Genomic DNA, 60948 nt, shown 5'->3' with positions numbered 1-60948 from the left:
TTAAAAGCTTAAATTTGTTTTTATTTTTAATTTATTAAAAGTTTTGGATTTGAATAAAATTATGTATTTTTAAATTTTTAAAATTTCAAATTTTGAAAAATTTAATCCATTTATTTGTAAAAAAATTTATTTTAATTTGTTAAGGTTGTGGAGAGATTGGAAGAAAAGAAATTGATAAAGGAAAGGAAGAATGTGGATGCATATTGATTTGCAAGGGTATTTTAATCTTTTTATTAATGGATATTTTTTTTGTAAAAAAACTCCATAACCTATATTTGCATCCACCAAATTGATCTTTAAATCCACCTAAATAATACATAGTTTTAGGATAAAAACACCCTTTGATGAAATTCTCAAACCACCATCTTCTTCTTTCTTCACTTCTCTTCTTCTAATCTCTCTATAATCCTAATAGAATTTATCAATAAAGTTATGTTTCTTTGGACAAACAAATAATCATCTCTAATAATGGTACAAGTGCAAAGGTATGCATTTTATGATATCTTTTGTATTTCTTTTTGTACTTTTAGAGTTGGAAGAAAGAGGTACCATGAGTTCCAGTGTCATCTGCACTGTCTTTCATCAGGGAAGGTCACACAATCAGGAATGTGAGGCTCCTTCACCCAGATTATATGACAAACTGAAGTTACGAAAGAAGAAATTTAAAATTAAAATTTTAAAAAAAAAATCTGTAGTGACTGCAAAATGTCATCTGACAACTGAGAAAAGTTGTTGCCAATGATTCGAGCCTATTTAGTCCTGCACTTGTAAATTAGAGTGTTTGATAACATAAAAGAAAATATTGATAAATCCATGGTATTCATACATGACAGCCAGGACAAGACAGATATTGGATTGCATTCTCCAAACAAAGTTTATTGAAGAAATTACAAATGGAACTATAGAGAAAAAGAATAAAACTTAACAGTTTTGCATGAAATAACAATCCATAAAAATGAAAAATATAATTCATAATTGCCAATTATCCAAAAATAAATGGATTTAGATTGAACCTCTTTTTATATATCCCAAATCCAACAATCCAACTTTCCACTTAAACGTATGTGTTGATAATTGTTATGTTAGTAGAACCTTTGATACCGATTTGTTGTGTTAGTGCAAGTTTTGATACCAACAATGATAGATCAAGAACAAAAAGATAAAACAATCACAAACATGGCATACGAGGTTTTAACGTGGTTTGGCCAACCATGCCTACATCCACAGATAAAAGATAATTATTCCACTATACAATTTAGAACATCTTTCCTTATTCTATATGAAAATCTAATATTACAGTGATATATCAACTTAAGAAATATTTTATACAATATTCTTTATAAAAAGGAATTAATACTAATTAGGAATTTGGGACACATTCTAACAATAATCCGCAAATGATAAGGTGTGTGGATCGGAGAAGCTCTTAAGACTCAACCCATTCCAATTAATTTTAGATATATTTTTTATTTCAGTGTTTTTATTCTTGAGATGTCACAAGTGTAGATTGTTTTTATGTCGAATCCTTCAAAAAGGGGTAGACTTTGGGTCAAGATCTTCACCCTTACTATAAAACCATCAGCATTTTCAAAGTCAAAGCCAAACTCAACCAATTTCCATATCATCAATTTGAATAACAAGTAATTGAAGAGCACAAACAGAAGAACAAAACAAGAAAAAACATTAAAGAAAATAATGTTATATATCTACAAAATGTCATACGTACATATTCCAAGGGGTAATATGGGTATTGACGAGTCAATATCTCTAACACAGTGCATCCAAGGCTCCATATATCAGTTGCAAGCCCATAGCCCTCATTTTTCAAATTAACAACCTATAGTTACACAATGAAATCATAAACTCAAACTATCTACAAGAAACGCTTGAGCATGTTGTGCCTTATAACATAAAGTAAATTTTCCAAAATCATTTGGATGCCTAGATTTAGACTTGGGGTTTGAGTGTTGAATCTCAATTGCTATATGATTTTTGAATAGAATGCCGTACTGTTATTGAAAATTCATAGATCCATGGTTTTAACATCTTTATAGGGTTCAAAAAAGTTCAAGAGTCCACATTTTGGGACTTAACACCAAATATAGTCCAAGATTCCAATAACCACTTAAAACAGTTAAATATGCTTCCTGAAGAAACTAGCAAATATCCATTAATCCATGAATGAAAGAAACAACAAAGTTGAAAGAGTGTTGCAAGTAGTTAAACTTGAACTTTGTTCCCAGAAATATTACCATGTTCATGCTTATCAGTCAACTCCAACATGCCGTAGTCTGGCTATACCTTTGTTATAGGTGATACAAGTATCAATAACAGGCCCATCCAAATCAATAATCAAGTGAAATAGATGATATGGTGGTTCTGTAATGCAAAATTGTTAGGTTGTTCTAAAGGGTGTGGCTCAGAGGATGCTAGGCTGCTTATTGCATTGCTACCATTTTGTTTTTGTTTTTTTCTTTTCAAATTTGTGGTGCGCTCTTACATGGAATTATCAAACTTTACCACTTGAACAGCGCAAGGGTTGAATTGCCACCATAATTTTTTTTTTTTTTCATAAATAAAACCAAATGCATTAAAAAATAAAAATGCCACAAAGACACTCCAAAGTAGACGTATACAAAAAGTGTCATAGCACAAAAACAAGAAAAGAACCCCAACAACCCTCTCCCTTAACTCAAACCCAACTACTCAATAAAATCAAGTAAAGACATAAAATGAATCTCAATATACAACTTTACCCAAGCAAACAAATTTCTTAAAAAAACCATCTTAAAAAACTGAACTGAATGCACCTTACTCTTAAACGACCTAGGATTTCTTTCCTTTCAAACCATCCAAAATAGATATAAAGGAGTTGCTCTCCAAACCTTTTTCCTCATTCTGTCCACAAAAGAATAGTGTCACCCTAAAAGAATCCTAACCATAGAACAACAAATGAGGATGTGATTTATGGATTCTTCTTATTTGCAAAGAAAACACCTATTGACAAAAAACTACCTTCTTTTTTGAATCTGATTTAAAGCCAAAACTTTTCCCAAAATTGTCTCCTATACAAAAAAGTTAACTTTCGAAGGGACCCATGAATTCCAAACTACCCACCTTGGAAATAACACAACAACCCCCAATTCCAAATCGACATATTGTTGGAAAGTTAGTTTGGTTAGACTAGTTCAAATTGGACTCAAATTTTAGAATGGATAGGTTCCTTGATTTGAGGAATTTTAGAATGAATAGGTTCCTTGATTTAAGGAATTATTTGAATTCTAGTTTTTTTGTACGTAGTCAAAGTTTTATTCAAATTAGGATTAGAATCAGATTTGTTTTTTAGTTTCCTTATTTTTAGCCTAGGAATTATCTATCTACTAGTTATTTAAACGGATGTAGCCTATGTTCTTAAAGACAAAGCAATAAAATAAAAGTTTATCCAAAAAAACCTTTCATGGTTTTATGGTATCAAAGCTAGAGAAAAAAAAAGGAGAGTAAAAGGATAGTGTAGACTGTTATGACTGGCGCAATTCACAGGGAGGACTCTGATGCCTCACCTGGGACTTCACAGCTACAAGTTCAAGCAACAATCCAGATAATACAGAGAACCCCACCCTGCAAATTATGATCCATAAATTAAATGGACATAATTTTCTTCAGTCACAATCGATGAAGTTGTTCATAAGAAGAAAAGGAAAGTTGGGCTATCTCATAGGCACCAACAAAGCACCCAAGCCAGAAAATTCTGAGTACCAAACCTGGGATTCTGAGAACTCCATGGTAATGGCTTGGTTAATCAACTCCATGGAGGCAGCTATTGGGCAGACCTACCTCTTTCTTCGTACCGCCAAGGACTATGGGATGCAGTCCAAGAGACTTATTCGAATCTAGGTAATGCTGCTCAAATGTTTGAAATTAAGACTAAGTTGAAATATATTAAACAAGGTAGTTATAGTGTTACACAATACTATAATATCCTTCAAAATGCATGGCAAGAACTTGATTTATTCTCTAATATGGAGTGGAAGTGTGCTGAAGACAATGCCTATTATTAGAAGATTCTCAAAAAAGAAAGGGCATTTGATTTTTTAGCAAGACTCAATAAGGAGCTTGATGAGGTTTGAGGTCGAATCTTGGGAAAAGAGCCACGACCATCTATAAAGGAGATCTCCTTTGAGGTGCAACGGGAAGAGAGTAGGAGGAAAGTGATATTGGGAGAACAACAATCCAGCTAATTTGAGACTTTTGCCCTAGTTATTCATGGTGGGAAGACTTTTCAACCAAATGACCAACGATTAGGAAAAAAGGGTGATCGTCCTTGGTGTGACCATTGTTGGAAACGAGGCCACACAAGAGATACATGCTGGAAAATCCACGAGAAGCCACCTATTGGGAGAAACCTGAGACCCGTCCACAATTCCAAAGGCTACCACAGTGAATCCAAGAACCTTAACAACCAAACAACCACTTCACCATTCACCAAGGAGCAGTTAGAGGTCTTGCAACATCCCCTTCATCCACAAATTGCATCCACTTTTGTCTTAGGTTCACTAAATGCTGATCCCTCACCATCTTGCTCTCTAGCATGATCAGGTAGAACTCAATACCCATTTATTGCCTTAGCTAATTCTTATAAATTGTGGATCATTGATTATGGAGGTACAAATCACATGATTGGGTCATCCACTTCATTTACAACATATGTACCTTATGCTAGCAACATGAAAGTTCGAATTACGGATGGGTCATATACCCCAATCGTTGGAAAAGGAACCATCTCCTTGACAAAGACTTTTTCTCTTGAATGAAGTCTTACATGTCCCAAATTTGTCGTGTAATTTATTGTCCATTATTAAACTCACTAGAGATCTCAATTATGTAGCTGAATTTTCTTCTACTGGTGTTGTTTTTCAGGACTTAGCTTCGAGGAGGACGATTAGCAGTGCATGTGAGTGTGAAGGTTTATACCGCTTTGATGACCGTGAAGTTGTGCAAGGATAAGTCGTTGTTGTTGGTAGCAATGTTTTATCTTTTCCTTTTGATCATGAAATAATGTTATGGTACTATAGATTGGGCCACCCTTGCTTTCCGTATCTTAGGTTCTTGTTTCCAAAACTTTTCAAAAATAAAAGGTTGTCAAATTTCAATGTGAAGTGTGTCAAATGGCAAAGCATACTAGATCGGTATTTACTGCTAAACCTTATAGGTCCTCTAAACCTTTTACTCTCATACATAGTGATATTTGGCAACCATCTTGGGTAACAAATCTAATTGGTACAAAATAGTTCATTAACTTTATCGATGATCATTCAAGAATTTGTTGGGCTTACCTCCTTAAAGAACAATTTGAAGTCTTTCAGACCTTCAAAAAGTTCTATTTAATGATCAAAAACCAGTTTCAAATGTATATTAAAATTCTCATAACCGACAATGGTAGTGAATGCATAAATGTTGTTCTTGGAGAATTTTTATCATCTAATGGGATTATTCATAAAAAATCATGTGTAGATACTCCATAACAAAACAGAGTTGTCAAAAGAAAGAATAGACACCTCTTAGAAGTTGCTCGGTCATTATTTTCAATGAATGTTAGAAAACTACATTGAGGGGACGCCATTCTTACAACAACATATTTGATTGATAGGATGCCCTCAAAAGTTCTTAATTTTAAAACTCCCATTGCTGTTTTTCTTGCTTCATTCCCAAATTCCCGAATTTGCTAAGATTTACCAATTAAAATTTTCGAGTGCACTGCTTTTGTACATGTTCATTCACATAATCGTGGTAAACTTGATCCTAGGGCTATAAAATTCTTATTTTTACAATATGCAACAACTAAAAGAGGATATAGATGTTTTGATCCTATTAATCGGAAACCATAGGTCTCTAAAGATGTAACCTTCTTTGAACAGCAACCTTATTACACTTCGCTTCAGGGGGAGAATTCTAGTGAAGCTTTGTCATGGGAAATTCCACAATCTCTTTTTCCGCTTCCTATATTTCCAACAACCAGTCCGACAACTAGTCCACTCCCATCAACCAGTTCACTCCCAACAACCAGTCCGATAACCAGTCTACTCCCAACAACCAGTCTGATGTCTACTCAAATCTCTCCATCCATTCATTTCATTCAGTCGAACCCAACAATAGTTCCAATACATGACAGATTGTCAAATGTAGGGAGAGATAAAACATTGCCACCAACAGCCCAATCTACACCATAGTTCAAAGTCTACTCAAGGAGGTGTATAGTACCTGATACACTCATGCCTTGCCATGAAGCCACACCAGAGATAATGCTTGAATCAGGTTTGGATAATTCTTCATCCCCCTCACATTCCTCACTTCCTGTAGACGCCTAGTGACTTAGATCTCTCGATAACACTTAGGAAAGGTGTTAGATCTTGTACCATACATCCCATATCTAATTTTGTCTCTTATTATAGATTATCCTCATCTTTTTTTTTTTTTTTTTTTTACCTCTCACCTTTCTTCCATAGAAATTCCAAAAAATGTACATGAAGCATTTAGTGATCCAAGATGGAAAACAACGGTTATGAAGGAAGTCAAAGCTTTGGAAAAAAATGGAACGTGGGAACTTGTTACCCTACCGAAATGTAAAAGAACTATGGGATGTAAATGGGATTTTTTAGTAAAATACAAATCTGATGGCTTGGTGGAACGGTACAAGGCAAGATTGGTTGCTAAAGGATTTACTTAGACTTATGGGATAGATTACTAGGAGACTTTTAAACCGATGGCAAAACTAAACACAATCCGAATTCTTCTTTCTTTTGCTGCAAACTATGATTAGCCTCTTCAGCAAATGAACATAAAAAATGTTTTTCTCAATGGGGAATTAGAAGAGGAGGTTTACATGGATGTACCACCAGGACTTGAACAATGAAGCTCCAATAAAGTTTTCCAATTGAAGAAAGCTTTCTATGGTCTCAAACAATCACCCTGGGCATGGTTCGAAAGACTCTCAAGAGTAGTAAAATGATATGGCTATCTTCAAGGACATTCAGATCATACCATGTTTTACAAATCTACTGATGAGGGTAAAATAAATGTTCTCATAGTTTATGTTGATGATATGATTTTAATAGGCAATGATCATGTAGAAATTGAAGTTTTGAAGAAGATCCTAGCTAAGGAGTTTGAGGTGAAGGACCTTAGTGCACTAAGGTATTTTCTAGGGATGGAGATGTCAAAATACTAAAAAAAACTCCATAGAAACCGAGAACTCTGAGACCTCTAATCATTTTATTCTCCTCCGCATCCATCTATATACAGATATATATCCTATACACGGAGTCTAAATTCCTAATTTGTCTATGGTAACATTAACAAATACATGGTAAACCAATTTGTCAATCTTTTACTATATGTACAACTAATTTGATTCCTAATTTGTATATGGTAACATTAACATCTCCCCTCAAATTGATGCTGGTAAGTCAACGAGCAACAATTTTCCAACAAGAAATTGATGTCACTGTCGAGTCAAAGCTTTGGTGAAGATATCAGCCACTTGGAGATCAAAAGAGATGTGAGGAAGAGATATCACTCGACTTTCCAAGGTGTCTCGAATAGAATGAAAATCAACCTCAATGTGCTTGGTACGTTCATGAAACATGGGATTGGTGGCAATCTGAATAGCACTAGTCTTATTAGCATGAAGAGGTGTAGAAGTAGTATGAGGAAACCCAAGCTCCTCAAGAAGACCACGTAGTCATACAATTTCAGAACAAGCAGTAGACATGGCACGATACTCGGCCTCAGTAGAGGATTTAGAAACACGATCTTGTTTCTTACATCTCCAAGAAATTAAGGCATCACCTAAAAACATACACCAACCCGTAGTAGATCAATGTGTATTTGGACACCCAGCCTAATCAGCATCACTATAGGCAGCAAGTTGAAGAGAGGAGCCGGTAGAAAAGAACAACCCATGAGTAGGTGAACCTCGAAGATAGTGGATGATGCGTCGAACTGCAGCAAGATGGAGATGTCGAGGAGAAGTCATAAACTGACTGACCTGATGAACAACATAGGAGATATCAAGTCGAGTAGTGGTCAAGTAGATAAGACTCCCAACCAAGCGCCGATAGAGAGTAGGATCATCTAGAAGGTCCCCTTCATCTTTCCTGTATTTGACATTTACCTCCATAAGAGTATCAATAGAAGAAGTGTCCTCCAAACCAGCCAAAGTGATAAGATCTTGAATATACTTATGATGGTTCACAAAAATACCACTAGCCCGATGATGAACTTCCAATCCTAAGAAGTATGTGAGCTGTCCAAGATCTTTCATATGGAAAGTTGTATGTAACAGCTACTGAAGCTTAGTAATCAAACCACAATCAGTGCCAGTAATGATAATATCATCCACATAAACCAAGAGCAGGACTATACCCGATGCAGACGTGTAGAAGAAGAAAGAAGAATCATACTGACTTTGGGTAAAACTAAAGGAAAGAATTGTACGGCGAAACTTCTCAAACCAAGCCCGGGACGCCTGCTTGAGTCCATACAAAGAACGTTTTAGCTTACAAACATCATGAGGAGAAGAATTAGTCATACCAGAGGGAAACTTCGTGTAAATCTCTTCCTGGAGATCACTATGAAGAAAAACATTCTTCACATCCATCTGATGTAGTTGCCATGACTATGAAGTGACAATAGCTAAGATGGTTCAACCGTGGTCATTTTGACAACAAGAGCAAATGTTTCCTCATAATCAACCCCATATTCCTGCTTGTTACCCAAAGCTATGAGGCGAGCTTTGTACCGGTCCAAAGAGCCATCAAAACGAAGTTTTACAGAGAAAACCTATTTACTCCTAATAGGTTTGACTGTAGGAGGACAAAGAACAATATCCCAAGTATGATTCTCATTAAGTGCTTGAAGTTCTGCTTGCATTGCATTTTGCCAACACTCATGTTCCATGGCCTGTTTGTAGCAAGAGGGAATAGAAATAGTGGATAAAGTAACAACAAGAGAGACAGGAGAGAAGAATCCATACCAATCAAGGGGTCGAGAAAGACGAGTAGACCGACGAAGAGTGGTGGAAGCAAAAGCAGGATCAGTCGCCGGGTTAAGATCGGAAGAGGGCACAGAGAAAGTGGAACTGGACTCATGTTGACTACGTCTTTCATACACAAAACCAGGTTTGAACCTTTCCACAATTGTTGGGGATTCAGAAAAACTAAGCAGAAAAGATGCAGATACAGATGGCAACTCAACATGAGATGGAAAGAAATATTGATTTTAAAAGAAAATTACATTTCGGGAAACTCGTATACGACGACCATGGGGATCATAACAAACATAACCCTTGTGAGGGATAGCATAACCAAGAAAAACACACTTAACAGACTGAGCAGTAAGTTTATGTCATTCATGAGTAGATAAATGCACAAAACAAACACAACCAATTGTACGAAGATCATAATATAAAGGAGAATGACCAAACAACTTAGAGAAAGGAGAAACATGATTTAGCATAGGAGGGGGTAAGAAATTGATCAAATGAACTGCAGTAGAAAGTGCTTCACACCAAAAACGAAGAGGAACCGATGTGTCAAGTAAAAGAGTTCTTACCATATCAAGAAGGTGGCGATTTTTCCTCTCAGCAACACCGTTTTTGTTGTAGTGTTGAAGGACAAGAACGATGAGAGATGATCCTTTTGCTTTGAAGAAAGTCCTAAAACTCATCTGACATGTATTCTCCGTCAGAATCAGAGTGTAAGACCTTGATGCTGGCAGAGAATTGAGTCTCTATAAGTGCAAGAAAACACTTACAGACTGAAAAAACTTCAGCCTTAGCTCGGAGGAAGTAAACCTAAGTAAAGCGACTAAAGTCATCAATGAAAGTAACAAAGTACTTGTAATGTGCATGAGAAACAATAGGTGCAATCCCCCAAACATCACTATGTATAATATCAAAACATTGTGAGGCACAAGATGCGGAATGAGGAAAAGGTAGAACTTTACTTTTGCTAAGTTTGCATGATGTACAATCGAAAGAAAGATCAAGAGAAGAACATGCTTTATTTCCCAATAATCTAGAATTAAACAAAGTACGAACTACATCAGAGTTTGGGTGGCCAAGACGTCTATGCCACATCTTATGTTCAGAACCAACAACATTACATGCAAAGGAAAGTAAAGGAAAATTAGGAATAATAGTGGAAGGAGAAACACGAAGAGGAAAAAGTTGTCCCAACTTAGGTCCCTTCGCGATTATCTTCTCGGACACTTGATCCTGCACAACACAACCAGAACAGGAGAAATTGACATTACAATTATTATCAACCAATTGACCAACAGAAAGAAGATTTGTGGAGAGGTCAGGAGACACAAAAACATCAGTTAAGGAATATGAAAGATCACCAACAACACTAATAGGCAGAGAACTGCCATCAGCAGTGTTAAATTTCAAATTTCCATCATAATTTCTGACATTGGAAAGAGAAAGAATAGTATTCGTCATATGGTTAGAAGCTCCAGAGTCAAAATACTATGGCTTAGAAGAAATCATATGATTACCAGAGAGCCCAAAAGCAGAAAAAGCAGAAATGATCATTTGTTGTACCATTTCAAGAGTGAGTGTGTTCGGGTTTGATAAGGCTGTAGGAGTAGGAATAGGAACAATCGAAGAGGCAGCAAGCAATGCAGTAGAACTAGAGACACCAATAGAGGCATGATAAGCAGTACCCTGCTTCCTTTCAGGCCGAATGGGACAAGTAGAGATGATATGACCTTGTTTCATGCATTAGTTACAGAACTTCTTGGGACAATCGCGAGCAATGTGACCAAAATCTTTACAACGAAAGCACTGGACAACATGCATATCTCAACCCTTATTCCGCCCCTATGCTGCATAAGCTACAGAAACAAGTGCACTAACATTAGCCTGATGTTCCATGGTAGTTTGACTTACGATACGCTGCTCCTCAAGTAAAAGTTCTCTCAAGCAGGCATCCAGAGATGGTACAGGATTACAATTCATCATATTAGACCGTGCAATTTCAAAGTCGGGTCGTAGCTTCATCAAGAATTGATCTCGCTTGCTGATTGCATGCACTGCATGGACAGCAGAGAGAGCTGCAGTTGGAATATTAGCATAAACAATGTCGGAACAATCAGTCCAAAGAGTTTGAAAACCAGAAAAATATTCCTCAATTGAGAGACTTTTTTGTGTGAAATTAGCCATCTCATACTCCAATTGAAAACGCCTAGTAGAGTTGTCTTGATTGTAAACCGTGTGGAGATAATTCCACATAGAAGTAGCAATTTTATAAGGGCTCAGATTAAGAACAAGGTGAGGTTCAACCGAGCTAAGGATCTAGGTCATAACATGAGCATCCTTAATTTCCCACTTAGACAAAGCCTCGGCATCACGAGGTGCAGGATTATTCCCATCAATATGACCCCATAATTCTTTTCCTTTGACAAATAACTTAAATTGAAACTCCCAAGCACAATAATTTTTGCCAGTAAATCTAATAGGAAACGAGTCCAACTTATCTGATGACATGATGCAACCGAGAGACAAAGAAAATAGCCCACCAGAAAATTGGAACAGAAACAACTAAGAACCAGATCGCGATGAACCTGATCAACACTGTTTTCGATGCCAAGTGTTTGATTGGTAGAAGATCACGAACTCCACTCAGAAGGTGCCGAAACCTTGATCTGATGCCATGTCAAAATACTAAAAAAAAACTCCATAGAAACCGAGAACTCTGAGAACTCTAATCAGTTTATTCTCCTTTGCATCCATCTATATACAGATATATATCCTATACACGGAGTCTAAATTCCTAATTTGTATATGGTAACATTAACAAATACATGGAAAGCTAATTTGTCAATCTTTTCCTATATGTACAGCTAATTTGATTCCTAATTTGTATATGGTAACATTAACAGGAGATTGCTAGAAATAAAAAATGGAATCTTTGTTTCTTAAAGAAAGTACACTTTAGACTTACTTAAGGAAACATGGATGCTTGGTTGCAAGCCCAGGGACATTCCAATTTATTCAAGACACAAGATAGACCCGGTTGAAAAAAGGGATCTAGTTGACTAATCTACCTCTTTCACACTAGGCTGGATATTGCTTTTGTAGTAAGTATAGTCAGTTAGTACATGTATTCTCCATATGAAGCACACATGAATGTTGTCTATAACATACTGCAATATCTCAAAGGAACCCCAGGAAAAGGACTTCACTTTGGAAAGCAAGACCAATTCAAAATAGAGGCTTTGATATAGATTGGGCGAGGTCTATTTAAGATAGGAGGTCAACATCTAGCTATTGTACATTTGTGTTTGGAAATCTCATCACATGGAGAAGTAAAAAACAAAATGTGGTGGTGAGAAGTAGTGCTGAAGCTGAGTTTAGATCGATAGATCATGGAATTTGTTAAGTCTTGTGGATCAAGAGAGTATTAGAAGAACTATAGATTACAATTCATCCCCCAACTATGATGTATTGTGACAACAGGGCAGTTATAAGCATCTCCCACAATCCAGTCCACCACAGTCGAACAAAACATGTTGAGGTGGACTGACATTTTATCAAGGAAAAAATTGAGCAAGGCGAAATATACATGACATATGTGTCATCCAAAAGCTAGATTGCTGATGTTTTAACTAAAGGGATCCCAAGAGAAGATTTTGAAAATTATGTGGACAAATTGGGTATGATAGACATCTATACCCCAACTTGAGGGGGAGTGTTGGAAAATTAGTTTGGTTAGACTAGTTCAAATTGGACTCAAATTTTAGAATGGATAGGTTTCTTGATTTGAGGAATTTTAGAATTGAGGAATTATTTGAATTATAGTTTTTTTTGTACATAGTCAACGTTTTGTTCAGATTAGGATTAGAATCAGATTTGTTTTTCAGTTTCCTTATTTTTAGCCTAGGAATTATCTATCTGCTAGTTATTTATATGTAGCCTATGTTCTGAAAGATAAAACAGTAAAATAAAAGTTTATCCAAAGAAACCTTTCATGGTTTTACATATAAATGACTCACAAAGAACTTATTATTGTACAAGTTCATTCACACCAACTTGTCTTCCCCCTCTCTATCAACTACCTTTTCAACTTGAAAAAGAAATCCCCAACTTCATCCACTTCCCAATCATTCAATGACCTCTCTCCCCATGTTGAACCCAAAGGTTTGCCATCCAAGCCTCTTTTGCAACACCTAAGGTATATAAAGAGGGGAAGGAAACACACAACAGTTCATCCCCACACCACTTATCCATCCAAAACTTCATCCTCCTCCTATTACCCTCTATAAAAGGAAAAAAAGCCCAGGAAAGTGTTTCATTCCTTCCTAATGGATTTCCAAAGCCTGACTCCATTCCTAACTCTAACTTCGCCAAAACAGTACCCACTCTCTTCCTCTCCATATTTGCCACTAATCAATCATGTCCAAAAGGCATCTCTTTCAATGGCATACCGCTAACTCCATTTGCACAAAAACGCGTTATTTAACAGAGAGATGTTGAGCCCTTAACTTGCCTTTGATTTTCTCCAAACATATAGTGGACCACTTCACAAGATGTATCTTTTTCTCTAACTCTCCACCTCCAGATAGGAAATCCCTCTCAATTTTCTCCGAACATATAGTGGACCACTTCACAAGATGTATCTTTTTCTCCAACCCTCTACCTCCACATAGGAAATCCCTCTCAATTTTCTCTAACCTCAATTTGACTATCCTCAGAATATGGAACAAAGATATAAAATAAACAGGAATGCTAGAAAAAGTGCTCTTGATGAGAGTTAACCTCTCCTTTTAAGGATGAATAATTTTCCAAATGCTTGCCTCACTTGTTACTAAAAATTTTACACTTTAATATGAATATATGTTTTCCAGAACTAAAACTGATAGCTCTCCAACTTCAAAACAAATTTGACAAAAGATTGCAAAATATAGGAAGCAATAAAAATATTGATTATAGGCTTGGTGGGACCAATTACCTCATTTGTTGATCTTAAGGCCCAATCATGTGGCAAGGCCTCAAGGGGTTGGGTGGGGAGGATATGAGAGCTTCAAGGTTTAGAGTACGAATATTAACCCACAAAAAAAAAAAAAGGAAAAGAAAAAAAGAGAAAAAAAGATATTATCTATCACAAAAAATAAAAATTAAGAATTATTATTTTTTTTAAAAAAAAGAAACAAAAAATTATTAAATTAAAATCTAAATTTTTTTTAAAAAAAAACATTTAAAAAAAAGATTGGTTATAAGGAAGGCAATGGAGTAAATTAACTAGGACCTAATTTTCTCATCACAAATAATGAAGCAAGGTTTCCACTTCTCAGAAAAGAAATCACCAATTCAGACTAATATGAGAATTCTGCAGTTCCATACATCTACTAATGTGAGTGCATTGATAGCTGGTTGTGTGGAATTATTAACACCTCATACATGATGGTAAATCTAAATATATTGACAAAAAAATGCAAATAAGAGATGACTTCAACTAAGTCTTCCTTAGCTCTGAGCAACAGTTTGAAAAAAAAAAAAAAAAACTAATCAATTAATTGATAGAAAGAGTTTTCCAAGAAAAAACTGAACTACTCCATAATTCAGTTTAGTTATATCGCTTCTTTTTTTGAATCAATCGCTTACTAAAGATGGTTCCAGAGACTGCATCACAAGCATGCTGAAAGCCTACTAACATCAATAGTTGAGTAAATATAGTTCTCAATCCAATTCAGAACATGAATTGTTCATATAAATGATGATATCAAAAGGAAGGGCAAACCTCTGGCTCCATCCAGAATGGTGTCCCTTTACAAGATTTTACAACATTAAATTTGGGTGCCTGAGAAGATAAACAACCAGAAATATTATGTCATGTCATTCACCAATTAGAAACAATGGAGATTGTAGCTCTACTAAAGAAAACAACCTTTGCCAATCCAAAATCTGCAATTTTCATAGATCCATTTACATCCACCAATATATTAGCACATTTGATATCCCTTGAAAATGAAAGAGAAAAGATTAGTTTTCGAACAAATAAATAAATAAAAATCTACAATTAAGAAAAATACTCAAAAAATTGTCCTTTCAAATCTTCCTTTCATATTCTCCTACCCCCCTGATTACTACCAAAAAGTGCTATTTTGTAGACCTAATAATAATGGTTTTAAGCACCTTTGAGTAGTAATCATATTCATTTAACCCAATTAATTCACTAAGGTCCTTAGTAATTGGTTTTAACCATTTTGTGGCAAGTTTACATGTTTTTATCAGCTTATGAACCAATTCAAGCATGCCAATTGATGGAGGAGCTATTTGGGCGAGTTAAGCAAGGATTTTGGATGATTACAGGCTTGAATTTCAAGTGGAAACACGAGCACAAGCAATGGAGAAGAGGAAAACAGAGTGAAGAAAACAGCTGCAGTCTTCTTTCGCACTTTTGAAGCACTTTCTGAAGTCCATTTTTTGCATGCTATATACCATTTGAAAGCTTAGGAAGTCAAGAATCCAACGCTTCAAACCGTGTATGATTTGGAGCTGAAATGAGGAAGATATGACCTTCGGAAGACAACTGCATCATGTCAAATGACCAATTTCGCAAGGTGAATTTCTCCTTGCGAAAATTTCGCAAGGAGATTTTCTTCATGGTGCGAAATTTGGCCACTTCGCACCATGAAGAACCCCCTTGCGAAAATTTCGCAAGGTGGATTTAGGCACATTTAGGCACATTGCGAAATTCCTTTGAATCCTCTGTTTCTTCACGCACGCACCACCGACTTCCCAAATATTTTTAGCTTGATATTTTCTCGTGTAAATTCCTTTTGTAACCTTGTATTCAGCCGACATAAAGCTTTATCTTGTAATTTTGCTATATATAGAGGTGCACAACACCTCCAAAACGGAGGGGGATATTGGGGGATCGATCCTCTATACATTAACTTAGGAATATATAAAGCTCTGTTTTTATCTTTTCTCCTGTTCTTTCCCATTTCTATTTTCTTAGTAGCCAAACGGCCTCTGAGGGCTTTTCCTCAAAGGATGATTGGCTAAAACTTTTAGTTTCTCAAATTATGGATGTTATGTGATGGCTTGGATGCAATCCCATGGAAATTTCTCGCACCTGGAAGGTAAGGTAGTCGTTTTTCATTAATGGTTCATTAATGCAAAGTTTGGTTTTTATTTCCTTTGGACAACTTCCAACGGCCAATACTTGATAAGCTTTTGGATTTCTATCCATTAGTTATCTCCTACGAGCTATTGGAAGGTGAGGTTTTCAATTCCAAGTTTTGCATTAATCCGTTAGAACCAATTTCAATGGCCATTGAAAGGTGAGTTTATCACCTGGAATGACTTTGAGTTGCCAATATTTGGTAAGCTTTTGGCTTTAGACCATTAGTTATCTCTTACGAGCCATTCAAAGGAAGTCTAAGGTGAATAATCATTGATGAAATTCACTACCATCTGTTTTGCCATTTTAAAGGATTAAAACTTGATTTGCTAAATCCATACCGGTTTGGGAAGCAAGCATCACCATAGTTGCAACCCCAACGCGAGGAGCCTATCCTGAGATTTCCAATTTGCATAAGAGCCAGAGCATAGCTATCCTATCTTTGAGAAACTTGTTTTTACACCCTTTCATTTTAGTCTTTAATGTTAGCTTAGATTAGTTTAAATCTTTCTAAAATATTTACATCTTCTTTTAAAGCTAACATCCATAAGAAAATCACCTATTTTCCTAATTTGAATATCACTTGTGTTTGTGAAAACCCTTCCCAGTAAACGATCCTAGAACCACTATGCTATAGTAGCTTGGCTACTTTAGTAATAGTATTTAAGGTATAAATTTTGTTGATACGCCTTTAAAGCTAAGCTACCATGAGTCGAATCACCCCCACCCCCACAACACACACACACACACACAAATCCATAGTTCTATCCTTGTGATTCTTGCACAAAAGCATTGCAGTTACACCTCACCCAATAGATATTTCCTATTCTAAGCCACACTATTAACACAACACTTGCTTATTTGGTTATATGACAGTCATTTAGTGAACTTGATTGGAGATTTGTAGTCAACTATAGTGGAAACAACAACATTGATTTAGAACTTGTATTTTCCTCCATAAGTACTATGTTTACATATTCAAGGACAACATAGGAGAGAAAGAGAGAAAGAGAGAGAGAGTGAGAGACATGTAAGTGTTCAAAAGTTCTCATGAAGGAAAATTGAGATTGAGTTAGTTGCTGTAGGATGGAAGAAAGGAAGCAAGGTAATACTATGTTTACATTATGCATGGATACGACAGGAGAGAGGGAGAGAGAAACATTTAATCGTTCAAAAGTTTCCATACAAGAAGATTGGGTGGAGTCAGTTGCACTAGGAGGAATGGACAGAGAATTGCGGTGGAAAGAGAGAAGGCAAAGAGAGAAGTTGCTTGGCATGGTTCCAAATTTCTCATGAAGGGAAATTATGATCAAAGTAGTCAGGGAGGGAAGGAAAAGGAAAAGGAAAAGAAGGAAAGCTGAGGGAGAAGAAGAAGGAGCTTATTTTCATGATTCAAAACATGAACATGGATAAAATTGAGCTAATCAAGGGAAGAGAGAGCATCGGGGAAGACAGAGAAAAGTTTGTTAATTTCAAGTTTCCAGAGTTCCCGTTAAGGAAGACTGAGAATGAGTCAATAGGGGAAGAGGAAAAGAGGGTTAGGACAAAAGGGAGGAGATATCCAAAATTTTTAAATTCCATTTCAAGGTTCAAAATTTCCTAATGGATAAGATTGGGAATGAATCAATAAGGAAATGAGGGGGTGGAGGGAAGGGGAAAAAGAGATAGAGGAGTTGCTTTTCATGGTTCAAAGCATGAAGGGAGATTAAAATTATGCAAGTTGGAGAAGGAAACGGAGAGAGGGAAATGGGAGAGGAAGAGAGCCAAGAAATTTGTTAATTCCATTTCAAGGTTCAAAAGCTTCCTTCAAAAGAGATTGAGAACGGGTCAATGAGGGAAGAAGAAGAGAGGGAGAGCGAGAAGGGGAGGGAAAGATCCAAAAATTTTCAATTCCATTTTAAGGTTCAAAAGTTCCTATGAAGGGGGATTGAGAATGAGTCAAATGGAGATGGGATTCTTTGTAGAGAGAGGGAAAGATAGAGTGAGTGAGAGAGAAAGTGCTTCTTCCTCTTATAATTCACTCCTTGAAGGAAAATAAAATGCAGTGACCTAGGAAAGTAAAAAGGTGGACGTAGATGTAAGCAAGACCTAGCATTGACAGAATACAAATTGATGTTTAATGCAGCTAACTGCATGATGCAAGTCAAATGGAGATGGAGATGGGATTCCTTGTAGTTAATTCACAAATGAAGCTGTTATAGGATAAACCAAATCACAACTTGAAATATAACAAACGATATAGTTTAGGAGAGGAATAACTTATTAGCATATACTGTGCTCTATACTTAATTATCACTCAAAATGTTAAGTCCACAGAACAACTTCAAGATATTCTCACAAGTCTTTGAATAGAAATTAATCTTATTACAATTATGTCGAAATTAGGATGATTAACATCCATGCTCTTAACTCATTTTTCCCCATTTTGCTTTTTTCTGAAAGAGGGTAGGTGCAATTATCATGTCAGAGAAAGTATAAATTTGTTATCAGAGGTGAACAGATGTCCTTTGTGTGTGTGTGTGTTTCCCTTTTCCATTCTCAGCTAAATCTGGCATATTTCTGGCATCATAACACTGTAAAACAAAATATAAAATCATCAATAACTCTAATTAGCAAATGGCAACAACTACACTCTCCAATAAGATTGAGAATTTCAATTTGGAAACACTGTAGTAAGGATGGGAAAAAAATAAATAAATCGAATAACAAGAAAACTTCCACAATAGGGTGAACCAATTTTCTCTAAGTAAGCAAGAAGTGCACCCAGGTATTGTGTAGTTCATGCATACTAATTCAACATCTTGGTGGCTAAGGCAAGAAAATGGAAATAATCAAAGAAATACATAAAAAAGAAATGCTGAGAAAACAAGAAAATAAAAATAAATATATAGATAAATGCAAAGATAAATATGACCAAATAATTAAGCAGTAAGATCATTTGTATCACCTGTGAACTACATTTTGCTCATGTAGATATTTCAAACCATTTAAAATCTGCCTTATGTAGGCCGAGGCTTGGCTTTCTCGCAAATGATACTTTTGATAAAGACTTAAAAGTGAACCTTTTGTCACAAGCTCAAGGAAGATATAAACTTTAGAGTCATCCTGGAAAGATCAAGTGCATAAAGAAGGAAAATTAGAGCCAGATCATAGAAGAAGAAATACTTAAATGACAACATGAAAGACAAAAATTCCCCCAAAAGAAAAAGAAAAATTTAACTTTTGATCATTTATGCAGTGAATTTTATAACCCATGGGTTGAAGAAAGCCATAAAATGGTGTTTTTTTTTATAGACAATGACAATATTATATAACGAAGTGCCCAAAGAAAGAGCTAACCTAAGGTACACAGGACACTTTTTGGGAGCTTGAGAGTTGGTTAGGAACAATATGATTTTCTGGGGTGTTAGGTGGTGTGTCTGGTTGGTTTTCCCGTGTTGTTCACTTTGCTTTCATTCTACCTTTGAGCGCTTTCTATATATTATGTTTGTGCATTGTTGCACTGTGGACCCGCATTTTTCACGTGCGCCCCCACTCGATCGGCGAGACTCGCTTTTTATTTGTGAAAAATTGATTTTTGAAAAAAAGTTGGAGTCGCCACTTATTTTATTTTTATTTTAAAGGGAAAATAAAACAAGAAAGAAAACCCTAAAATGTGACTCCATAATTTTTGGAAAAGCGTGTCTTTGAAAAACCCGAGTCTAAGTCCGGGGATCAGGTTACCTATTGGGAAGGTACCTCTAGGAGGTAGCACCCCTCTAAGCCCTAAAAAGGTCTCTACTAATTAAGTTGAGGGAAATGTGGCAATTAATTGATTAATTATAAGTACCTAAGCAGGCTAGATGATTCCAAATAAAATAGCATGCTAAACAAGATCAAATCACAATAAAGGAAGGTTAGGATGCGTACCTGGACTGCCTCTCAAGCACTATCACAAAACATCAATGGTTAATTTAAACAATATATTCATCCAACATGTATTTTATTAGAAATAATCAAACAATGAAACATGTATAACAGAACGCTCAAGCATTATTAGACATAAGCATTATTTCACAATGACCAGCATATTCACAGAATTCAGAAAGTAGGTGATAGAGGACATACCTGGATAGCATAGATAATTTGTAACGTGCTTCCTCAAGTTGTAAGGGGTTAGATAATAAATAATAAAATATAGAAATCCTAGCATGCTCGTTATCTAATTAGCATAACAAAAATTATCAAAGTATATGAAAACATTAATTATCACACACATCTTGTATACAATTCCTAAAAAAGATAGACATAATTTCAACAAGTGACAAAGGTGGCAACAAAAATAATTTTTGAAAAGATTTTCTTATGTAGGGGTTTCACCAATTCCCCAAATTAATATATACAAATTTAGCCCAGAATTATCCCATTATTTGGGACCACAAGCTTTGATTCGTGTTTTTGTTCAAAACCAAACTTTTTGTTAAAAACCGAGAAGGATGCAAATCGAACAAGATATGGTTGCATATTATTTTTTTTTAAATAAAAAAAAAAGATTTTGATCCTGAGGACTCTAAATGAGTTTTTGAAATAGATTTTTAAAATGATTTTTTGAGAAAAGTATTTTATTTTAAAATAAAAGGAATTAATTTGGAAAAAATAAAATATAAGAAATAAAATACCAAACAAAACAAAAAAAATGAAACCTCAAAGTAAATTTTTTTTAGTAATTAACAAAAATGATAAAGGTGATGGTAGAGGCCAATCTTCATGATTTTCCAATGGCCTTCAAAAAAAAAAAAGAAAAAAGATTTTACCAACAATTACTAAAGCAACAAACTAATGGTTTCCTAGTCAAACTAACTAACACAAATATTATCCAAGACTAACATCTAGATTTCAAGAAACACATGAATTAAAATAAAAATAACCAATCAAAGATTAAAAGTCAACAAACTTAGCATATAAAGATAATAACAGGGATTTAATAAGATTATTGGAATTAAAAATGCAAACTTTATTCAATATGATTATTTAAACTAAAGAACTAAGATCAATGAATGTATTCAGGCTAAAAACAAATTAATATCAAACTAATTGGAATTAAAAACACAAACTTTATTCAATATGATTATTTAAACTAAAGAATTAAGATCAACAAAATGCATTTAAACTAGAAACAAATTAAAATCAAACTAATTGGGATTAAAAACACAAACTTTATTAACGTGATTATTTAAACTTAAGAATTAAGATCAACTAATGCATTTAAACTAAAAACGAATTGAAATCAAACTAATTGAGATTAAAAACACAAACTTTATTTAACGTGATTATTTAAAGTAAAGAATTAAAATCAACAAAATACATTTAAACTAAAAACAAATTAAAATCAAATTAATTGGGATTAAAAATACAAAATTTATTCGGTATGATTATTTAAACTTAAGAATTAAGATCAACAAAATGTATTTAAACTAAAAACGAATTGAAATCAAACTAATTGAGATTAAAAACACAAACTTTATTTAACGTGATTATTAAAAGTCAAGAATTAAGATCAACAAAATATATTTAAACTAAAAAACGAATTGAAATCAAATTAATTGGGATTAAAAATACAAGCTTTATTTAACGTGATTATTTAAAACAAAGAATTAAGATCAACTAATGCATTTAAATTAAAAATGAATTGAAATCAAACTAATTGGGATTAAAAATACAAACTTTATTCAATACGATTATTTAAACTTAAGAATTAAAATCAACAAAATACATTTAAACTAAAAAACAAGTTAAAATCAAACTAATTGGGATTAAAAATACAAACTTTATTCGATATGATTATTTAAACTTAAGAATTAAGATCAATAAAATGTATTTAAACTAAAAACGAATTGAAATCAAACTAATTGAGATTAAAAACATAAACTTTATTTAACGTGATTATTTAAAGTAAAGAATTAAGATCAACAAAATACATTTAAACTAAAAAACAAATTAAAATCAAATTAATTGGGATTAAAAATACAAACTTTATTCGATATGATTATTTAAACTAAAGAATTAAGATCAGCAAAATGTATTTAAACTAAAAACGAATTGAAATCAAACTAATTGAGATTAAAAACACAAACTTTATTTAACGTGATTATTTAAAGTCAAGAATTAAGATCAACAAAATACATTTAAACTAAAAAACGAATTGAAATCAAATTAATTGGGATTAAAAATACAAACTTTATTTAACGTGATTATTTAAAACAAAGAATTAAGATTAACTAATGCATTTAAATTAAAAACGAATTGAAATCAAACTAATTGGGATTAAAAATACAAACTTTATTCAATATGATTATTTAAACTTAAGAATTAAAATCATTAACAAACTTAAACTAAAAGATAGATTAGAATTAAACTAATTGGGGATTTAAAAAGAAAATAATATAAACTTTAACACAAAGAATTAATCAAAAACTAAAATTTCCAAAAAAAAATCTAGGCTAAATAAAAGTACTATATAGAAAACTAACCTTTGAAGTGAAAGAGAAAATCCTCTCTTGATGATTAAATGACAGCCCGATCTCCGTTCGAAGTCCCTTGCTTTTTTCCAAAATTACGTGTGCTCTCTTTTAAAAAAAAAATTCTGCTTTATGCTTCAATTTCTCAAAAAAAAAACCCCTTCTAAAAAAATTCCTATTGTTCTCTCCATCCCCCTGAAAATAAAAAATCTCTAACTCTCTTCTTTTCTTCCTTTCCTTTTTTTTAAATCTTCCAATTCAAAGGCAATCTTCCTAATTTCAAATCCCCCTCCAAAACCTTCCAAGGAGAGTCCCACTTTCCTTAAACTCCAATGGTAAATTTCCTTGCAAAAGCATGAAATTTTTGAAAGTAAATAATTGAGTGAATAACTAAACAAGTAAACAAAATAAATAAATAAATAAATAAAATAAAATAAAATAAAAGTCTAAGTGGGCCTAGGGTGTCTAAGTGGACCTAAGGTGCCTAAATGGGCCTAAGTGCCTAAGTGGGCCTAGGGTGCCTAAGTGGACCTAAGTAGACTACCCTAAAAGCTATCTTAAAAATGAATGAAAAGCCTAAGTCTAAAATAGGGCTGCCAAAGGTCGCAATAAGAGGTCAGATAATCCCTCAGCTAAAGTCTCCAGGGTGACTCAGAAAAAGGTAAGTCGTACGAGTAGTAATGGGCCACCAAGGAGTTACTATGGGGCACCGAAAACGAATTTAAAGACATGTGCTAAAGGGACAAAATTGAGGGTCTACATGCACCCTTTAACATATTCTCATACTTTACCTATAGGGAAAAAAATAAAAAGAGGTACAGAGGACATATGCAATGTTAGAAATCTGAATTTTCTTAATTGGGGTCTCTTGCATATATTTATGTAATTGTATATAATTGTAAATTAGATTAGGAAGAATAATCCCTGATTTATAAGGATTGTCATGATTTATAGGGATTATTAGTTTATTTTTTACCTTAAATTTCTTTGTAAATATAGGATATAAATTAGGATTGTAACAGCTGATTGAATAAGAATTTTTTACCACTTTCTCCCACATTATATCAAAGCCACTTTGGACATTCTTCATCAACCTTCATTGATGATTTTAGTTCAAGTTTTTCAGCCTTCATTGTTGTGTGTTTTGTTTATTTCATTTTTCATATTTCATCACTTCTCTTACTTCAATCTCTATCTGCGATTTTTGGGATTTCACAATGTCTGACATGTTTGAGACTTCTGCCACACCCATAACCATCTTTGGTGAAACTTTGCCTCATCAAACCATTGGAGAGTTACAGAATATCAATTTAGCATATCAGTTGAAAGGCTAAAACTATCTCCAATGGTCTCAACTAGTGCAAACCTTTTTGAAAGATAAAGGCAAACTAAGTCATCTAATTGGCATAGGTCCATAACCTTAAGAGCCGAAGTTCAACCAGTGGGATGAAGAGGATTCAATGATCATCTCATGGTCATGGAATTCCATGTTGCCTGAAATCAATGGCACTTGTATGTTTCTCACCACAGCTAAAGAAATATGGGAAACAATAAGACAAACTTATTCTAAGGTGCATGATGTGGCTCAAATCTATGGAATTAAGTAAAAAATTTCAACCACTAAACAAGAAACAAGATCGGTCATTGAATATTATAATCTCATGAAATGTCTTTGGCAAGAAACGAATTATTACCACAATCTTCAAATGAAATATAGTGAAGATGTTGCAATGTTAAGAAAGTTCGTTGAAAGGGAGCGGATTTTCGAGTTTCTTGCTAGCCTTAATGTTGAATTTGATCAAGTTCGAGTTCAAGTCTTAGGAAAGGAAGATTTGTCATCCATTAATGAGGTGTTCTCCATTATTCAAGCGAAGGAAGGACGATGAGGTGTTATGATTGATTCTCAACTAGCTGAAAGTTTAGCCCTTGCTACATTAAAACCAAGAGAGAGTAATTTCAAAGGCCTAAACCCAGGACAAGGTGGCAATAATGACAGTGGCAGATGTGATTTTTCTAAGAATAAGGACAATGTTTGGTGCACATATTGTAGAAAACCGCAACACACAAAAGAGACATGCTGGAAACTTCATGGTAAACCATGGGTATCAACCGTGCTAGTGGTTTTAAAGGGGGACAACATCAAAGCCAAGTATGTGTAGCTGATACTAATAATTCTAGAGATGAACAATCAAAGTACAGCAATACGAAACTTGGAGAATTGAATTAAGAGGACACTAAAAAGTTGAAAAAAAGATTGGGCTCATTGGAGAAACCTATGGGTGTTTGCTCTCTCGCACATTCAAGTAAGTTTCCTTTCTCTCATGCTTTTCGTGTCTTAGCTATGTCCCTTTCAAGCTCTTGGATCATTAATTCAAGAGCTACTGAGCATATGACACATTCATCAGAAAAATTTAGCACATATATTCCATGTCCTAGCAATAAGAAAATCACTATTGTTGATGGTCATTAGCTATTGTTGTAGGTTCAGGAATAGTCAATGTAAACCCTTCTTTGAGTCTTAAAAAGGTCTTACATGTTCTCAAGCTTTCAACCAATCTTGTGTCCAATTATTAACTCACAAAAGATATCAATTGTAGTGGCATTTTTTACCCTACTCACTATGTTTTTCATGACCAAGTTTTGGGAAAGATGATTTCGCATGTTAAGGAAAAGAACGAACCCTACTACCTTGATACAAGTAGTGGCAATGTTGGCAATGGGAATCAACTACCTCTTTCTTTTTTTATCCGAATCATCTTCTTCAAATGAAGACCAAATTTGGTTTTATCACTTTCAACTTAGCCACCCTTCATTTAATGTGCTTAAGGTCATGTTCCTTTACTTTTTAAGAATATTGATGTAGACACTTTTCATTGTGATGTTAGTGATTTTGCAAAACATCATTATGTCTCATTTCCTTTGAGCAACAAAAGATCATAATTTCCTTTTGATTTAATTCACAATGATATTTGGGGCCATCACAAGTTCCTAATATTTCAGGAGCTTGTTGGTTTGTTTCGTTTATTGATGATTATACCCCATGTTACTTGGATCTTTCTTTTAAAACAAAAGTCGGATGTGAGCATTGTTTTTCCAAATTACCCTAATATGGTAAAAAATCAATTTGGGGTGTCAATAAAACATGTTAGAATGGACAATGCAAATGATTATTTCAATCAAACACTTTCATCTTATTTTCAAAAAGAGAGAATTATTCATGTGTCTTCATGTGTCGATTCACCCTAACAAAATGCAGTAGCCGAGAGGAAAAATGGTCACTTACTAAATGTTACAAAGGCTCTCTTATTTCAAAAAAATGTTCAAAAAACCTATTGGGAGGAGGCCGTTCTTACAACTGCTCATTTAACAAATAGGGTTTCTTCTCAAGTTTAGGGTTTAAAGAGTCTTAAGGAACTGTTCACAACATTCTTTCTTCAATTCAATACATCGAGTAAGCTTCCTCCTAAAGTGTTTGTGTGCCCCGTGTTTGTTCATATTCATGCTTATCATCGAGGAAAGTTGGATCCAAGAGCATTAAAGTGTGTTTTTGTTAGATATTCATCAACACAGAAAGGGTATAAATGTCTCCATCCTCCAACTAAATTTTTTTTTGTCTCCATGGATGTCACTTTTGTAGAAATAGAGGGATATTTTTCAATTCCTTATTTTCAGGGGAGACATCGTCTATGGAAGATAAGGACATGTTCTTGCTTGATTTTCCTAAATCTTTCCCATCCGAACCTTCAAATGGAACCCAAAAAGAGTCTAAAAGTCATGAAAAAGTTCCAGAAATTTCCAACATACCTCAAATAGCTACAACAGTCCCTTAAATAGCTAAAACCTGCCCTATTTTAGATGTTGGAACAAAAGAAAAAGAGTCAGAACCTATTACAATAAAGCCACTACAAGTTTATTCAAGGAAGAGGGTGACTGAACCTAGACCCATGCAAGTCCAAACATTCAAACCAATTCTCGAAAATGAGGTACATAATTATGTTGCTCCTCTTGACTCACATGATGATGTTGACATTAATGTTGATCTTCCCATTGCCATTAGGTAAGATACACATAAATGCATGCAACACCAATTGTCCAATTTTGTGTCATTTGAAAAAATCCCACCATCTCATAAAGCCTTTGTTACCCAAATAAATTCCATACCGATTCCACAAACCTTAACCGAGGCACTTAATGGGAAATGAAAACAAGCTATGAAAGTCGAGATGGAAGCATTGGAGAAGAATGGGACTGGGGAAATTATGGAGTTACCAAAAGGGAAGAAAGTAGTGGGTTGCAAGTGGGTATTTATAGTTAAATACAAGGCTGATGGATCCCTTAAACGATATAAAGCAAGGTTAGTCGCAAAGGGATATACACAAACACATGAAACAGACTCTCAAGAAACTTTTGCATCGGTAGCAAAGATGAATACAATGAGAATTTTATCATATTTGGAAGCTCAATTTGATTGGAATTTACAACAATTTGATGTAAAAAATGTCTTTCTCCATGGTGAAATTGATGAAGAAATCTATATGGAAGTTCGTTTAGACAAGAATAAGATATGTAGGTTGAAGAAGGCATTGTATGGATTGAAACAATCTCCTAAAGCATGATTTGGAAGATTTACAAAGGTTATGTTATCTCTAAGGTTTAAACAAAGCCAAGAAGATCCCACTTTGTTCTTTAAATATTTCGATTTAGAGGGAGTTGCAACGTTACTAGTATATGTTGATGACATAATCGTAACCGGAAATGATCTAAAAGAAAAAGAGACACTTCAGCAATGTCTTGCAAAGGAGTTTAAGATAAAGGATTTGAGCAAACTAAAGTACTTTTTAGGAATTGAAGTGGCACGGTCAAAAAGGGTATTTTTGTATCACAACACAAATATATCCTTGACTTGCTTAATGATACGGGAAAGCTTGGATGTGAACAAGTAAAGACTCCAATTGAAGCAAATCATAAGCTTGGGGAAGCATTGGAAGACAAAGGAGTGGATCAAGGCATGTATCAAAGATTAGTGGGACGATTGATTTACTTGTCACACACAAGACCAGATATTGCCTATATCGTGAGTATAGTGAGCCAGTTTATGCACAATCCAAAGAAGGTCCACTTACAAGTTGTCTATAGGATTTTACAGTATCTTAAAGGTAGCTCAGGAATGGGAATTCTCTTCAGAAAAGGTACGGGTTTGTTCCTTGAAGCCTATACGAATGTCGACTATGTTGGATCAATGGTAGATAGGTGATCAAAATTAGGTTACTTCACATTTCTTGGAGGAAACTTAGTGACTTAGATGAGTAAAAAAAAAAAAAAAAAAACTAGTTGTGGTAAGGTCTAGTGCAGAGGCAGAGTTTAGAGCTATAACACAAGGAATTTGTGAGTTATTATGGCTTAAAATTATTCTTCAAGGCCTATGAATTAAATGAGTAGGATCCATGAGGTTGTATTGTGATAACAAATCAGCCATAAACATAGCTCATAATCCGATACAACATGATCAGACAAAGCATGTTGAGGTTGATAGACACCTCATAAAGGAAAAGTTAGAAAGTGGGTTAATTTGCACTCTGTTTGTGTTGTCAAATAGACAACTTGCAGATGTTTTGACCAAGGGTTTGGCAAGCACAATATTTCAAGCAATTTTAGGTAAGCTGGGCATGGATAATATCTATTCACCAACTTAAGGGGGAGTGTTAGAAATATGAATTTTCCTAATTGGGGTCTCTTATATATATTTATGTAATTGTATATAGCTATAAATTAGATTAGGAAAGAGTGTATAAATGTAAATTAGATTAGGAAGAATAATCCTTGATTTATAAGGATTGTCCTAATTTATAGGGATTATTAGTTTATTTTTTCCTTCAATTTCTTTGTTAATATAGGATATAAATTATGATTATAACAGTTGATTGAATAAGAATTTTTTACCATTTTCTCCCACATACAATAAGTGCTAAAGTATGAACAAAAACTATCCCCCTTAGCAAGAACCCAACCAATCAACAAAATCTATTAAAGACATTGAGTCTTCATCTATGCACCTCTTTAGCCACAACAAAATATTACTAAGGAAAAGACTCTTCAAAGCATGGACTAATTGCCTTTTGTTTTCAAACAAACTTCAATTCCTCTTTTTCCAAACCATCCAAAATAATGCATAATGATGCAGGTTTTCAAATCTTTTTTTTTATCTTCCTCCCAAAAATGAGTCATGCCAACCTAAAAGAACCTCTCTTACTATGGCAAGCAAAAGAATCGCTAAACAAAGAGAAGAGCAATTTCTAAAGAGCCCTTGTCATAGCATAGTGTAGCCAATGTGATCAATGGATTCCTCATCATCTTTACATAGGAAGCAATACCATTCCATTCATCATTATGCCTTGCAATCTAGAGAGGAATTGTTCTACACCTTCCATCTTTCAATCAATTAGATTCTTAGAAAAACAAGGGTTACAATGGCTCATCTCACTTGTCTAATCCCATAACTCTACCTCCCAACCCTCTTTTCTAAATTATACAAAGCTAGAAAAGAAAAGGCATAAGGGTCCATCCCCACACCACCTATCATTCTAAAACTTTACCCTCCTCCCATTCCTTACAAATAAGGAAATTCTACTACTAAGGAAATCAGAAGCCTTCCAGACAGCTTTCCATAACCCAACATCGTAACCATCCCTAATGTTACAAGATAATCATCCCTCTTCTTCCCCCCATATTTTCCACTTTTAACTTGTTTCTAGAAAGCCCCCCTTTCTGATTCTTCTTGCTAATATTTCTCTCTTGGCTCTATAGAAATCTGTAAAGATTTTTTTTTTTTTTTTAAATCCAAAGGGCATGTTCAATTCATTGGCATCTATACTTATGAATGAAAATATATCTCTAGAAATATAGTGGATATAAGATTTTCATTCTAATATCTGGTTGAAGTTGGGAATCTGCAATTCCCATCAAGTTTGTTCTCATTCTAACATTTGGTTGTCTTAGAAATTGCTTGAGAATTAGCATTTAGTTGTCATCCTTAATTATGAGAAAAAACAATATCATTCCATAGATACACCCCCAAAGCCCAAACCAAATGTACCTTTAAAATATGTACATGTATAGACATAAGAAGTGATGTTTGTATGGGGCTCCAGTAGGTAAGTTTCAACAAAAGATGAACTCTTTAAAAAGCTGACTCATGTGCCTCTATCAATTAAGGTAAACCTCAATCCATCAAGTGGATGACAATTGATTGAGGCTGAGTTTCCAACTTGGATTCACTAGCCCATTTCACAATCACTTAAACCATTTTTTAAAGTTTAAGGCCCAAAAAAGATTTGAAAAAAATAGCTTTTTTTTTTCCTAAAAAAAGCAAGAATAATACTTGTATTTGGATTCGGTTTAATTTTAGGAAAGAGCCTTGAAAACTGAAGCATATCATTTCAAATCTAAACGGTAAAATTTCAAGTTAAGCATACCCTTAGTCGTGAGGAATCCAACAATTTTGCTCAAATTGAAGTCACTCTTCAAAATCTTACATGTTTATACAAAAATTGATATCTAAAGCTTCTTTGAATTTGACCATAAAAATCACCCTAATTTCATAGTCCTGGAATTGCAAAATATTACAAATTCCAACTCTTCAAAATCCTAACAACATATTTGACATTACTAAAGGTGAATCATGAGAGACATTTTTTGACATAGAAACAACACATGTTGGTGCATTTTTGAGGTTGTGACACCACTTGAAAAGGTCTAGAATTGTGTTAAGGAAGGTCCAGGTCAACTTAAATCTTAAATGAATGGACCCGTCTTCTAAATATTTCATTTTTATCCACTTATTTTATTTTTTACTACTAAGGAGTAAATCCATTGTTTTTCACACCCTTAGTCATGAGGAATCCAACATTTTTGCTCAAATTGAAGTCAATCTTCAAAATCTTACATGTTTATACAAAAATTGATATCTAAAGCTTCTTTGAATTTGACCATAAAAATCACCCTAATTTCATAGTCCTGGAATTGCAAAATATTACAAATTCCAACTCTTCAAAATCCTAACAACATATTTGCCATTACTAAAGGTGAATCATGAGAGACATATTTTAACATAGAAACAACACATGTTGGTGCATTTTTGAGGTTGTGGCACCACTTGAAAAGGTCCAGAACTGTGTTAAGGAAGGTCCAGGTCAACTTAAATCTTAAATGAATGGACCCATCTTCTAAATATTTCAATTTTATCCATTTATTTTACTTTTTACTACTAAGGAGTAAATCCATTGTTTTGAAAATCGGACCAGACCGACCAGTCCAACTGGTCGGACTGTCGACCGGTGGATTTTCCTGTCCGGTCCTTCTTATTAAACCACTGGGCAAATGAACTAGTCACAAGCTACCCAAACCAGCAGTTGAACCGATGAACCGCCTGGACCGGGAGGTTTCACATGAACCGAACAGTTCAATCCCAACTCTTCTTTTGGCCCAATTTAGAACCCAAACAGCCCAAATAAAAGCCTAAGCCTTCCATTAAATGGTAATAGGCACCAATCCATGGTTCCTTGTATTACGTATATGGCTTGTGTAAGTTGTGTATATAAGGGCCTTTTTTTTTCTTCTCCACATCCGATGTGGGATACATGATTTTGGGTATAAGAAAAATGGATTAAGGAAAACTCACCTAGAGGATTTGAACTCTAGACCTCATGCCAAAGACATGGCCACCACTTGGCTGCATGTGCTTTGTTAATTGAAATGGCAATTGAAAAAATTTGTGTTTCTAAAAAGATTTATAATATTAAATAAAAATAATATAATATTTTATTAAATTATAAAATTAGTTAAAATTTGATAATCAAATTTTCTTTCATTTTGAATATATTCACATTTAAATATTATACATATTTCATTTAATAAAATTCAAAATATTAATTTTTTTAATCTTTTATCAAAGATAAAAAATTAATATTATTGATTTTTAATTATATATATATATATATATATATATATATATATATGTGTGTGTGTGTGTGTGTGTGTGTGTGTATTTTAATTTTTTTTTTTAATTTTATTAATAGATAAATTGTATATTTATGATGTTACTGATTCGACCGCGATTTGACTAACGGTCGGACCATTAAACTGTGAACATGTAACTTTTTCAGTTCAATGACCGGTCCGGTTCTAAAAACATTCAATAAATCTCTTACCAGTGAGATTTTTAGTCTGGTTAAATCTCATATGTAGGATGATGCCCCATAAATACATGGTTTTAATTAAAATTTGGTACTGGATTTTTCTATTATTCTCATTAGCTCTTTGCATGGTTACATCACTTTGAATCTCATGTATTGGATTGAGTGACAAATATGTTCTATCCCCATTGGTAGTATCATTTTCTATATCTTTTCTATGCGTTTACTTATAAAAAAAAAATTAGCAGGATCATTTTCAGATACTACGGAAGCAGGAAGGGAGTCTATCAAGACTCTGAAGAATTGGAATAAATAATTGCAGGTGATGATATTATAACAATATAAAAGTATTCTCATTTCAAGTTGCACCATTATGTTTGTAACTCTCCTTTACAGATTGTTTCAAGAATCAGGCACAAAAATGACGAAAAATTCATTCTAGTTTTGCTATAGGTGACAAAATGCAATGCGGCTCATTCCAAGAATGATATGTTACAAGAAAACAAAAGAAGTTGACTCAAGACATAGAAACATACCTTATTTGTGCCATAATACCGAACTATGTTCTCATGTTCCAACTAACTTAAAAGAGAAATCTCCTGGACCAACAAGGAAAGAATTAGAAAAAGAATCTCATGATAATTCAGCCCGGATCAATGAGTAGTTGCTCTTTACTACAATACCTATATATGCAATTGACTTGAGGTTAACTGTGATGTACAAAAAAAAAAATAGTTTATAAAATTTTATTAAAATAATAAGAAAGATTAAACCATATTTGATGAGCGTTTATTCCAGAAGAAGAAATTCTTCTCACCTGTTCAAGTTCATAAATGCTTTGTTTGCCCTTGCCCCCTTGATCAAGCAATGAAACCTCCTTCACAGAAAAAAAGAATCCATCACTGCATAAAAAATAAAAAATAATAAAAAATACATGTCTGAGAAACGGGAAAAACATAAACACGTCAATGATAGTCAACATGAACTAATCTAATCATATCTATTCTCAAACCCACTTGTCTGATTCTTTAAGGTTGGTAAACAACAACAAGGTGATCACTGCTCATAATCTCATACTTTTAATATAAGGACTACAAAGAGAAAAACCTTAAAGGGATCAAGACCTAACTTTCTCAATGGAAAAGGAGGATGATTTTTTATTTTTTATTTTTGATAGGAAACTTCAAAGGAATATATTAATAGAAAAAAAAAAGTACAAGAGAAGGATGAGGAATCCTCCCACCAAAGAAAACTAGTCTACAAGAAACCGAAAACAAGAAAATACACTGTAATAATGAACAACTTCTTTAGAATAAACCAACCCATCGGAATTACACACCGCTAACCAATCAAGTTGTAACATAATAAGGGGGGTTCCCTTAAAAACCTTGGAACAAAAAGCCCAAAGAGAAGCAAGGAAAAAAATAGAATCCCAAAGATTCTCTGAATTCCTTGCTTTATCCTAAAAAATCCTTGTATTTCTCTCCCACCACATAACCCAAATTAAAGCTATGCACCCAACTTGCCATAAAACTACCCTTTCCTCGATAAACCAAAGCCACTATAAGTGATGGATAGCATGTCAGAAATGCTCCTCGGGGGAACCCAATCCATCTTGGCTAACTGAAATAATCTGTGCCATAACTCCAATGTCAAAGAACAATGTAGGAAAAGATGATCTGCTGATTCTCCATGCCTCATGCACAACTTACAAATATCAGGACTAAGAGCTTTGTGAGGTCTTCTCAATTGTAGTAAGTCATTAGTATTTACCTTTTTGTGTGCCACCAACCAGACAAAGGACTTAACCTTGAAAGGGACTTGAGAATTCCAAACGAACTTAGTAAGGAAAATTGGAGGAGAATCAGAGCAATGAGATAAGGCAAGAAAGAAATACTTGACAGTAAAAAGCCCTGAAGAAGATAAAGACCAGGTTCTCGCATCTGGAACTGAAAATGTCAAATGCAAACAATCAAGTGATTGCATGAGACCTTTTAAATCTTCTATCTCAGGATCAGATAGGTTACGGCGAAAGTTAAAGTTCCAAGAGAAGGGATGAGTAGATTTGAGAATTGAAGAAATAGGAATATTTTTATCCGTGACTACTCTAAATAGTTTTGGATATTGGGAACCCAAAGATTGATCCCCCCACCACAAGTCTTCCCAAAACCGAATTCTATTCCCATTTCCTACCACAAACCGAGTAAACTTGGAAAACTCCTGAAAGACTTGTGCAATAGCCTTCCAAGGACAACGATGTGACCATCTGACTATTGTGTTGGCATCCCATTCATTAGAGTGTGATCTGTAAATGCTTAAAATAACCTTATGCCATAGAGCTGAACCCTCCCTAGGGTACCTCCACAACCATTTCCCTAAGAGTGTGACATTCCTTAGAGCTATTTTCCCAAATCCCAAACCCCCTATTGCCTTCGGCTTACAAACTATATCCCAGCTAACAAGATGATCTCTTTTTCCTTCCCCAACCCCTAACCATAAAAATTCCCTTTGCAATCTCTCAATCTTTGTAGCCACTGAAGCAGGTATCTTAAACAAGGAAATGAAGTAGTAAGGCATGTGGGTGAGGCAAGATTGGATAAGAGTTATCCTACCTCTAAAAGATAGAAAAACCTTTTGCCACCCATCTAATCTTTTCGAGATCCTCTCAATCACAGGATCCCAAAAGCCGCAAGCCTTGGGATTCCCTCCCAGAGGAAGACCTAAGTAGGGAATAGGCCATCTAAAAGCCTTGCAATCTAGCAATTCAGCCAACTTAGAAAGATGATTCTGTTCAAGATTGATGCCATAAATGTTATTCTTGTCAAGGTTAACCTTAAGCCCAAAAATTTGCCCAAAAACTAGCAATAAACTCTTGAGAGTCTGCAAATCTTCCTCACTAGTGTTAGAAAAGAATATGGTATCATCCTTGAATTGCAAATGGGACACCCTTGTACTATTCCGACCCACCTTGAAACCCTCTAACGAATTTCTTTCCTCTGCTCTCAACAACATCCTACTCAATACATCTGCTACTAAAGTAAACAAAAATGAGGATAAAGGATCGCCTTGTCTTAAGCCTCTAGATGCCTTAACCCACCCTTTAGCGTTTCCATTTACTAAGACTGCAAAAGATACCGTGGACAAATAGCCTCTCATCCATTTCCTCCATCTAAGACTAAACCCCTTCTTTTCCAACACATGATCCAAAAAATCCCAACTCACATGATTGTAAGCCTTTTCAAAGTAGATTTTGAGAACGAATCCTTCCTCCACTGAACGTCTTTTCTCATCCACTATCTCATTGGCTATGAGAACTGCATCCAATATTTGTCTCCCTTGAACAAAAGCGCCTTGAGTAGAATAAATAGTTTCGTGTAATACCCCTCTTAGACGTCCTAATAACACTTTGGCTATTATCTTGTAAAGACTAGTGATCAAACTAATAGGTCTAAAGTCTGAGATTTTCTTTGTCATGCTTTTTTTGGGCAACAGAACTATGAAGGAGGCATTAGTGCTTTGATTGATGATCCCGCTACTATGAAACTCTGCAAACACTCTCACTAAATCATCCTTGATCACATCCCAACAATCTTGAAACACTGCAATGGTAAAGCCATCAGGACCTGGCGTTTTATCCCTATCCAACTGAAAAATGGCCTTATGAATCTCTTTTTCAGTAAAAGGGGAGTCCAATCTAGACACACTATCTTCAGATATAAGGGACCAATCTAAACCTTCAACTCTCCATGGCTCACCAATATGACTCGAGTAGAGCTTTTCAAAGTAATGTAAAATCTCCTCTGTGATGCTCTCTGAATTATTCAACACTACTCCTCTTTCATTCTCCAACACCTTGATAAATTTCCTATTTCTCATTCCATTAGCCACTTTATGAAAAAACTTTGAGTTACAATCCCCTTCCTTAACCCATTTCACCCTGGCTCTTTGTCTCCAATGAATTTCTTCCCTCAAGATTAATTCCTTTAACTCCCATTTTCTTAAAGTTCTTTGAATTAAAAGTTCAGAACTGAGACCCCCACCTTGCTCAATGACATCAAGGTTAGCTATATCATTCAGGATGCTTTTTTTCGTTTCGTTTAGCTTTCCAAAAGAAACCTTATTCCACTCTTTCAAATTGGCCTTAACAAATTGTAATTTCCTCATGAACTTGTGGCCTTCCCACCCAGTTCCTTGAAAACCTCTCCACCAACCTTTAAATCACCATTTGAAGCTAGGATGTTGCAACCACATATTCTCAAACCTAAAAGGTGTTAGGCCCCACTTGAACGGGTTGGTTTCCAAAACAATCGGCCAATGATCCAAAGTTCTTCTAGGAAGAACTTCTTGAAGGCTTTGAGGAAAGGAAAGCTCCCACTCATTTGAGTAAAGGAAACGATCCAATCTTTTTCACACGGGAGACTCTTGCATGTTTGACCAAGTGAATGGTGCATTCCGTAAAGGTGGATCAAGCAATTCACACTCTCTTATAAAATCATCGAAGTCCTTCATGCTTGAAGTTAGACTAGATCCTCCCAATTTTTCTAAACTTCTCCTTATGACATTAAAATCACTGCCTATGCACCATAACAGAAAAGAGATACCAAAAATGTCCAACAACTCCACCCAAAAATCCTTCCTAAGTGAGGGACTGTTTGGGCCATAAACTGCAGTCAGCCATAAAGGCACGCAACCATCTAAAGCAAACTTGACTGAATTTGAAAAGGATCCTATTACCACCTCCTCACTGCGCAATTTATTAGAGTCCCAAATAATCAAAATCCCACCTGAAGCCCCACTCGCCGGAAGAGCAGCCCATTCCTTATTCCTAACCGTCCAAATACTACCCACAAATCTTCTATCACACTCCTCCTTTTTTTTTTCCTGGGTCATCGCTACATCCGGGTTTTCTAACATTAGGAAATCCTTAACCACTCTTCACTTTTTCCTTGATCCCAAACCTCTGGTATTCCAACTAATTATTTTCATAGAAAAATAGTGCAAACCCTAATCCCCAAACTAGTTTCAACAGGTCTCACAAACCTATAGAGTGTCTACTCTTCCTCCTGGAATATACCTTGATATCCAGAGAGCTTAAAACCTCACGCACTTTAGCCATTTTCCTGGGAGATAGGCCTTCATTTGGAACTCGCCCGATGGGGATATCGCATCATCACCCTAGCTGACTGTGACCAGGTTGGACACCTCATTGGGCAAATTGGGTTTAGACTTAATGGGATTGAACCTCTCGGGCAACAAGTTTGAACAAGCAGGTTGGGACTCCACCCCAACAAGGATTGGATTGCCAACACAATTTTGACATAAAGAACCAACATCGTCATTTTTGGAAAAAAAAAAAAAAAGGGAATTACTCGATTTTCCAAAGGAAATGGAGACTGAAAGACTAAACTAGAGGAAATGTGAGCAAAAGGGCTCAGTAATGGAAGAGGAGGTACCGACCCAGAAGAAGTGGGAAAGAAGAGAGAGGTGATTGAGGAGAAGCAGATGAAATTACCTCCACGTTTTTTGCTACCAACAATCCACAATTCCCTAAAAATTTGAGCCATTTATCTCTGGTTTCTGGACTAGAAGGCAAAAACGTGATTGAATGACCACAAAGATCGAACCCCACTCGGCCCAAAAATCCTTCTCTATCTTCTTCAAAAAGTGATTTGGGCGCAGCCTCTTCGCCACTAGCCGACAAAGCCCCTTCCTCCTAACCCCACTTTCGATTCCTTGTCGATCGGCAAAAGAAGATAGGACTCGCGCTGGCTCCTCGTTCCCACTAAGCTCCCGCCCCGAAAGCCTCCTCCTTTGGAAGCTCTTCTCTATCTAACGATGGCTTCCCGAGCAAAAGAGGCTCGCTATAGCTTCGAGAACCATGACGACGAACGGAACTTGGCGGAAATAGGGTATTCCATAGCTTTTTTGAACCGAACTTCACTTCCTTCTTCATGGATCCTCTCGTCTGAACATCAAGATCAGTTGGAACTCTTTTCCCCTTTCCCCCTGCAGAGACTCCTCTTCGTAACGATCCCTGCTCTCCATCGGGCTTTTTAAGTTGTAGCCCAATTTTGCAGCATTTAGTGGGCTGAAAATGGAAAGAGTCTGGGCTTCTCTCACAAAGGCCCAACCATTCTTGATTGTGAGGGCCTCATTCCCGCCGACTGAAGCTTTGCCCGCCGTCGCTGTCCCTTAGGCCCAAAGTTCAGTTTTTTTTTTTAATTCGAACTGAACCAGCTGTTCCCCATACTTTGACCATTCTTACCACGTGTCCCCGCTAGAAGAGCTTCAATCGAACTCATTTCACCTTCCTTCTCATTTCTTCCAACTTCCCTAATACGGAAACTACTTCTAGTCGTTGATCTGTCTCTCTCCTCATGCCTTCCACCACCTGTCCCCGAATGAGATACAGAACCCTTCTGAGTCAACTCACCCATCACTCTACCTCTCTTGGCCTCTTCTTCTCCAACCATTGTGATAGAAATAGTGAACACCAAATCCCCATCTATCACCTCAATCAGAGCTGGAAGAGCTGACCGTTCCTTCATTGCAATTCTTATCTTCGCATTGCTTAGATCAAATAATTTCAACGGTCGCCAATTAATTTCAGTCACTGTCCCCCACTGCTCCACTATTTTCTTCAAGTGTACCTTAGACCAGAGATGAAATGGCAAACCCCGTAGCTCAATCCAACCTCTTCTAAACTTCCCCTCAACAACCGAATTTTCCTTTGGTGACCACCTTCTCAACTGAACTGAAATCCCTCCTTCAATCTTAATAAATCTTAAATCCTAGAGAAAGAGAGCTTCATCTATTGTTTCTACAAAGAAAACACCTTTTCCGCCTGAGAAGGGCACAATCGTAGCCACTCCTTTCTTCCTTAAGCATCTCTCCACAGCTCGGCCAACCTCAGCCCATTTAACATTATCTTCACTACATTCACACACCACAGCTTGTGCCCACCTCCCAATAGGGACAAGTCCACCTCCTTGGACCTTCATCTTTGACTATGTTAGCAAAAGACTGGTATAGAGGACCCACGTGATTGTGGGTAAACCTTACCTCTCTGTAATTAAGTTGTGATTGTGGGAAAAAGAGGATGATAGACAAACAAGAAGCAACAAAGAAATGAAGCTGATAAGATCACCACTCTCCTCGTTTGAGAAATAAACGAGGAGTTAAGGTACCGACACAAGGAGGATAAAATATTAAGAGCAGATGAACTAAAAGAATCTCTAAACCTTGAAACCAACCAATGTTAGGATAGAGGGTCTGAAATCACCACAAACTAAGAACTGGATACACTAAGAAAATTAAAGAAACCTTGTGCAATTGCTCTCCATGTTCCCTAATGTGATCATTGGACAAAATGTTCGTATCGCAACCATTAGAGTGCAAACCATAATTAATTCTGACTACCTTATGGAATGCAGTGTCACTAGCCCAAGTATAGCTCCATAGAAAAGGCTCTATTCCTTGAAGAAATCATTCCAAACCTAAAACCCCTTCATTCATTTTCTGATAGGCAAACAAATAGTAAGTTCTTTCTTCCCTTCCCTGCCAAATAAAAATTCCAATTTCTCTCAATCTTAGAAGCCAATCTTGATTGGAACACTAGTTTGAGAGGAAACTAGTACAAATATAAGGAAAATGAGACTGGATAAATGTAGCTCTTCATCCTAAGGACAAAAAGGCTCTTTAACAACCATTTAGTTTACAACAAACCTTTTCTAAAACAGAGTCCTAAAACTGAGGAGCCTTGAGATTCCCAAGTAGAATAAGCCCTAAACAAGAAAGGGGTTACCTCGCAGTCCAGCAATCTAACTAGGAAGTTAGACTAAAGAGTTGTCTTAAATCAAAATAATGCCTAACAGAATACTCTAAGTTAGATTTATCTTAAGTCTTGATATCTGTGTGAACATTGAAAGAATTTTTTTTTTCTTTTAATTATTCTTTCAAATATTGAAAGTGTGATTTAATCTTGGTACATATCCTCTTATCTACTAATATTATAAAGAGGAAATGAGAAAGCAGATCCCATTGTGTGAACCCTGTACAAGCCGTTTACCCAACCTTTCATACAACTATTCACTATCATAGTAAAACTAATTGAAGATAGGCAACCTAAAATCTGAAGTGTCAATTTAGAACTAGACCTTTTCCAAGCAAAGCAGGGTTTAGTAAATCTCAATCAACTTGATCATATGTCTTTTCAAAATTTATCTTAAATACCATCCACTCCTTGGCCAAGTGAACTTTCTTATCCACCATCTCATTGATGATCAAAGACAGGTCCATAATCTACCTACACTAAACAAGGTTTGCTTGTGAAGGAGAAATCTTCTCCTATAATACCATACAAACTCATAAGATGCATCCCATGAGGGGATGCTTTTGCTTTTGCTTTTGAAACTGGTGTAAAGGTTAGTAAAATAGTAATCATGACATGTGTCCTCAATAAGCATTCACTTATCACATTGTGAACAGATCAACACTTAAGCAAATCCAACAGATAGAAGCAACCAATTTCTTACTGGAAAAAATGGTATATTGAGTGGTGTAACAACAAAGGTTTAATCTTATGTAGTCTCTTAGGTGACCATTCACCTAGTAATAGGTCCAGGTGTTGAATGCAAAAACAAGTGAGTATTTTTCTAGGTACAAAGAAACAATATTGAGGAAAATGAAATTATACAACACTCAAAATTAGAGTAAAGGATTAGATTTGTAACTAATAATCTGGCATAATTGACAAAAGCTTTCAAAGAAACACATTGGCAAATGATTTGGTGGAGTTACATGTACCTACTAATTTGGTTGTCTTTGACATATAGTTTTTAATCCTTTTTTTTTTTTTTTTAAGACAGACATTGTTTATTCCATTTGGCACAACAATTTATTTAGGTAGTTTTTTCTTTTCTTTTTTTTTATTTTTTTTTATGAGAGACATTGTTTATTTCTTTTGGTGTGGTAATTTATTTAGGTGATAGTATTGGGTATAGGAATTAAACAAAAAGAGGAATGGAATTAATTAATCAATAAAATAAAAAGGGACTAAAACAAAATAAAACAAGTGAGAATTATTTTAAAATTTAGAGGATCAAAAATGAAAAATGGTTGAACTACTAGTTTTTGGATCTTAATATTTTTGACACCATGGTTATATGATCCCAATATTGGTTGCATTGTTCTTCCCTCATCAAAATTTTGCATTTTGGTCATATTTTTGTACTCCAATTATATATTCTTATCATATTTGTTCATGCCCCAATCACTTTTTTTTATAACCCTAATCATATTATTTAAACTCATAGTCACATTTTTTTTTTACCATAATAACATTTCAATCTTGATTATATTTTTTATGCCTTGATTACATTATTTCTACACTAATTATATTTTTCACACCTTAATCATATTTCTTATTCTAATCATATTTTTCTATTTTGATCACACCCTTCATACTCAAATCGCATTATTTGTATTTTAATAATATTTTATCAAAATTTCCATACCCTATTCACAGAATGCAAAATTTTTACATATTTTTCATCATTATCTTGAGAATAACACCGACATACTTAGCCCAAAATGTTGTGTTATGTTCAGGGTGAGTGAAGAGTCTATAACTCATGTTTTCTTACAATACCCAATAGCATTAGCAATATGGTATAAGATTATTTGAACTTAGATGAATTGCTTGGGTACTCAGAAAGTCAGGCAAATCATACTCTCTTCTACAATAATTCTAGTGATGGCAAGTTTGCTATACTAACAGTGTATGTGAATGATATCATCCTTACTAGAGATAATCTAGCTAAATTGGAGAGATTGAAGAATTTCCTAGCTAAAGAGTTTGAGACCAAGGATCTAAGAACCTTGAGGTACTTTGTGGGAATGGAGTTCGATATATCAAAGGAAGGTATTTTTGTGTCACAAAGGAAGTATACACTAGATTGACTCCAAAAAAACTAGACTTCTAGGGTGTAAACCAACCAAGACTCTAATTGATCCTACTTGCAAATTATGGTTACTAAAAGAGAGTAAGTGTGATGGCAAAGAACACTATTAGAAGTTTGTGGGAAAACTAATATATCTCTCTCATAATTGGCCATATATACCTTATTTAGTGAGTGTTGTGAGCTAATTCATACACTCTCCAAATGAACACCTTGAGGCAGTCTATCATATACCTTGAAGCAGTTTAGGGATGCAAGTGGTGGTTTCTGGCTATAGATGAGGAGGCAATGGAGAAGCATCATGTACAATGGGCTGAGATCCTTGTAAAGTCCAATAGGAAGAAGGTGTCAGGTGATGCGACTCATGGTAGCTTAGCTTTAAAGGCGTATCAACAAAATTTATACCTTGAATACTATTACTAAAGTAGCCAAGCTACTATAGCATAGTGGTTCTAGGATCGTTCACTGGGAAGGGTTTTCGCAAACACAAGTGATATTCAAGTTAGGAAAATAGGTGATTTTCTTATGGATGTTAGCTTTAAAAGAAGATGTAAATGTTTTAGAAAGATTTAAACTAATCTAAGCTAACATTAAAGACTAAAATGAAAGGGTGTAAAAACAAGTTTCTCAAAGATAGGATAGCTATGCTCTGGCTCTTATGCAAATTGGAAATCTTAGGATAGGCTCCTCGCGTTGGGGTTGCAACTATGGTGATGCTTGCTTCTCGAACCGGTATGGATTTAGCAAATCACGTTTTAATCCTTTAAAATGGCAAAACAGATGGTAGTGAATTTCATCAATGGTTATTCACCTTAGACTTCCTTTGAATGGCTCGTAAGAGATAACTAATGGTCTAAAGCCAAAAGCTTACCAAATATTGGCAACTCAAAGTCATTCCAGGTGATAAACTCACCTTTCAATGGCCATTGAAATTGGTTCTAACGGATTAATACAAAACTTGGAATTGAAAACCTCACCTTCCAATAGCTCGTAGGAGATAACTAATGGATAGAAATCCAAAAGCTTATCAAGTATTGGCCGTTGGAAGTTGTCCAAAGGAAATAAAAACCAAACTTTGCATTAATGAACCTTTAATGAAAAACGACTACCTTACCTTCTGGGTGTGAGAAATTTCCATGGGATTGCATCCAAGCCATCACATAACATCCATACTTTGAGAAACTAAAAGTTTTAGCCAATCATCCTCTGAGGAAAAGCCCTTAGAGGTTGTTTGGCTACCAAGAAAATAAAATAGTGAAGAGAAAAGAGAAAACGAGAGAGTGTAAAACGTAATATATATTATATATCTATATATCAATATATGTTACAACGGATGCAAGGGGATATATATAGAGAAGTTTTTCCAACCTTCCTAGCTAATAAATCTTATGATTGGTGGATTATAAGGAGAAGAATGGAAATTTATACAAAAATATCTAAAAGAAAATATCTAAAGTGGAGTCGGCAGAAACAGGGGAAAATTCGCACCACGCATGGGGTGTGCGAAATTTTCGCACACCTGAAGAAGGTGTGCGAACTTCGCACACCATTCGCACAGCTAAAGGGGGGTGTGCGAAATTCTCGCACACCTGGAGCAGTTGTCTTCCGAAGGCCATATCTTCCTCGTTTCAGCTCCAAATCATGCACGGTTTGAAGCGTTGGATTCTTGACTTCCTGAGCTTTGAAATGGTATATAGCATGTAGAGAATGGACTTCGGGAAGTGCTCCAAAAGTGCCAACGAAGACTGCAGCTGCTGTCCTCTGTTTTCCTCCTTGCTTCTCTTTGCTTTTCTTTGCTTTTCTTTGCTTTTCTCCTTTTGTTGGCTTGCTTTGGTGTAGCTAAAAGCTTGCTTTAACTTGTCCAAATAGCTCCTCCATCATTTGGCATGCTTGAATTGATTCATAAGCTGATATAAACATGTAAACTTGCCACAAAATGGTTAAAACCAATTACTAAGGACCTTAATGAATTAATTGGGTTAAATGAATATGATTACTACTCAAAGGTGCTTAAAACCATTATAATTAGGTCTACAAAATAGCACTTTTTGGTAGTAATCATCAGGCAAGCTGTCCATGATTGAAAATGGGGTTCAAAAAGGTTAAGATCATTGTTCAAGGAAGGGTCGAAAGTCAAATGAGTCTAGGGATGGCAACGGGGCGGGTTCGGGGCGGGGCGCCCCCCTCCCAACCCCGTCCCGTTTATTTAAAGCAATTCCCATCCCCGTCCCATTTAAAAAATTAAGCGGGGTGGGGCGGGGCGGGGCGGGGTGGGCGGGTATGCTACATTCCCATACCCGCCCCGTTTATTTTTAATGTCAAAACAAAAACTCTTTTGACAAGTTAAGCTTACCTTCCTTGCAAGATAGGTTCTCAAATTTTATTATTTGTGGGCCCCAGATATTCAGCGTATTGCTAATGGAGATCGCTCTCCAATCTTGTCTTCTCACTCCATCTCTGAGTTCCTTACCAGGTCTGATTCTAGGGCTGGCAAAGGCTAGCACAAGCAAGCGTCCCTAATTCCATTCCACCTGAGGGTTTGCAAGCTATGGTGGGAGGTCTATTTTCTCCCCAACCAATTACCTTCACTCAGAATGATTTTGACAGGAACGAACGTAAACAAGGCTCAAAAAGTGCCTGCTCCTGCTGCGGATTCTCTGCCATGAATCCGATTCTGAAACCGAAGTAGAGGCATTCAGAGGGGAGCCGATCACTCTCCCTCAATTCTGGTATGGGCGGGAGATTTGGTAGCGACGATCCTTCGCTTTCTTGAATAGAGGGAGGAAATCCGCTTTCCATCCATGGTCTTAATATAAATGTGTCTGTTGTGTGACTGTGTAAGTGAATGTTTTTTTATTGTTGGGGGTTTGAATCTGCAGTTCTGGGACTTCTGCTGGTGAGAGGAAGCTTATGCCAACGATTCATGAAGAGTGAGATCGTCCCCAGAAGCTTATGCCAACACTATTTTATTATATATATAATTTTAATTTTATATATAATCGGGGCGAGGCGGGGCGAGGCGGAGCAATACCCGAACCCGCCCCGAACCCGCCCCGGATTTTAAAAAAAATCTCAAACCCGTCCCATACCCGTTTAGAAAAATAATATCCCACCCCATTAGGGGCGGGTACCCGAAATGACCCGCCCCATTGCCATTCCTAAATGAGTCCCATTGGGTGATGCATCAATATCTTTTTGGCTTTGAAGAAGACCCACCTTCAAGCTATGCACAGATACAGTTGCCGAGTTGTTGGAATGAACGGTTTGGATCACCATTGCGAATATGATGGTACAATATTCGCTGCCCGGCTGAGCTTCGTGCACGGCTATAGCATGAGGCAATTTGGAAGCCAAAGATCTTTGAGGTTTTAGATTACACGGGTAGCGGGGATTGACTTTGGATTTATTGTGTTTGGAATGGCCTATATATTGTGTTCACGGTGGTCTCATCTATAAGAGGTTTCCAGTGGGACCCATTACGAATGTGGCCTACTTCAGACGCGTAGCAGCAGCACACCAACTCTCCTACTCAAGTATTTTTGCATGGCCACTCTTATGCCACGTGCCATCTCCCATTACATCATTTTTTATTTTGAAAATGATTTTCCTAAACTTCATTTCGTAAATAATTCCTTCGTTTCCGATCTTTAATTAATTTCAAATCCCCAAAATTTTCTATCCTTAGTATTTCTCTTAGGTTCCAAAAATCTGCTTTTTAATAAAATTGGTTGTCATTTTCTCTTCGGCATGCCATTTTTACATTTTACCTGATTTTTAATGTGTTTTAAAATAAATATGAATTTGTTTTCGTAATTCCAAGTGATAGAATTAACGAAATTAATTCACTCAAAAATAAATTGGGCTTTGGTGGGGGTCCGACATTAGTGATTGTTTCCTCGAAAAATAAATTTGACTTAATTGTGATATCAGATGACTTCTCATTATGTTTAGTAACACACGAGCTATATTTTGCACTCATCAATTGTACATTAACCACATTCCTTGATAGCGCATTGTGGCTCTTGGTTCAGGTACACATCCACTCCCATTCTGGTTATTATCTATGCATGTTTTGATTTCCATATGTGCATGATAGATTTGAGTATCAATTGATTTTCTTATTGATTGTCACATCAGCTTCCTTTTATTAGTAGAGACTCGACTTTTGGGATTTAAAAGGGTGTTACGGTCTTTACTGTACCTTTTCGATAAGTAACCTTACCCTCGAGCTCGATCCGATTTTTCATAGAACACCTTTTCCAAAACAAGGAGTCGCACTTAGGGTTTTCTTTTTTATTTTGTTTACCTTTTTAAAATAAAACAGAAATAAGTGGCGACTCCAAGTCATTTTCTAATAAATAAAATTATTTTTCAAATAAAATCGAGCTCGCCGTCGAGTGGAAAACGCATGGACCGGAATATGGGGTCCACACAATAATATTTATTTTTTATCTTTAATATTATTAAATTAAATCATGCATAAGTATAAATATAATAATATTTTAAATATTATTAAATGAAATATGTATGGTATTTAAATGTAAGTATATTGAAACTAAAGTAAAATTAAATTATTTAATTTTAACTAATTTTATAATTTTTTAAAATATCATTTTATTTAATATTATAAATTTTTTAGAAAAAGAATATGTTTTTTTGTTTTCCATACTTAGCATCAAAATGCATATACCTGAGTGGTTCTCTGTGGTATTGCTTAAGCTCTAGGGCTTTGAGTAATAAAGTATTTGAGATCTCAAATTTAAAAGAGAATGAAAAAGAGGTTTCATAAGATATTCTTGAAAATTTGGGGAAGCATACAAAATACTAAATATGTATTCAAAGTTCAACAAAAGTAATTTGATAATAAGCCAAAAACTTTACCTTAAAATTTTTTTAATACAAATAATTTTATTTATATATTTTTCTGGATTGTGATCAAATAAGAAAAAAATTATTATTTTGTAAAGAATATTACTCTAGAAAATTGTACCTTAAAAATTTTCTAATACAAATAATTTTGTTTATATATTTTTCTCATCTTTTTACTTATTTTTTATAGGACTTTCAAATTTTACGCGTACAAATTTCTAGTATGCAAAGTTAAGGCACAACACCTCTAAGTCCTATGACTACAGCAAAGCAAAGACATTCATTGCATTTTTAGCAAAGCAAGTAAGCGAGCACATTCACTTGCTAAAACTAGCAGAGATATGCAATCACCAACTAGTCATCACTTTAGCCTTATTAGAGGCAAAAGGTCAAGGTCCTCATGGTAGTGCTTTTATAAAGCACTTATAGCATAAAAAACGTTTTTGAAGAAAAATCACATATTTGATAAAATTTAAAAAATCACTTCTAGCATAAAAACAAAAAACATTTTTTTTGAAGAAAAACCAAGTATTTAATAAAATTTAGAAAACACATTTAAAATGTTAAAAAATCGCTTGTAATGTTTCCTAAAACACTTTATAAATGATTCTTCCAAAAATATTTCTAGAAAAACACATTCACTAAAAGTACTTCAAATGAAAACATTACTAAACACACTTTTAATATTGTTTGAAACAAATGGAACTTTTTATAGTTTCCTCTATCCTTCCAAAATATTTCTTCACCAATTCTTGTTGCCATCCAAAAAAAATCTCAACCTAATTATCCACCTTTAAGAAATTTCCCCATCAATTCTTGTTATCATGGAAGAAATTTCTCAACTTGATTGAAAATTTTTCCGCCAATCTTCGTCACCTTCCAAGAAACTTTGCCACCTATTCACATTCAATGATTGTGGTCATCCAAGAAAATTCTCACCTAGCAATTCATGTAACCATCTAAGAAATTGTCCACCTATTCATATTCAATTACTGTGACAATAGAAGAAAATTCTCTATCTACTAATTTGTGTGACCATCTAAGAAATTTGTCCACCTATTCACATTTAATTATTATGGTCATCCAAGAAAATTCTCTACCTACTAATCATGTGATTATTTAATAAATTTCTCCATTACATCCAACAAATTTCTTTACCAATTCATCTAAGAAATTTTTGTGTTACATTCAACAAATTTCTTTACTAATTCTTTCGCCATCCTATAAACATTTCTACTTACTTACACCTAAACATAATCTCTACCAAGTCCTCTCATCTGACCAACCAAAGAATTTCTACCTTCACTTCTATTTTCACTTGCATTTTTATAGTTGTGTGGTTTAAATTGCTAACCTTATATTAAATTAGTTATTATTTCACATTATCTCTTTGACTTTGCAAAAAAAATATCAACAAAAGGAAACATTATGACAAAAAGATAAAATTTTAGAAAATTTCACATTAAAAACTCTTAAAAAATTTGTCATTGGAAACTTGTTTTATTTAAAATAAGAAGGATATATAAAATGATCTATCTAAAAAAAGAAATTATTTAGAAAAAATACCTCAAGATCAAAAACTGAAAAGAAATAAAACATTTATAAAAAAAACATATCAGAATGAACGATATCTTTGGCAAAGAAATTGAGGAAGAATTTCATTCACTAAATTGGCATGATTTCTCAAAACTACTAGAGACAGTTTGAGGCTTGATTTCTCTTGAAGATAGTGAGCAACCCCAGTTTACAATATAGAAAGTTCGGGAAGGCAGATGGCTTCCTGTGAACTTTGTGAAGTGATAAGGAATGTTAGGGGCCACTCTCTCTCTCTCTCTATCTCTCTCTCTCTATATTGATTCTTTTCTCACTTTTCTCTTTTTGTTATTACCTTTTGCTTTTCTCTTGTTTACATTCATCCTTCAAACTCCTGCACTTTACTTCTTCACCAAGTTTTTTATTTTATTTTATTTTTTTTCACTTTATTCATGGTCTCCTATTTTATTTATTAATTATTATTATATATAAGTACTTAAAAAAGAAATAAAAAAATTAAAGTAAATAGAAAATAAAAATTTGGATCGAGAAGTGAAAAATAAATATAAGACTAAAAAGAAAAAAAAATAAAAGCAAAAATTAAATAATAAATATATAGAAAAAAAAGTAAAAATTAAATTCACTGGATTGATATATTCATTTTCTAACATTTTATAGATAAATCTTATTATTGATAAATATTATCATTTATCTGTACATAAAGAGTTGGGAAGGTAGGTGACTTCTTATGACCTTCTGAAAGGTGATGAGGAAAATTAGGAGCAACTCTCTATAAGTTGGGATGGCAAGAGACTTCCAGTGACCTTTGGGAAAGTAATGAAGAAAGTTAAAAGCAACTCTCTCTTCTTATTTATTCTTTTCTCACTTTTCTCTTTTTCTTATCACCTTTTGCTTTTCTTTGGGTTTGGTGGGGTTATTCCATCGTCATCATCATTAGGCATTAGGCTCTTGCACTTCACTTCTCCACCAAGTTTTTTAATTTTTTTTCACATGTTAGTTTTTTCCTTCAGTTTATTCATGGTGTCTTATTTTATTATTACGTTTATATATATATATATATATATATAAGGATGTCAACAAGAAATAATAATAAAAAATTAAAATAAATAAAAAAAGAAAAATTCTGACCGAGAAGTGAAAAATAAATATTAAAAATAAACATAAAACTAAAATTAAAATATAAATACAAAAAAGTAAAAATAAAAAATAAGTTAAACAATGAGAAGATGATTTTTTTTTTTTAACATTTTATAGACAAATCTTATTATTGATAAATATTATAATTTAAAATAAATAAATAAAAGGAAACCAAAAAAAAGGAAATGATTTTATTAACTTAAAGTAGTGAATTTAGTGTTTGAAGAAATTTATTTTTTAAGCAAAAAAAAAAATATTTTTGGAAGAATAACAACATAGCAATTAATTCCAACAAATAATATTCTAAAGAGATTATGAATAAAATAAAATTCAAATAATAAATATTAAAAAAAAACCTTGTGTATGCTCATATATCCACATATAACCGAGAAATAACTTAAAGCCAAATTTAAATTATTTTCATTGAAAAATTAATAGATTTTCAATTTAAATAAGTGATTTAAAACATGATATGTAACACCATCAGAGCATAGTACGATGGATCGTCATGAAATACACTTGTGTGCTTTAAACCTTGCACTACAAAAATTGATAACCTACAAATACCTGAGTTATTAACCTCCAAAGTTTTAATAATTTGATGGAAAAGGAATTCCAAAGTAATGCAATGTCTTATTCATCCAAACTTGCAACAATGCTAGCATGAGGGTGACCTCTTAAACAATTTGAGTGTTCCCTCCAAATGTGTGCTTTTAATTGGTACATGGATCTTGAGCCTAAGCCTATTGACAGTTGGGATCAAATGAAGCATGAAGACAATTACTTTTCCCAACCAACGTAGTTCACAAATACCAAGCAATAGAAAGATGAGTCAATGATTGACTGCATCAACTCACGTTCTTTAACCCTTGACAACAAGAATAGATTATATAATATTTAGTAGTGGAGATGAGCATATAAGGTATGCATTGACAGCTTCTATATATCCTCCAAGGCAAGCACTCTACACATTAAAAGAGTTGTCCACATGAGCACATGACATAAAGTCTTATATAAAAGCTTAATATAAAAACAAATGCAAGTGAAAACATGTTATCCACTAGATTATGATGAAAGTGATTGAATAAAAGGAAAATATTCTTTTGCAATGAGTATTATTCCAAATAATTGTACCCTACAAAATTTCTAATACATTAAATTTTTTTTTGCATATTTTCTTATCTTTTTGTTTATTTTTTACAAGATTTTTAAAATATGCACATACAAGATTACTTTAACAATTATTATTATATTAATAAAATTAAGTATTCTTATCAAAATTGATTTAATTAATAGAATAATATTTTCTTTTTACAAATTAAAATAAATTCACAAATTACAACAAAAATCATTATTTTTTTTTCAATTAAAAAGATATGAAAACTATCTTCTTCTCCCTATTAACCTGGATTACAAATTAAAATTAAATTAACTAGAAAAAAAATTAATTTTCTAATTAAATCAAATTATAATTTTATTTTTAATCAAAATGAATATCCAACTTATATTTTTCTATTAAAATTGATTTTTAATAAAAGTGCTCCTTAATTTATTTATTATTCTACATAAATTATTGAGTAAAAAACAATCTTATTATGATGAATTGAATATAACACCAAACTTCAAACAATAAATCAATATTTCATGTAAGTGATGTAGCAAGTCAATTGTTTTTTAATTATCAAAATTTTATCTTCACTATTTGATTTTAAAACAATCATCAAATTATTGATTAAGGATGCATTTACTAAAATAAAGTTAAAAAAGGAAATAAATAAAATACCGAGTTCAAGTAGATATTCCCATATTATAAATGAACTCATTTGATTAAAAAAGATAAAGAAAAACACAAGCATACAAACCCATTTAAAGTTTAAGTAAAAACAAATTTTAAAATTTAATGAAAAATATTTATAAGAAAATCAATATATATTAATAATTCTTTTCTAGAAATGTGATACAAATTTTTTTTTTTCAAAACAAAAATGAATAATGTATTGAGATGCTTTGAATAATTTTAAATAAATAAATGCAAGTAGATTTAAATAAATTTGACATAATTTTAATGGAATGTTAACCACAAGTGGATTAAGAAGTATTCAGATTATTTTGAATTAGTTATATAATTGCAAGACATTATTTTTCTTTTTTGGAGCTTCTCCAACTTTTGAGATAATTAAAAATTGGATATTTAATTTTAGAAAATATATAAAAATTATATAAAATACTCTTAGTTAAAAATTTTTATTTTTATATTTTAAAATTCTTAACAAAATTTTATTTCTATAGTTCTTGGGGGCAAAATAACTTCATTTTTCTTGAAACACATGTGAATGGCTACAAGGACATTAACCTTTAGAAAGGAGAAGCAACACTTGATAATGGGCTATAATGATTCAATGATTTTCTTCTATACTTTATATAATAAAGAAGCTTGAAATTTCTAGGAAACTTTATGAAAAAGGGGCGGGATTTTTAAGATAATGGGCTAAGAATGATTCTCTTTTATACTTTATATGATAAAAAAGCTTGAAATTTTTAAGAAACTTAATGAAAGGAGGGAAGAGACAACATTTTTAAGATAATGGGTTAAGTAGAGTCAATGATTCTCTTCTATGATTTCAATTCCCATTTGTTAGACAATTTAGCATTGGATGGTAGTGAAATTGGTTTGGCAAGAGTCAAGAGTCAATGATTCTCTTCTATGCTTTCAATTCCCATTTGTTAGACAATTTAGCATTGGATGGTAGTGGGATTGGTTTGGCAAGAGTCAAAAGTCAAAGATAATTTTTTTCTTCACATTTCTATTTTGGATTTCACTGCGTATTTGAATGGTTTTTCTCTAGTTCTTATTTATTACCATTTGATGCTTTTTAAAGGAGTTTAACATCTTTAAGAACTATATTTATAGGAGTATATATCTCAATATATATATATATATATATAAAATTAAAGTCATTTAATTAGAATTAGTTTTTGGTAGTAAGGAATATTATATGAAAAGGAATTCTTATATGAAAAGATGTTGAAGTTAAATTGTAGTGTAAATATAAAGAATTTTTGTATTTAGGAAGATGAGTGAGTTCTAAAGTAGAAAAAATAAATAAATTAAAAAGTCATACTATAGGGATGTACTTCCTCCAGCTGGATTGGACAAACTCCAGTGTCTGATGGATCAATGCTGCTAAAGAAAAGAAATTACTCCAAAAAGGTGTTTTATTTTACCTCGATGTATTTGATGCTCCGTAGCTAGATCAAAAGCACTTAAGGTTGTATTCCACTCGTACGAGGAGATTGAGGGCCAGATGGCCTCTTCACAAATGGATGGTCCAGCAACTCACCAGCAGTAGGCCGATCACTAGGGTTGACTTGCAAGCATTTGAGGATAAAATCTCGGGCATCTGATGAGAAGGAATCAGGAACATCGGGAGGTTCACTCCTGTAAATTTTTGATATCACTTGCCCCTGCCAATATAATATCAGAGATGGACTGCATTCCAAGTCGTAAGGTTGATTATCAGGCAACACAATTATTTTCCCTTAGACACCAAAGGCATGTTTGGTACACTGGAATAGGAATGGGAATGGAAGCTGGAAATCCATTCCATTTTTCATTCATAAATGTGCTTAGTCTACTTGTACTAGAAATGAGAATAGGAATAAAAGAACTGTTCTCATGGAAACAAAAACGCACTCTTGTCAAGAGTTTTTATTCCTCCCTTTCACTGAATATTGTGATCTCTCCCCCTCCATTCCCATTTCTAAACAGAAACCTTCCAATTAACTTTGCATAGGACTTGAAATGGATAACACTAAAACTTGATTTCTTAAGCGGCAAGATCTACAGCAATATCAAGAAGCATATTAACACAAGTCTGGCTATCATATCTTCTGAATACAAGGTTGAGTGATGATACATGACAACACAAAGCAAGATGCATGGTCAATATTTGCATATACAAAGTACTTGATCTGAAGGAAGAGCACAAATCTACAAGCCTACAATCTTGCTTTCCAAACTTAGCTGTTTGGAAAGTAATAATCTTATGCCAAGGATGAGTTTGGAAAGCAAGATGCATGGTCAATATTTTCAAACCTTATGCCAAGGATGTTTCTATAAAAACCTGTTTTCTAGCCCAAAGATGAGTTTGGGTGCCTTTAGAGCTTGCTAGATAACACAAGCAATAATCAAGTCAAAACCTTATTTGGAAACATTCAACTTCCAATTTGATGATAAAATGCCTGGTGTTTCCAAACGTTATCAATTGGCAATTCAACAAGATTTTGAATCTGCTACCATGAGTTCCAGTGTCATCTGCACTGTCCTTCATCAGGGAAGGTCACACAATCAGGAATGTGAGGCTCCTTCACCCAGATTATATGACAAACTGAAGTTACAAAAGAAGAAATTTAAAATTAAAATTAAAAAATTCTGGAGTGACTGCAAAATGTCATCTGACAACTGAGAAAAGTTGTTGCCAATGATATGAGCCTATTTAGTCAGGCACTTGTAAATTGGAGTGTTTGATAACATAAAAGAAAATATCGACAATTCCATGGTATTCATACATGACAGCCAGGACAAGACAGATATTGAGTCACATTCTCCAAATAAGGAAAAATATAATTCATAATTGCCAATTATCCAAAAATAAATGGATTCAGATTGAACCTTTTTTTTTTATATATATCCCAAATCCAACAACCCAACCTTTCCACATTACAAAGGACAAAACCAAATACAACTATTGGGTTCCCGAAACATCCCATATTTCCTCACTCCTTGTATCCATACCCTACCATGAGCCCTCTCACTCCACTGGATATCTCCCGTTCTTCCTCGCATCTCTATCCATTTCGTATAGTCTCTACAAGCTCATCTCTATCTTATAACTTTTTTTCCTTATAACCTAGAATATTTATAGAGATATTCCAAACAACTTTCCTTATTTTATTAAAAAAAATCTAATATATCAACTTAGTAAATATTCTATACAATATTCTTTACAAAAAGGAATTAATACTAATTAAGAATTTGGGATACATTCCAACAATAATCACCAAATGATAAGGTGCGTGGATCTAAGAAGCTCTTAGACTCAACCCATTCCAAATAATTTCAGATATATTTTTTATTTGAGTGTTTTTATTCTTGAGATGTTACAAGTGTAGATTGTTTTTATGTTGAATCCTTCAAAAAGGGGTAGACTTTGGGTCAAGATCTTAACCCTTACTATAATATCATCAGCATTTTCAAAATCAAAGCCAAACTTAACCAATTTCCATATCATCAATTTGAATAACAAGTAATTGAAGAGCACTAACAAGAGAACAAAACAAGAAAAAACATTAAAGAAAATAATGTTATATATCTATGAAATGTCATACGTACGTCTTCCATGTTGGAATATGGGGGTCGACAAGTCAACATCTCTAACACAGTGCATCCAAGGCTCCATATATTAACTGCAAGCCCATAGCCCTCATTTTTCTGATTAAATACCTATAGTTACACAATGAAATCATAAACTCAAACTATCTACAAGAAACAAGAATAATTCATAAACTCAAACTATCAACAAGAAACGCTTGAGCATGTTGTGCCTTATAACATAATGTAAATTTTCCAAAATCATTTGGATACCTAGATTTAGACTTGGGGTTTGAGTTTTGAATCCCAACTGCTATATGATTTTTGAATAAAATATGGTACTATTATTGAAAATTCATAGATCCATGGTTTTAACATCTTTATAGGGCTCAAAAAGGATCAAGAGTCCACATTTTGGGACTTAACACCAAATATAATCCAAGATTCCAATAACCACTTAAAATAGTTAAATATGCTTCCTGAAGAAACTAGCAAATATCCATGAATCCATGAATGAAAGAAACAACAAAGTTGAAAGAGTGTTGCAAGTAGTTAAACTTGAACTTTGTTCCCAGAAATATTACCATGCTCATGCTTATCAGCCAACTCCAACATGCCATAGTCTGGCTATAACTTTGTTATGGGTGATACAAGTATTAATAACAAGCCCATCCAAATCAATAATCAAGTGAAATAGAGGGTATTGTAGTTCTGTAATGCAAAATTGTTAGGTTGTTCTAAAGGGTGTGGCCAAGAGGATGCTAGGCTGCATATTGAATTGCTACCATCTTTTTTTGTTTATTTTTTTATTTTTTTATTTTTTCAAAGTTGTGGTGTGCTCTTACATGGAATTATCGAACTTTACAACTTGAACAACGTAAGGGCTGAATTTTTTTTTTTTCATAAATAAGGCCAAATGCATTAAAAAATAAAAATGCCACAAAGACACTCCAAAGTAGATGTATACAAAAAGTGTCATAGCAAAAAAACATGAAAAGAACCCCAACAACCCCCTCCCTTAACTAGAACCCAACCACTCAATAAAATCAAGTAAAGACATAGAATCAATCTCTATATACAATTTTACCCAAGAAAACAAATTTCTTAAAAAAACCATCTTAAAAAATTGAGTTAAATGCTCCTCGTTTTCAAACTACCTAAGATTTCTTTCCTTTCAAACTATCCAAAATAGATATAAAGGAGTTGCTTTCCAAACCTTTTTCCTCCTTCTGCCCACAAAAGAAACATGTCACCCTAAAAGAGTTGCCATTACTATAGCAACTTGCACCCAATGAATACAAAAGAAATCAAATAGCAATTGCCAAAGAATCCTAACCAAATAACAACAAAGGAGGATGTGATCTATGAATTCTTCTTCTTTGCAAAGAAAACACCTATTGACCAAAGACTACCCTCTTTTTTGAAGCTAGTCTAAAGCCAGAAATTTTCCCTAAATTGTCTCTTATGCAAAAAAGTTAACTTTCGAAGGGACCCATGAATTCCAAACTACCCACCTTGGAAATAACATAGAAACCCCCAATTCCAAATCAACATATAAATGACTCACTGAGAACTTATTATTGTACAAGTTCATTCACACCAACTTATCTTCCCCCTCTCTATCAACTGCCTTTCTTTGCAACTTGAAAAATAAATCCTCAACTTCATCCACTTTCCAATGATTCAAAGAACATGAGAAACAAGTGTTTCAATGACCTCTCTCCCCATGTTGAAACCAAAGATCTGCCACCCAAGCCTTTTTTGCAACACCTAAGGTATATAAAGAAAGGAAGGAAATACACAACGGTTCATCTCTATACCACTTATCCATCCAAAACTTCATCCTTCCCCTATTACCCTCTACAAAAGGAAAAAAAACCCAAGAAAGTGTTTCGTTCCTTCCTAATGGATTTCCAAAGCCCAAATCCATACCCAACTCTAACTTCACCAAAACACTACCCACCTTCTTCCTCTCCATATTTGCCACTAATCAGTCATGTCCAAAAGGCACCTCTTGCAATGGCTTACCGCCAACTCCATTTGCATAAAAACATCTTATTTAATAGAGAGATGTTAAGCCTCTAACCTGCCTTTGGTTTTCTCCAAACACATAGTGGACCATTTCACAAGATGTATCACTTCTTTTTTTGAATAAATCGCTTACTAAAGATGGTTTTAGAGACTGCATCACAAGCATGCTAAAAGTCAGTTGAGTAAATGCAGTTCTCAATCCAATTCAGAACATGAATTGTTCATAAAAATGAAGATATCAAAAGAGAGGAAGCAAACCTCTGGGGCCATCCAGCGTAGTGTCCCTTTAAAAGATTTTACATCATTCAATTTGGTTGCCTGAGAAGATAAACAACCAGAAATATTATGTTACATCGTTCAACACTTAGAAACAATGGAGATTGTAGCTCTACTGAAGAAAACTACCTTTGCCAATCCAAAATCCGCAATTTTCACAGATTTATTTACACCCACCAATATATTAGCACATTTGATATCCCTTGAAAATGAAAGAGAGAATATTAGTCTTAGAAAAAAAATGTATAATTAAGAAAAATACTCAGGAAATTGTGCTTTAAAATCTTCCTTTCATATTCTCCCACCCCCAAAACACACACACACACACACACAAATCCATAGTTCTATCCTTGTGATTATTGCACAAAATCATTGCAGTTACACCTCACCCAATAGATATTTCCTAGTATAAGCCACACTATTGATACAACACTTGCTCATTTGGCTGTATGACAGTCATTTAGTAAACTTGATTGGAGATTTGTAGTCAACTACGGTGGAAACAACAACATAGATTTAGAACTTGTATTTTCCTCCATAAGTACTATGTTTACATATTCAAAGACAACATGGGAGAGAGAGAGAGAGAGATGCAAGTGTTCAAAAGTTCTCATGAAGGAAGATTGAGTTGAGTCAGTTGTTGCAGGATGGAAGCAAGGAAGTGAGGTAATACTATGTTTACATTATGCAATGATACAACAGGACAGAAAGAGAGAAACATTTAATCATTCAAAAGTTTCCATACAAGAAGATTGGGTGGAGATAGTTGTACTAGGAGGACTGGACAAAGAGTTGTGGTGGAAAGGGCAAATGCAAAGAGAGAAGTTGCTTGGCATGGTTCCAAATTTCTCATGAAGGGAGATTATGATCAAAGCAGTCAGGAACAGAAGGACATGGAAAATGAAAAGAAGGAAAGCTGGGAGAGAAGAGGAAGAAGGTTCTTTTCATGATTCAAAACATGAATATAGATAAAATTGAGCTAATCAATGGAAGAGAGGACAACGGGGAAGGCAGAGAGAAAAGTTTGTTAATGTCATTTCAAGTTTCCAGGGTTCTCGTTACGGAAGACTGAGAATGAGTCAATAGGGAGAGAGGAAAAGAGGGTTAGGACAAAGGGAAGGAAAGATCCAAAAATTTTAAATTCCGTTTCAAGGTTCAAAAGTTCCTAATGGGGAAGATTGGGAATGAATCAATAAGGAAATAAGGTGGTGGAGAGGGTGGAGAGAAGGGGAAGAAGAGAGGGAAGAGTTGTTTTTCATGGTTCAAAACATGAAGGGAGATTAAAATTAAGCTAGTTGGGAAAGGAAATGGAGAGAGCGAAAAGGGAGAGGAAGAGTGCTTAGAAATTTGTTAATTCCATTTCAAGGTTCAAAAGTTCCCTTGAAAATAGATTGAGAACAGGTCAATGAGAGAAGAAAAAGAGAGGGAAAGCGAGAAGGGGAGGGAAAGATCCAAAAAATTTCAATTTCATTTCAAGGTTCAAAAGTTCCTATGAAGGGGGATTGAGAATGAGTCAATAGAAGAAGGTGGCAAAGGAAGAGGGAGGGAGGGGGGGGGGGGGGGGAGGGAGGGTTGAGAAAGCATGTAGGATAGAGAGAGAGATCCAAAAATTTTCAATTCCATTTGACGTTCCTAGAGTTCTTATGAAGGGAGATTAATAGTGAATCTATAAGGGAATTGGGGAAGTAAAGGGCATAGTGAGAGTGGGAAAAGAATTCCATTTCAAATTTTAGAATCTCTTATGAAGGGAGGTTGAAAATGAGTAAATAGGGAAAGAAAGGGGCCAAGGGAGAGTGAGAAATAAGGGTAGGGAGAATGAGATAGAGAGATATATCAAACAATTTTCAATTCCATTTCAAGGTTCGAAAGTTCCCATGAAGGGAGATTGAGAATGAGTCAAACGGAGATGAGATTCTTTGTAGAGAGAGAGAAAGATAGATTGAGTGAGAGAGAAAGTGTTTCTTCCTCTTATAATTCACTCCTTGAAGGGAAATAAAATGCAATCACCAAGAAAAGTAAAAAGGTGGACGTGGATGCAAGCAAGACCCAACATTGACAAAATACAAATTGATGTTTAATACAACTAACTGCATGATGCAACTCAAATAGAGATGGAAATGGGGCTCCTTGTAGTTAATTCACAAATGAAGTTGTTACAGGATGAACCAAATCACAACTTGAAATATAACAAATGGTATATTTTAGGAGATGAATAGCTTATTAGGATATATTGTGCTCTATACTTAATTATCACTCAAAATGTTAAGTCCACAGCAACTTAAAGATATTCTCACAAGTCTTTGAATGAAATTAATCTCATTACAATTTTGTCAAAATGATGATGATTAACATCCAGGCCCTCAACTCCTTTTTCCCCCTTTTTCTTTTTTCTAAAAGAGGGCAGGTGCAATTATTATGTCATAAAAAGTATAAATATGTTATCAGAGGTGAACATATGTCCACTATGTGCGTGTGTTCCCTTTTCCATTCTCAACTAAATCTGGCCTATTTCTGGTGTCATAACACTATAAAACAAAATATAAAATCATCAATAACTCTAAATAGAAAATGGCAACAACTTCACTCTCCAATAAGATTTAGAATTTCAATTTGGAAACACTGCAGCAAGGATGGGTAAAAAAATAATAAATTGAATAACAAGAAAACTTCCACAATAGAGTGAACCAATTTTCTCTAAGTAAGCAAGTTGTGCATCCAGGTATTATGTAGTTCATGCATATTAATTCAACATCTTGGTGGCTAAGGCAAGAGAATGGAAATAATCAAAACATGTTCAAAGCAATACATCAAAAAGAAATGTTGAGAAAACAAGAAAACAGAAATAAATATATAGATAAATGAAAAGATAAATATGACCAAATAATTAAGCAGTAAGATCATTTGTATCACCTGTGAACTACATTTTTCTCATGTAGATATTTCAAACCATTTAAAATTTGCTTTGTGTAGGCCGAAACTTGTCTTTCTTGCAAATGATACTTTTGATATAAACTTGAAAGTGAACCTTTCGTCATAAGCTCAAGGAAGATATAAAGTTTAGAGTCATCCTGGAAAGATCAAGTGCATAAAGAAGGAAAATTAGAGCCAGATCATAAAGGAAGAAATACTTAAATGACAATATGAAAGACAAAAATTCCCCCCAAAGAAAAAGAAAAATTTAGCTATTGATCATTTACACTGTGAATTATATAACCCATGGGTTGAAGAAAGCCATAAGATGGTGCTTGTTTGATAGGCAATGATAATATTATATAACAAAGTGTCCAAAGAAAAAGCTCACCTAAGGTACACAGGACACTTTTTGGGAGCTTGAGAGTTGGCTAGGAACAATATGATTTTCTAGGGTGTTAGGTGGTATGTCTGGTTGGTTTTCCCATGTTGTTCTCTTTGCTTTCATTCTACCTTTAAGCGATTTCTGTATATTACGTTTGTTCATTGTTGCACCCTTTAATATATTCTCATATTTTACCCATAGGGAAAAAATAAAAAAAAGTACACACAACATATGCAATGTTAGAAATTTGAATTTTCTTAATTGGGGTCTCTTGTATACATTTATGTAATTGTATATAACTGTAAATTAGATTAAGAAAATTTATATAGTTGTAAATTAGATTAGGAAGAATAATCCTTAATTTATAAGGATTGTCATGATTTATAGAGATTATTAGTTTATTTTTTTCCTTAAATTTCTTTGTAAATATAGGATATAAATTAGGATTGAAACAGCTGATTGAATAAGATTTTTTTACCACTTTCTCCCACATTATATCAAAGCCTCTTTGGACATTCTTTATCAACTTTCATTGCTGATTTTAGTTCCAGTTCTTCAGTCTTCATTGTTGATTTCAA

At 34.3% G+C, this 60948-nt stretch overlaps 1 protein-coding gene, 1 long non-coding RNA gene and 1 pseudogene across 2 annotated transcripts in view; all 3 read right to left on the bottom strand.

The window, feature by feature from the left end:
• Positions 1 to 563: 563 nt before the first annotated feature.
• Positions 564 to 33492, bottom strand: LOC109123488 (mitogen-activated protein kinase kinase kinase 1-like; annotated as a pseudogene).
• Positions 33493 to 54579: 21087 nt separating this feature from the next.
• LOC132254759 (uncharacterized) lies at positions 54580 to 57295 on the bottom strand. Its single transcript, XR_009467117.1, has 3 exons — positions 57205 to 57295; positions 57058 to 57117; positions 54580 to 54900 (listed from the first exon to the last, which is right to left on the bottom strand). It is a non-coding gene; the product is annotated as an uncharacterized LOC132254759 (long non-coding RNA).
• A 2467-nt stretch (positions 57296 to 59762) lies between these two features.
• Positions 59763 to 60948, bottom strand: part of LOC132254733 (mitogen-activated protein kinase kinase kinase 1b-like) — a 15380-nt gene continuing 14194 nt past the window's right edge. Inside the window, exon 4 of the mRNA XM_059740939.1 lies at positions 59763 to 60143. Coding sequence (XP_059596922.1) covers positions 59982 to 60143 — 162 coding nt within the window. The 3' untranslated portion in view covers positions 59763 to 59981. The remainder of the gene's footprint in view (positions 60144 to 60948) is intronic.

This window comes from Vitis vinifera, chromosome 12 (genome assembly GCF_030704535.1).
Source record: "Vitis vinifera cultivar Pinot Noir 40024 chromosome 12, ASM3070453v1".
Classification (NCBI taxonomy): Eukaryota; Viridiplantae; Streptophyta; class Magnoliopsida; order Vitales; family Vitaceae; genus Vitis; species Vitis vinifera.
This window is presented reverse-complemented; position numbering and strand designations above follow the sequence as displayed.